Source organism: Pararge aegeria, chromosome 27 (genome assembly GCF_905163445.1).
Source record: "Pararge aegeria chromosome 27, ilParAegt1.1, whole genome shotgun sequence".
In the NCBI taxonomy this organism is placed as follows: Eukaryota; Metazoa; Arthropoda; class Insecta; order Lepidoptera; family Nymphalidae; genus Pararge; species Pararge aegeria.
In genome coordinates this window covers 5,967,539-6,028,486 of record NC_053206.1, presented here as the reverse complement: position 1 = coordinate 6,028,486, position 60,948 = coordinate 5,967,539, and the positions used below count along the sequence as shown (strand labels likewise).

General features: G+C 35.6%; 2 protein-coding genes across 2 annotated transcripts in view; both read right to left on the bottom strand.

Annotated features, from left to right (window-relative positions):
- Positions 1-8,680: 8,680 nt before the first annotated feature.
- Positions 8,681-42,475, bottom strand: LOC120635565 (protein piccolo-like). Its single transcript, XM_039906578.1, has 17 exons — positions 42,454-42,475; positions 41,167-41,262; positions 40,361-40,411; positions 39,564-39,659; positions 35,743-35,838; positions 35,548-35,595; positions 33,886-33,981; positions 33,402-33,545; positions 32,275-32,373; positions 30,422-30,469; positions 30,072-30,212; positions 28,131-28,175; positions 26,902-26,949; positions 26,498-26,545; positions 24,680-24,727; positions 12,452-17,734; positions 8,681-9,520 (listed from the first exon to the last, which is right to left on the bottom strand). The coding sequence occupies exons 1-17, from the start codon at positions 42,473-42,475 to the stop codon at positions 9,369-9,371; spliced, it is 6,561 nt and encodes a 2,186-aa protein (XP_039762512.1). The 3' UTR covers positions 8,681-9,368.
- A 15,387-nt stretch (positions 42,476-57,862) lies between these two features.
- Positions 57,863-60,948, bottom strand: part of LOC120635564 (NAD-dependent protein deacetylase HST1-like) — an 8,544-nt gene continuing 5,458 nt past the window's right edge. Inside the window, exons 5-7 of the mRNA XM_039906577.1 lie at positions 59,473-59,526; positions 58,384-58,431; positions 57,863-57,897 (exon numbers count right to left, since the gene is read on the bottom strand). Of these exons, the coding sequence (XP_039762511.1) occupies positions 57,863-57,897; positions 58,384-58,431; positions 59,473-59,526 (137 nt within the window). The remainder of the gene's footprint in view (positions 57,898-58,383; positions 58,432-59,472; positions 59,527-60,948) is intronic.

The window sequence follows — 60,948 nt, the reverse complement described above, 5'->3', positions numbered from 1 at the left end:
TATTATTTTTTATTTAACCCTGTAATGTTGCGCGTAACGTAAGGTGTACGTTACGCGTGACGTAAGGAGCACGTGTTACGCGTAATAGTTACAAATAACCATGCTTCGTATCGTACTGTTTCCTATACCAAATAAATACCTAAAATATTTGTTGAATATATTATTAGCATGGAAATCTTAATAACAAGTCACTAGTTTTTTTTTTTTTATGATTTAAACCTTCAAAAGCGAGTTTATAAATTCGCTTGTTTTTTTATTTATCGTCATCATTATACTAACCCGTTATCGGCCAACTAAAGGGCGCAGGTCTCCCACAGTGAGAACGGGTTACGGGCGTAGTCCACCACTGGCCCAGTGCGGATTGGTGTGAAAAATGTGAAAAATTATTACTTTTTAATCAGTGTTAAGTTTGTCATGGAAGTCTGTTTTTTTTTATAGTTTATGATGTTGCTGTTCGCTGTTATTATTATTTTTTTATTTTATTAGTATTTGCACATTTTTTCACGAATGAAAGCTTGTTGTAGCACATAGTATTAAAAGTTGATGTATCCCTCCCTGGCGCAACGGTGAGCGCTGTGAATTTAAGTAGGAGGTCCCGGGATCGTTTGCCGGCAGAGGCAATTTGGGGATTTATAATTTCTGAATTTCCTCTGGTCTGATCTCGTGGAAGGCATTGGCCGTGGCTAGTTACCACCCTACCGACAAAGACGTGCCACTAAGCGTTTTAGTGTTCCGGTGCGATGTCCCGTAGAAACCGATTAGGGGTATGACTACCATACAAGGGCTAGACACACGGGCTAAAGTCAAAGTCAAAGTCAAAAATATCTTTATTCAAGTAGGCCCACAGGTGGCACTTTTGATGCGTACATAAGAACCACACGGTAGTGAGATGATGGCGATAACCACATTTGTAAACTTAAAACTAAAGCTACGAGGGTTCCAAACGCGTCCTGGTCTAAGAAGAAGCCCACAACAAACTTAGCCGGGTGTTTTTTTTTTTTTTTTGTTATCACCATCTCACAATGTCATTTTAAATTATTAGAAGAGCAACCTGGTTAGAGCAATAATTTACACCCAAGCTTTTTTATTGTTTACGTAGTCCTTTATACTATAATAGGACTTTTCTATAAGCTTACGTTTAATACAAACTTTGAACTTTTTAAGAGACATTTCCAAGATGTCAATTGGTAGTTTATTGTAGAATTGTATGCAATTTCCTTTAAACGAATTATGAATTTTATGTAACCTAGTATATTGCACTGTAAGGGCTACATTCAAGGGCTAGAGGAATATATAAAATAATACATATAATACAAATGTATAGTAAAAATACAAGCATTTACTTACCGTACCACTAAAATTTTGGTCTGAATCATTACGCTAAGGAAATCATACATTTCTGTTATAACGGCATAATCTAGAAGCTTTCAGTCGTATAACAGGCAATGTAGTATTTATGTAGAAATTACATAAAAGTCGCTAACTGTCACTTAATGTTAAAATTCGAGTGCTCTGAGTCTCGTTCGCGGCGACAAGGTGACGCGCACACAACATTATAGTGTCGTGTTATAAAGATTTCTATGATTATTACGTATTGTTGACAGCTTTGAAACGAGATATCGGTATCGGTATCGAGAAGAGCTTAGGGTACAGTCCACCACGCTGGCCGTGTGCGGATTGGTGGAAATCGCACGCCTTTGAGAACGTTATGGAGAACTAAGGCGAGATATTATCCGTCAACGTTATAGCAAGTGACATTAATTAGCTTGACCCATAATTTTTTTTTTTTTTTTTTCTAATATCAATTGTCATGGCTTTTAGGTGTACCAATTCGGCACGTTGTATTTCGCCAATGTCACGTATACTTTGAAGATCCAAAGTTGATGATTGTGAAAAAGTAAACATTATATAAATATACTTTTTATAAATATTAGTATTCCAAAATAAGGCGTTCGTAATGGAGTGTGATCTTTGGTTAGTGTTATAATTCAAAGAGTTTTTTTTATTATAAATCATAAGTGTCATTTTTTATTACTTACTTATTTTATTTTTTACATTAACGTCAATTTTTCAGAGAAAATAAAATCCAGACCACCAAAACGGCGTAAGCTTTCCAATTTAATTTCTTTCTTCTTTCCCATAGGGAAAACGCAAAGGTATATCGACGTACAGCCATGTTAGCTTTCTAAATAATTTATCTCTATGAAAATTTTATTTACAGAATCTTTAAAAGCTATTATGTAAAAACGTCGACAATCGCGACATAACTTTCATCCCAATGAAAAATCTTAAAGTTCCACGGCCTAGATTCGCGTGATTGGAATTTGAATTTCGAAATGGCAGTGTTTTTGAATTATTTCTTCGTGTTATTTTCCGAATTACACCATTATTTGAATAATTAAAAAGTACGTAACTTCGTTTAATTTAGAAATAGCCGGGGATTGTACTCTGTCCTCCGAAAGACGAACTCTTAACTAGGCTAACACCGCTTGTATAAACGGTATTAAGGTATACATTCTATGTGGGCGATATTTTTAAAGAAATTTCAGGCCTTAAAGGACTTGAATCCATTGGCCGCAAAATAAAAAAATAAAAATTTCTTCGCCTTCTTTTTTTTTTTGCATAGTTTTTATGACCGGACGCCAAGCCCAATTAGTAAGGAGGAAAATCAGCCCTGTGATTGCACACTCTTGTGCACTATAGAAGGCAAATATCACGCAATTTTTTTTTTCAATTATACTTTTTTGGTCCGTTGGTCTTTCTTTTTACAATAACAATCCAAAGCGTAAACGTAAGAAACCCACATTTTGAAAAATCTCACGTGAGATTGGGGGATGGGGACAATGGCGTGCATTGAGGGTATGCACAGGGTATGCAGATGATATAAAATGAAACATTGCGACGTCCAGGTTGTACAAAAACTAACATCATAGTTAGTTTTTTTTTTATTTATTTATTTATTTAGTACCAAAACAAAGTAAAACTACGTATTAAAAAATCTGAATTTTAACATCAAAGATAACTCTAAAGAGTTTCTTATTTATATATTGATATATATATATTTTTTAAAGTTGTGTTTGTTTTTAATTCGTTCTTTAATTTCACAGAATTAAGAAAATTCAGAAACTGTTTACTCGACTAATATTAAAGCATCAATAACCACTCCACTTTAATAGTGTTCGAATAACTGGTTAATCACCTCATACCATTTAGCGGTTGACAGTAATTATTTTACCTCTAATGTTCTTAACGTTTATCATAAAATGGGAACATGAGAAAAAGTGAAACGTGCGCGGGGCGTTTTCACTGTGTTTAAAAACAATGACCTGCACACAATAATGGCCGAATGAGGATTCTGTATGTTCTTAACTCTGTGATTAAATTATTATTGTTATAATTTTTAGTCTCGCAGTACTTATATCGCAGTGAGTGTATGTGTCACTACCATTTTTTTTTAAGCAGTATTATTTTAATATTAGAGTTTTCTAGCAGTTGTGATTTATTCGTCCACGTTTATTCTTTTCCTTGCATAAAAGGTAAAGGTAAAGGTAAAGGCCTTTGTTACTCTCCGTCTAAATACTTTATGCCAAAAATTAAGCTGATTGTTTACTTAGTTAGGGCGTGAAGAAAAGACAACCAAACAAACAATTTCGCATTAATAATATTCTTTATGATTCGTCAGATATTGACGTCCAAAAATAAGGATTTTAACTCTGAAACAACAATTCGATAATATTAGAGTAATACTGGTTAAGGCGATGATAGAATCAGGCAGTTTATTTTTTTAAAAGGCAAAGGTATTTCACCGTACAGCCACGTAACAGTCCGTTTTCAAAGCTGTCAAAATAGAATTTGTACTCTATGATAAAATATATATTAAATATAGTAAAACATAGTAAGAATTGTTATTACTTTTCATACCAAACGGTGCTTTTTTGCTTTTTTTTAATATGACTATAATATGATTTATTATTGTTGTGTTGTAAGAAATAGTTTTTTTCTTTTCAGCATCGATTTAAATCGTAGATATTACGTTGTGTTGTCGAAAAACTATGTCCATGTTTATAAGAGACTTAGGATAGGTTAGGATTAAAAAAAAACGATTAATAACAATTCGGAAATGTTGAAATATGAAAACTTCTATTTTTAAGTGCAACGAACAAATGAACAAACGAATTAATGTTCAGAATCAAATTTAAAGTTTTTTTTTTTTTTTAATTAAAGAGGTATTTCTTATGTTTTTAATAATCAGAAATTAACATGGTGCTGTAAGAGGGGAGCACGCTAAAACTTTACCACTCGACCTTGCTAAGGGGGACAGAGGTTTAAAACTTGACCTAGAAATACCAAAAAAAAAACATCAAAATCGGTTTAGCCGTATATAAGAATAAATATAAGGATTAATTAATTTTATATCATAACGTATATTGGTCACCCCTTAAAGCTGCTATGGTGTTTTTTGTAGATTATTATGAGTACTTTAGTTATGTAGTAATATATCCTAATTTTTATACATTGTCAATAGTTTTTTTAGCGCACACCAAATAATGAATTTTATAGGTAACATTTTTCTACTTTACGTAACATCATAGCATTTTTTTTTTCAGGATCTCAATCTTTTTGAGAATATAGTTAATTCTATTGTTAAAGAAATCGTTGAAATCGGCCCAGACGTTTCAGAGCCTATTACTACAAAAATATAATAATATTATAACATTGTATAGTCTTGTTAAATTTAATTTTTTTTAGTTCCATTACTACTAGTATTTTTATGTTGCCCTAGTACTCTGTGACACTATGTGACCTTGAATGCAAACACAGCTAATGTTTTATTTGTCACCGCGTATAATTACTGATTTGTACAGTAATTTCTCTAAAAGTATTGATGTTACGAAAAAGTTGTGTTACATAAGCTCTTTTATTATTCTGTATACATTGACGACCAAGGCTGTGGGTTCGATTCCCACAACTGGAAAAGGTCTTATTTGTACGTTATTGATGTGAAACATCTGTATGCGACGGTATGATTTTTGGCGTGGCGACACACACCGTGGCGACGTATCTCCACGCTATATGTACTATACGTAGTCCATACGTGGTGGAGTGTATAGTGTATACAGTATTGCTATTTTTAACAATAAAATATCTGACAGCGATAATTCAGGTAGTGAAAGTGTGTAGCCTCCTACAAAGAAAGCAAAATCACACTATGATTGTAATACTTTATATTTTCATTACGCCAAATCAGATTCCTGCTGTTATCTGTTCAATACATATAACTTGTAACCGCCAAATTGTATACGTTGTTATGTTATACTTTTCTTTTTTATGTACCTTTTGTGGTGTGCAATAAAAGTATTTTCATTCATTCATTCATTCAGAACTTATTCAATACAATGTCACGCGGGCGTCACGCGACGGCTCACAGATTGTTTTTTTATTAATTGGGCCACAAATGCATTGTTGTTTTCTTGCATGAATGTGTTCATGCATTGCTATATCTGTGAAGCCAGAAGGCAAAAAAAAAAAATGTCTTCACGGGGTGTGTTTATGTTATATAAATAAAAATTATATCTACGATTTAAATCTATGGTTGGTGGAACCCGCAGTGCGGACTCACTGTGAAGCCTTATAGTAGTATTAGCGAATACGGTTGTAAATAAATTTGTGACTGAATTTAATATTATTCTATTCCTTTATAAAAAAAACCCCTCAGTTCCTGAAGACCAAAATCTTCGAGTGCGTGTTGCTAGTGATGACCTATGCTTCTGAAACATTGGGCCTCATAAGAAGGCTCAGAGTCACTCAGCGGGCGATAGAGAGAGCAATATACTCAGAGTATCTCTGCGTGATCAGAAATGAGGAGATCCGAGAAGAACCAGAGTTACCGACCAACAAAGCTCAACGAATCGCAAAGCTGAAGTGGCAATGGGCGGGGCACATAAATAAAATAATAATAATAAATGAGTATACTACGACAATACACACATCGCCATCTAGCCCCAAAGTAAGCGTAGCTTGTGTTATGGGCACTAAGATGACTTTTTAATATTTTTTATGAATAATATATTATTGTGTACTATCGTTAAGGTTACCTGGCAGAGATCACTTTTAGTGATAAGGTCGCCTTTTGCTTTTAATTTTTTTTTTAAAGTATATTTGTGATTTCTCCTTTACTAAGCAATAAAGATGTTTAAATAAATAAATAAAAAAATATACATAAATACTTATAATATACAAATAGTGAAGTAAAAAGTCCCAAGGTGCTGGAATGGCGACCCCGCACTGGTAAGCGCAGCGTTGGTCGACCCCCAACGAAGTGGACAGACGACATTAAGCGTGTCGCAAGTAGCCGCTGTATCCAAGCGGCACAGAACCGTGGAATTTGGAACTCCCTTCAAAAGACCTATGTCCAGCAGTGGACGTCTATCGGTTGATATCATGATGATACCTTTATTTCTTTACCACATTATAAGCGAGCGAAAATTACAACAAGCCCTTCAGTATATCGACTTGACTCAAAATCCACTCGCATAAGATCACTTTTTTATAGTTATAATTGATGGACCAAGCAAAGCATATGGTGGTATGCTGGTAAGTGGAAAATCATATCCTATTACAGAGCAACATAAACAAGCTTCGGCATAGGTGCTAACCCATTTCCGGCACATAAAGAGGACTGATCTCCTCCCACAATGAGAAGGAGTTAAAGCCGTAGTCCACCACGCTGGCCCAGTGCGGATTGGTGGACCCCACACACCTTTGAGAACATTTAGTAGAACTCAAACATCCAGGTTTCCTCACGATGTTTTCCTTCACGGTTGAAGCAAGAGACATTTTAATTACTTAAAACGCCCATATCTTAGAAACACCTTTGAGAACATTAAGTAGAACTCTCAAGCATGCAGGTTTCCTCACGATGTTTTCCTTCACGGTTGAATCAAGGGATATTTTAATTCATTAAAACGCATATACCTTACAAAAGTTAGAGGTACGTGCTCGGATTCGAACTTGGTCCTACGAAAGAGTAGTCGAACTACTCCCCACTGGGCTATCGCCGCTTTCACTACTTGCGGCCCGTTTTCTTTAAACTAAGTCATCGAAATGGAATGCAGACTGATAGAGCGATTTCTTCACTTTCAGAAAAAAAACAGCTCGCCAACTCTTAGGTGATAACTATTAGTGAAAGGTTGATATTAATATAATATGGACTAACATTTGGAATAAATATAAATAAATAAAACATCCAAACAAACAAATTGTAATAAACAGCACTAAGAATCAGTTAGGTTTCCCGATTCCTGAACGAAAACTGTAGGTCTTGGTAGGCGGAATATCAATGTCAGTGGGAAAAAAAGGGGGAATTAACCGGTGATGGTGGAAAAAAAAGCATGGTTAAAACTTTAAAGTACAGTTGGTAGATGGTTAAAAGGTCATTCTGTTCTCTTACACCTAATTATGAGAAGAAGTAATTGTTTATTAAGGAAAGTAAAACGAACAACCACTTTAATTGCGAGTCATTGAAACGTACTTTCTTACAAACCACAAGTTGCTGACGAGATTGGAGATGAGTATTAACACATTTACATTAAACCTAGTTGCTAGAAGCCGTTATATGCACCATTGTGACAAAATAATAATCGGTTAAAGTTTAGGCATGATAATTAAACTTTATAAAACTATTCAAACATATTAAGTCGGCAGGTACTATGATAAATTATAAGTACCTGCTTTAAATAAAGCGAAAGTAAAGTATTAGTATGAAAAATGTTTACCTAGTAGGTAACTAAAATAAATCTCGAAGTACAAAGTAAATAAATAACTCTTAAATATGTGCACTGTATTTTATTTATGAGAGCCTAACCCAATGTTTCTAACAATATATTGACGGCCGATTGGCGCAGTTTGCAGCGACCCTGCTTTAGGCCGTGGGTTCGATTCCCACTACTGGAAAATGTCTGTGTGACGAACATGAATGTTTTTCAGTGCCTGGGTGTTTATATGTATATTCTAAGTATTTATGTACATATATTATTCATAAAAATATTCATCAGTCATCTTAGTACCCATAACACAAGCTACGCTTACTTTGGGGCTAGATGGCGATGTGTGTATTGTCGCAGTATATTTATTTATTATTATTATTTATTATATGTCTAGGAATCTCCTTAAATAGGTGTCACTTAATGAAGCATTACCTTGTTTGGATATCATCGTTTTCTGTAATTCAAATATTAGTTCCTTGGACACTCGCATTACAGCGCCAAAATGGCGGTAATCAATTGTAGTCAACAAACTGACAGCAACCTTTCCAGCGATAATAATAGAGCCTAGAGGTCAGTATCCATATTCCAATCTAACTTTATATTGGAGTAAGTAGTAAGTACTAATATTCAGCGTATCTACAGGAAGAAATAGTTCCAAGATTAAAGCCTGACCAGAAAATAAAAAGCCTAGTCGGGGGACTTTTGCATGGCAATACATTTGACGGAGTAAGTGTATGAGAAAAAAAAAAACATTTTTATCCGTAGTATGGTGAGGATTTTCATTTTCCTGGTCCGGCTTTTAGTAACCAGGCAATAGATTTACTTTAAATACACTTTATTGAGCACAATTACAATAAATACATACAATATTTAAAAACAAACACCTGCAAAAAAAAATATTATATACACTTGAACACAATTAAATACATACAATATTTAAAAACTAACAAATAAATTTCTATTTTTTTTCTATAAAATCGAGACCTTAGCAGTTTAAGTTGATAGTGGGTTAACCTGTTCGAGGTATGCCAGTTATATTAAAACTAATACCCCTAATCGGTTTCTACGCGGTGTACCTAAATTTCTTCGCAGCACGTCTTTGTCGTAAGGGTGGTACTTTATGGCTAAATTCTGGCCCACCCACTTACACAATCACAGCACGTACCATCTACGCCAGGGTCGTCAAAATGAATAGGGGATACTAGTGACAGTGGATTATAATGTTTCGAGCTACAGTAAAACAAATGGTTGTCTATGCAAATAACAACCCAGATATCATTAAAAGCATGTTTTTTATCTGATGTGTCATAAATTGTAAAAATGCGAAGTGAAGAAAGGAACATTACATAATTATTATAAAACAAGTAATAAGAAAACACGATTGAATATGCTATGCCTTAGAACAACACTCAATCGTAAATTATATGAATGAATAGGCTGTATGGGCAATAATCTTTGCCTTTCCATAAAGAGATAAATAGAAAAAGCAACATAGTGTTTACTCTTATGTTTGCGCTGCATCGCATTCTCGCACGATTGTGCTAAATTACTATCATAATTATTTGAGTATATGATAGTATATTGGTTGGGTTTATTTTATTATTAATTTATTCCAACTGGCAACCCCTTCATAGGTATCAGTTTGGGCGGGTCACGACTGTCACAAGCGCAATAGCAGTTTTTCGTATTCTTCGGCCCGTTTGGCAGGATCAGCAACTTAAAGTTCACATCGACTTGTAGAGCGTTTTGCATAACTGTGAAAAAGAATGATTGCATAAATGGAGTAAACTTCACACGGCTTATTTTTATATTTTTCACCAGCTATTTCTGAGTTTTTTTTTTAAATATTATAATAACTCAATCTGTGCATTAAATTGCCGAAAATGGTTGAAAGGGTCAAATTACAAACTATTCTTAAAACCAAGAGGAAACTATTTCTAATTTAGTTAAAAAATCATATGTTTAGTCCCTTATTTGTGGGACGCGCAATTAGTATTATAACGCAACACTGAATGCTCCGGTACTACCAATAAGTTCATGCGCCAAGTTAATAACTGACATTGCTTTTAAATAAAACATAGCAAGGCTTTTGACGGCCGAGTGGCGCAGTGGGCAGCGACCCTGCTTTATGAGTCCAAGGCCGTGGGTTCGATTCCCACAACTGGAGAGTGGTGTGATGAACATGAATTTTTCATTGTCTGGGTGTTTATCTGTATATTATAAGTATTTATGTGTATTCATAAAAAAATATTCATCAGCTATCTCAGTACCCATAACACAAGCTACGCGTACTTTGGGGCTAGATGGCAATGTGTGTATAGTCGTAGTATATGTAAAAAAAAAAAATTCGAAGGCGGGTGGGAGATTTGGGCGTTAGAGCGATTTGGTCGGCTCTGAGAGCTCTCGCTAGGCCATAGTATGCAGTATAGGATGGCGTGAACTTTCTGTCCCAGAAGTAGCTCCTCAGAAAATCAAGGCGAGCCCTGAGTTTTATTGGAGTTTCCAGAGTTTCCTCCGGTTGTCGTCCGTCGGGTAACCGGCATGGGCTCTAGCTTGGGCATTTTTACGTGTCAGTAGCTGTCGGTCATCCGCCGGACGACGGATTCTCTACGACCGAAGTCGTTGGGAATTGTACGGGAACAGTCTTTCAGTGACTCTCTAATCTGCTTCACAAAATGAGATACCGCATATTTGGCATCTTCTACTGAGAAGATGAAGAAGAAGAAGAAACACTTTATTGCTCGTATAACATACAGGAAAAGAAACAGTAAGGAGAATACAGTACACAATGTAGACATGCAAAGGCGGCCTTATTGATGCAAGCAATCTCTTACAGGCAACCTTTGTAGATAGGACTGAGTCCTAAATGTGAGTCTATAAATTCAGGGATTTCGGACAGGTGCACAGATTCGAGCGTCTTGAGTCTGTCTGTAAGACTTTTCCAGTCTACGATGGTTTTGGTCGAAACGGGAGTATCGGCTGGGGGTCTTAGCTGGAGTAGGACGGGACGACGGTCGGAGCTAAGGTCGTGTAGCACTTCCAAAGAATGCACATGGAGTGCGACGTTCTTCAGAATAGCTATGTCCAGTACGTCTGGTCTATCGTTTGAGTTACATTTAATCGGGGCTACGATGTCAAAGCTTAGGTCGGGACAGAGGTTGTACAGTCTGTATAGTTGTCGTAGTGGGCTTCCCAGAGCGCTGAGTGTTCCAGCTACTTTAATCTATTGTTTGACACTCTGCCATAACTTTAACCGTCGCATTTTTTTTGGGCAATGCACATCGCCATCTGGGCGTAAAGTAAGCGTATTTCTATTTCGATTTTCGGATGGACACTTGCCGATAACCACCTGAGGCGTCACCGGGGGAGTGGGCCGAGCACGAAAGCTCGCCATGAGAAGAGCCCAGGGCTCGACGACATCGGGGGGGAAGTGGGAGACGTCGACCCAAGGATGCCTCCTGCGAGGACTCGGACCTCGGCTCGGTTTGACGTTAATCTGAGTGTTGGTGGACGTCTGGACTAAGTAAAGGACATGCTTCGGACGTCGCCGCCTAAGCTCGACGTCGGGGTCGGGGGTATAAGTGGATGCCTCGACCACTAGGGCGTTGGTTTCCTTTCTCAAAGTAGGACTTTGATAATTTTATAATGTACTGGGCTATAGTGGGAAGATTGAGGTCTCTGTGGAGATCTACGAACCATGGGCTGCGCTTGGCCATGCGCATAAACTTATTCCGTAGGACTTGAAAGCTCTTGTACGTGAGTGTAAGTGAGTGAGTGCGATGGGCGAGTACGATGCGAGGCGATGGCATACTAGCGTATGCCATCATGGGACGTATGCACGTTTTATCCAAGGTTACCTTGTGACGGAGGGATAGTTTGCCTTTACAGCAAATCATCGAATAGAGACGACACATCACACTCGCAGCTTTGTTGCGGTCCTTGCGGATGTGCGCGGTGAAAAGCGTAGCTTGTGTTATGGGTACTAAGATGACTGATGAATATTTTTATGAATAGGTGCTGCAGACTTGAAAATAAACACAACAACCACTGTGTTCATTTTCTAGTCGTCCGGCTGAAGTCGATCAACTGATGGAATATAGGTCATTCCTTCATTCCTGTACTTATTACTAAAATCGTAACAGATTTTAAATTTTTTACAAATAGCCATTCAATTTTACAACACAAAATGTATATTAGGTGTAGACACTATACTCCTCGCTCGTCATCATTTTCCTTCTCCTCGAGAAATGTCGGCCAAATTTCCTACGCAAACAAACATTTGGGGTCACGCTCTAAAACATACATTGCACCGCAGCCCCCGGCCGCGCCGGTTTATATGCACCGCGCCACGTTTACATTATTATATACATTGATACTTTTATTATGCAGATAAACAGGGTAGACTCTCGTAAAACATTTATGTTCATCACCCAAACATTTACCAGTTGTGGCGATCGAATCCACAGCCTTGGACTCAGAAAGCAGGGTCGTTGCCCACAACTGGAACATGTTCTATTAGTCGTAGCGTCATATTATAAAGGCCTTCCTCGATAAATGAAGTATCCTACACAAAAAGATTTTTTCAATTCATACCTGCAGTTCCCGAGATCAGCACGTTAAACCAAAGTTCAGCTTTACAATAAGCGTAGACCTACCAGAAAAAAATTAATAATTTTGAAACTCACCCTGAGGATCCGAAGCAGCTTTGATATCACCAGGAGAAGTCGGTTGTGGACCAGATCCAGAAAGCTCGGTAATATTCTGAGTTTTTATTTCGGTTATATTTTCTGTTTGAACTTCAGTAGCGTTCTGCGTCTGTATTTCAGAGCTCGTGTACGTTGCTGACAAATAACTTTCTTCTGTTGTAGTATCATTTTCGACGTAGGCTGGTGCTTTTTTACCGTCTGCTTGATTAGAATTAGGATCTTTTTCAGTTTTACCGGTAATTTTTTTGGGCGTTTCAGAAACATTACGACTATCTATGGTTTTGGATCCTTGTTTATTTCCATCCATTGGCTTTTCTTCAGTTGGTTTATTTGTGTCTATCTGTGAATGTCCACACGGTTTCTTTGCTTCCGTTGGCTTATTTTCAGCTGGCTTGTTGGAGTCCGTTCCTTTGTCCTTCTTTGGCTTATTTGTTTCCGGTTTATTGGCAGCACTTGGTTTACCTTTAGCTGGTTTCTTTGAGCCTGTCTGCTTCTCTCCAGTTGGATTCTTGAAGTCAATTTCTTTGTCTTTGTTAGGTTTATTTCCATCTGTTGGCCTAGGTTCTGTTGGTTTCTTAGTTTCTTTTGGGTCAACATCATTTTTTTCCCCCGTATCCATCGTTTTTTTTTCGCCTGGATTCTTTGAACTTGCTTTTTTGTCTTTATTTGCTTCAGTTACTGTTGGTTTTTTGGTACCTTTAACTGGTTTCTTTTCGCCCGTCTGCTTCTCTTCAGCTGGATTCTTGTAGTCAATTCCTTTGTCTATATTAGGCTTATTTCCATCTCTTGGCTTAGGTTCTATTGGTTTCGTGCTATCCACTGGGTTATCTATAGCTGGTTTCTTTCCACCCGTGGACTTCTCTCCAGTTGGATTCTTGGAGTCAATTTCTTTATCTTCATTAGGCTTATTTTCATCCGTTGTCTTAAGTTCTGTAGGTTTCTTGGTGTCCGTTGTTTTTTCTTCAGCTGGGCTCTTTGAACCTGCTTTTTTGTCCTTATTTGCATCCGTTAATATTGGTTTTTTGCTACCCGTTGAATTACCTTTAACTGGTTTATTTTCTCCCATCTGCTTCTCTTTAGCTGGATTCTTGGAGTCAATTCCTTTGTCTTCATTAGGCTTATTTCCATCTCTTGGCTTGGATTCTGTTGGGTTCTTGTTATCCGCTGGGTTATCTATAGCTGGTTTTATGGCACTCCTTGTGGTCTCTCCAACTGGATTCTTAGAGTCAATTTCTTTATCTTTATTAGACTTTTTACCATCCGTTGCCTTAGTTTCTTTTGGTTTCTTGGCATCCGTTGGGTTAACTGTATTGTCATTCTTGGTGTCTGTTGTTTTTTCTACAGCTGGTTTCTTGGAATCTACTTTTTTGTCCTTATTTGGTTTATTTCCTACTGTTGGCTGAGGTAATGTTTGTTTATTGGCATTCGTTGGTTCACCTTCAACTAGTTTCTTTCCACCTGTGGACTTCTCTCCAGTTGGATTCTTGGAGTCAATTTCTTTATCTTGATTAGGCTTATTTTCATCCGTTGTCTTAGGTTCTGTAGGTTTCTTGGTGTCCGTTGTTTTTTCTTCAGCTGGGCTTTTTGAACCTGCTTTTTTGTCCTTATTTGCATCCGTTAATATTGGTTTTTTGCTACCCGTTGAATTATCTTTAACTGGTTTCTTTTCGCCCATCTGCTTCTCTTTAGCTGGACTTTTGGAGTCAATTCCTTTGTCTTCATTAGGCTTATTTCCATCTCTTGGCTTGGATTCTGTTGGGTTCTTGTTATCCGCTGGGTTATCTATAGCTGGTTTCATGGCACCCGTTGGGGTCTCTCCAACTGGATTCTTTGAGTCAATTTCTTTATCTTTATTAGGCTTTTTTCCATCCGTTGCCTTAGTTTCTTTTGGTTTCTTGGCATCCGTTGGGTTAACTGTATTGTCTTTCTTGGTGTCTGTTGTTTTTTCTACAGCTGGTTTCTTGGAATCTACTTTTTTGTCCTTATTTGGTTTATTTTCTACTGTTGGCTGAGGTAATGTTTGTTTCTTGGCATTCGTTGGTTCATCTTCAACTGGTTTCTTTCCACCCGTGGGCTTCTCTCCAGTTGGATTCTTGGAATCAATTTCTTTATTAGGCTTATTTCTATACGTTGGCTTCGGTTCTGTTGGTTTCTTGGCATCTGATGGGTTTGCTTTATTTTTTTTCTTGGTTTCTGTTGTATTTTCTTTAACTGGATTCTTGGGATCTGCTTTTTTGTCATTATCTGTTTTATTTCCTACTGTTGGCTTAGGTAATGTTTGTTTTTTGGCATTCGTTTGTTTATCTTCACCTGGTTTCTTTCCACCCGTAGGCTTCTCTCCAGTTGGCTTGTTGGAGTCAATTTCTTTGTCTTTATTAGGCTTATTTCTATCCGTTGGCTTCGGTTCTGTTGGTTTCTTGGCATCTGATGAATTTACTTTATTTTTTTTCTTGGTTTCTGTTGTATTTTCTTTAACTGGATTCTTGGGATCTGCTTTTTTGTTGTTATCTGTTTTATTTCCTACTGTTGGCTTGGTTACTATTGTATTCTTGGTATCCACTGGGCTATTATTACCTGGTTTCTTTACACCCGTTGGCTTCTCTTCAGTTGGATTCTTGGAGTCAATTTTTTTGTCCTTATTAGGCTTATTTTCATCCGTCGGCTTAGGTTCTGTTGGTTTCTTGGCCTCCGGTGGGTTAACTTTTTGTTTCTCAGTGTCAGTGGTTTTTTCTTCAGCTGTATTGTTGGAGCCAGTTTTTTTGTCATTATTGGTTTTATTTCCTACTATTGGCTTAGGTAATGTTTGTTTTTTGGCATTCGTTTGTTTATCTTTACCTGGTTTCTTTCCACCCGTAGGCTTCTCTCCAGTTGGATTCTTGGAGTCAATTTCTTTGTCTTTATTAGGCTTATTTCTATCCGTTGGCTTCGGTTCTGTTGGTTTCTTGACATCTGATGGATTTACTTTATTTTTTTTCTTGGTTTCTGTTTGTTTATCTTCACCTGGTTTCTTTGCACCCGTAGGCTTCTCTCCAGTTGGATTCTTGGAGTCAATTTCTTTGTCTTTATTAGGCTTATTTCTATCCGTTGGCTTCGGTTCTGTTGGTTTCTTGGCATTTGATGGATTTACTTTATTTTTTTTCTTGGTTTCTGTTGTATTTTCTTTAACTGGATTCTTGGGATCTGCTTTTTTGTCATTATCTGTTTTATTTCCTACTGTTGGCTTAGGTAAGGTTTGTTTTTTGGCATTCGTTTGTTTATCTTCACCTGGTTTCTTTCCATCCGTAGGTTTCTCTCCAGTTGGATTCTTGGAGTCAATTTTTTTGTCTTTATTAGGCTTGTTTTCATCCGTTTGTTTCGGTTCTGTTGGTTTCTTGGCAACTGATGGATTTACTTTATTTTTTTTCTTGGTTTCTGTTGTATTTTCTTTAACTGGATTGTTGGGATCTGCTTTTTTGTTGTTATCTGTTTTATTTCCTACTGTTGGCTTGGTTACTATTGTATTCTTGGTATCCACTGGGCTATTATTACCTGGTTTCTTTACACCCGTTGGCTTCTCTTCAGTTGGATTCTTGGAGTCAATTTTTTTGTCTTTATTAGGCTTGTTTTCATCCGTTTGCTTAGGTTCTGTTGGTTTCTCGGCATCCGTTGGGTTAACTTTTTGTTTCTTAATGCCTGTTGTTTTTTCTACAGCTGGATTCTTAGAATGTGCTTTTTTGTCCTTATTTGGTTTATTTCCTTCTGTTGGCTTGGTTACTATTGTATTCTTGGTATCCACTGGGCTATCATTAGCTGGTTCCTTTACACCCGTTGGCTTCTCTCCAGTTGGATTCTTGGAGTCAATTTCTTTGTCTTTATTAGGCTTATTTTCATCTGTTGACTTAGGATCTGTTGGTTTCTTGGCAACTGTTGGGTTAACTTTTTGTTTGTTAGTGTCTGTGGTTTTTTCTTCAGCTGGATTGTTGGAGTCAGTTTTTTTGTCATTATTTGGCTTGTATGCTTCCGGTTTATTGGCATCCATTGGTTTGTCTTTAACCGGTTTCTCTGCACCCGTCAGCTTCCTTTCAACAGGCCCATTGCCTTCCATTGACTTGAGTGCTGTTGGTTTATTGGAATCCATTGTTTCATCGTCAGCTGGATTCCTGGAATGAACTTCTTCAATTTTTTTCTTTGCATCCGATTCTTTGTTTTGACTTGGTGGTTTTGCGTTTGCTTGTTTTCCTTTTATTGGTTTTAATATACCCGTTGGCTTGCCTTCAACAGGCTTCTTTTCATCAACTACTGTAGGTTTATTCTTACTTGGTAGACCTTGCTTAATATGTTCAAACTTTTTGGATATACCTTGCTTAATATCTTCAACCTTTTTGGATAGCGCTTGCTTTAGAGGTTCGACCTTTTCGGAGACAACTTTCTTTATAGATTCAACTTTATTAGATAGATCTTGCTTTACATGTTGAACCTTCTCGGATAAAGCTTGCTTTATAGGTGTAATCTTTTTGGACACAGCTTGTTTTAAATGTTCTACTTTTTGGGATATGGTTTGGGGCTTGTTATTTGACGAGGTTTGCTTATTGGGATCAGGTTTTTTATCAGGCATTTGCTTACTTAGAGAAGTTTGCTCAGCAGGTTTAACCTCTATTGAAGAAGCTTCTTCACTATCGGGCACGCTCTTATTAGTTTGTTTGCTAGAGGACCCTTGCTTATTATTTTCAGTTGGCTTAACCGGTTTAACTTCGTTTGATCCAGCTTTTTTACTAGAAACTTGGGTAGAAATCGGAGCTTGCTTTTTACGTGGAAGTGCTTTTTTCTTATTAGGTTTTGATTGTTTTTTGGGAGTACCTTGCTTATCAGATGGAGCATGATTTTTTGAAGGAGCCTTCTGAGCAGGCTTAACTTCTCTGGAAGAGTCTTGCTTATTAGCCTGAGTTTGTTTGTTTGGGGCAGCTTGCTTAGCAGATTTGCCTCCACTGGAAGGAGTTGGCTTATTAGCGGTTCGCGTATCAATTGAAGCTTTCTTATTAGGTTTAATTTGCTTATTTATAGGAGTTTGTTGATTGTATGGGCCTTTAGTAGATACTGTATTGCCATCATGGTTATTAGAGGTGGGTTTCTCGGCATTTGGCTCTTGATTTCTGACTTGCTGAGTTGGTTTTGTATTCGGTTTTGAATTTTGCTTCGATGGTGTCGTTTCTGGTTTTGTAGTGGAGGGACTAGAATCGCCCTTTGGTTGCGTTTTTTTCACATGTTCAATAGCTTTTAGGATATCTGAAAAGCAAAACGTTTAAATCTTAGAATTATTACATGGAATCCATTTGGAAAGCATGCCAACTAATTAAGTATCTCTTTATTTATTGATGTTATACTTATTTTGGCGCGATGGAGAAAAATGATAAAAGTGAATTTTTAAGATGCGCGCGCATACCGACACCTGAATTCTACATCGTAAAGTTAGTTCTAGGTGACATGAAAATCGATAACTATCTTTGAGTTGTATATTCTAGTTTTTAATATTTAGAACACGTGTTTTGTAAAAGTAAAAACAGTGTGAATAAATAGATATTATTACGTTAATAAAACCTTTTTTATTTAAATAAAATATTTTTGATTAAATTTAATATTTATCTTTAATCACTACTGCATTTTAGTTATTTTTTTTCCACACGCCAAAGAAGTATAACTTCTAACGCGTGTATATAAGTACACAGATCTTTTTTTCTTAAGAGCACTAACAACATGCATATTACACGTTTTTAAATATAGCACACACACAAAAACATGGACTGATATGCACACAATTACAAGTGCACGTAGCATTGACAAAGCGTCATGTTAACTTAATTTGACAAATAATCAACTCACCGATAAGTGTTCGGTGAGTTTTTTCCTAAGAGCTTTGAATTAGGGGATGGGGATCAGAAGCTAATATTTACCTTACAGTTTTACAAACGGCACAAAATAAATTGCTTATAGTAGTATTTAACTTTTTAACATCAACAGAAAAAATATATAAGGAAGCAAAGTTAATAAATTTATCAAATACCTATAAATATTATACTTGTATTTTAATCCGCAAATTATCAACAAAAGAATTAAACTCAAACATAACCATTACAGTGAAAAATAAATATCCACAACTACAACAATTGAGAAGTGCCATATAATCCTACGCCAATCGAGAACTAATTATGGGAAACGAAACATTACTTCTGAAAGTGCTCATTTATATAATAAACTACCTAAATATCTTAAAGAGTGCAAAAATCTTAATATACATAAATCTCCTGTCACGATGTTTGTCCGCGATGGACTCTTAAACTACTTAACCGATTTTAAATTAAATTGGCACTCCGTGAGCAGTCTGGTCCGACTTAAGAGATAGGGTAGCTTAGATCTTTAATTATAGTCGCAATTTTATTTTATTGCAAATTTTTTGTCTATAATTAATTGACAGTCACATGTTATATATATATACTACTATACTCATTTAAGGCTTAGCGATACTGAATACTTTAAAAACAAAATCAAACGCAGACGAAGTCGCGGGCAACAGCTAGTATTCATTAAATTAAAAAAAAAAAACTAAAATATAATTTTCAGAATAAAACTTAAACTTTACATTTTAAAAATAAAACTTATTTTCTGTCTAAGAAACCAAGAAATTTATTACCTAACTAAATAACTAAGTAGCAGTAAGGTGGGTGCCCTTTGGGGCATGACGGGAACCCAGGCAACGAAGCGGCGGACTCACTAGCTCGCCAAGCCACAACACTGAAGGTAGTAGGACCAGAACCGATCGTACCGATTCCGTTCAGTGAGTACAAAACATGGCTACATGAACAAACACATAGGGAGCATTCCCAACTTTGGGCCAATGCAAAAGATTGTAAACAAACCAAAATAGCTTTCCCTAACCTAAACCAACACCTAACTAACAAACTACTCCGCCTGGATAGAAGCAAACTTAGGAAGGTGGTGGGACTCATAACAGGACATAGCTCCTTAAACAGACATCTTTCCATTATAGGTGTCACCGACAGTCCTCTTTGCAGAGCATGCATGGAGAAGAATGAAACACCTACGCACGTGATGCTGGAGTGCACGGGCGTGACAGAGCAACGCGAGATCTACCTGGGATCACCAGCCACTATCCCAGAAATCCTCAGCAACCTGGGCGGCATGCTGGGATTCTGGAACGAGCTTGGATGGCTGGAGTAGCGAGCAACATTGGGAAATTTCACGTACAACAAGCGAAGCGCTTACGTGCGGAAACTGCCCAGAAGAAGAAGAAGAAGAAGAAGAAGAAGAAGAACTAAGTAGCAGTTTCAGTTGTCACATCTATGCAGTGACATAGCCGCGGCTCGCGTCAGCAGTTGACCGTCGATATGATTTTGATGCGATGTTACTTCAAAACTACCCCCTTACAATTTACAATTTTTTTACTGTGCGCTCGAAGATGCAATTTTATATAATTACCCTCTTTTTGTAAATTAGCCTGTAAGTATGGAGGGTAGAGGTAAGGAGGATCATCCGTGTATATGAAAAAGTGTCCGTCAAAATGTATTAAATTAGGATGGCGCCACATTTGCATCAAGGTAACTCTTAAAAGAAGCGCCGAATATTGTTAGAGTAGGCTTGAAAAATAAACAAGGAAGTAAGGTTATATTTACCACAATATTTTGTACAACGTAAGTTGTTGAAATTCTCAATAATTAACTACTTTAGTCGATAATGACATTAAATTTTTTAACTCGTGATACTTCAATTCATCTACGATTGCTACATTCATACCATACCCTGTGCATCCACCAGCGCCATTGTGGAGGATTTTTGAACTGTTATTTAGCGCATACAACTGGACACTTTTTCAACTTTTCTCCCATATAAGATGACTCTCTTTAACTCTACCCTCCATACCTGTAAGTTCCATTTAAGTGGAAATTCCATTATGGAACAATAAATATCTTAAACCAGAATTTGTCATGGAATAAATCGATGCCAGGTATCATTTTGGATAACTCGTTGTAAGAATCAAATATTATCATCGTAACCATATCAACCTAAGCATGCCCACAGCTGGACATGGACTTTTTCGCAGCGAGCTTCAAAGCGGTATTTTGCCGCTTGTTTCCAGCGGTTCCCTGCGACACATTAGATGATGTCTGTCTGTGGATATTGGTAGTGGGGTCTACCAATACTGCGCTTCCCAATCATTTTTTTTTTAATATTTTGTGCAAAAAATTGCTGTGCAATCAGTGGCGTGCATTGAGGGTATGCACAGAGTATGCAGATTATATAAAATGAAGAAAATCTCCAGTACGAGTTATAAAACTTTAGAACTTTAGAAAAACTGTAAAACTAATTTAATTATCATAATGGGAAATAGAGGGAATGTTAACAAACCTGAGCTGATTAAACTTATTGATTCTTTAAATACATTAAATGTAAATAGTATTGTATTATACACATTTCCTTATTTTCATAACTTGCCACACCAAGAAAATACTATTAGGTATAATTTAAATATGACTTTGTACAATTTATGTACATATAATAAGAAATTTCATGTTATAGACTTTAGCAAATGTGCTAATCCTACTTATAATTTGTACCGAGATAGATATTACCTATCACACTATTTTAAACAACAGATAGCTGTTTCGCTATCGTATTTTTTTACCATAACAGCCAAGAACTTGGCTAAACCAGCTGCTTTTATTGAGCAGTGTAATAGTTTTGACATGAAAACCTTGGAAATTATTCCAAGTCATTTTAGTTTAAACTAGTTAAGGAGACAACAGAGGCTTTCTCTTGCTTAGAAAAGCAGACAACTGAGTCTCCCTCAGGCATATATGAAAAAAATTATAGTAAGGGGTCGCACAATGTACTATTAAACCAAAAATATAATAAAAAATCTAATTCTAATTATATCAACTTGGTTCACCAAAATATTCAATGTATTAGAGGAAAAGACTTAGAGATTGAATTATTTTTAAATGATTTTAACATTAGCATTTTATGTATAACTGAGCACTGGTTGAAAACCCATGAATATTTGTTTAATTTTGGTAACCACCAGGTTGGTAGTTCGTTCACCAGGGTTACAGCGATTCATGGAGGCTCTTTAATTTTATTAAATAAAAATTTAAAATTTAAAAACAGAAACGATATTGTTAGCCTTTCTGTTGAACGGACAATAGAGCTAGCCTCGGTTGAACTAGAGCAATTTATAATTGTTACTGTTTATAGGCCACCCTTGTCAAACTTTGAACTTTTTGAAAAGGTAATGGATGAAGTGTTATTTAAAATATCAAAGTGTAATAAAAAGTTAATAATATGCGGAGATTTTAATGTAAACATTTTAGAAAATAACTCTTTAAGTATAAAGTTATTGAATTTATTTAAAACTTACAATCTATCAAATATGTTCATGGAGCCCACAAGAATAACTGCTACTAGCGCCACCTGTTTGGATAACATCTTTACAAATATAATTCCTATAAGCAAAAATATTATTAGTAAATTAGACTCTGATCATTGTGGTCAAATTATTCAATTTGAAAATGTGAAGAAAAATGTTTCTAAACGTAAAATAACATTTGTTCCTGTAACATCCAACCGCATAGAGAAAATGAGATATAGCCTAGTAAATGACCTCCCATTCCTACCCTCAGGGGCGACTCCAAATGCAATGTACAGCTCCTTTTTCAATACCTTTAATAGACTATTTCATTCTATATTTACTAGTAAGTCGGTTGTGATTACTGATACATTAAATTTTAGTGAGTGGGCGACAGTTGAACTTCATAAAAATAGGCAAAAGCTGTACGAATTGTATGCTGAACGTCAATTTAACACTGGTGATAAGTTTGGGGATTATGTTAAATTGTTTTCCAAGAATTTTAAACGCGCTTGCCACTTAGAAAAGACGCGATACATCAAAAATAAAATTAAAAATAGCAGCAATGCAATCAAAACTACTTGGAACATAATTAATGAGGAGACGGGAAGAGTAACACCACGAAATATTAACTTTAAACTTAATGTAGATAATAAAGCCTTAACAACAGATTTCGAGGTGGCTACTGCTTTTGAAACCTTCTTTACCAACATTCCCGTCTCCACAACAGAATCATTAAACTCTTCACCAGATATGGCTCTCTCTCTATTAAAGGAAAATGTGCCTGAGTGTAACCATTCTTTTAAATTCACGCATGTTAGTGGCTCTGACGTTATTAAAGCCTTTAAATTATTAATTAATAAAAAAACAAATGATCTGTGGGGCATTTCCGTAAACGTTGTCAAATCATTAATTGATATTGTTGCACCCGACTTAGCCTTAATATTTAATAATTGTATAGATTGTGGTGTGTTTCCTGACTTAATGAAACTTAGTAAAATAGTTCCATTGTCTAAATCGGGTAGTACTTCTGACCCCACTAACTTTAGACCAGTATCCGTACTACCCACTTTCAGTAAAATCTTTGAAAAACTCATTTTAAATCAATTACTTTACCATTTTCATAAGTATAATTTACTTCATATTAAGCAATTTGGTTTCACACGGGGTCGCTCAACAATCGACGCAGGTGTTGAGCTAATACAAAACATATTTGAAGCCTGGGAGGAGTCACGTGATGCACTTGGTGTGTTCTGTGACTTATCTAAGGCGTTTGATTGTGTTCAACACGAAACGTTAGTTAGGAAACTACACCACTATGGAATTCAGGGTGTAGCTCTAGACTTAATGAGTAACTATCTACGCGATAGAATTCAGAAAGTCGACGTGAATGGAAAACGGTCTAATGGATCAGTTATGAAAATAGGTGTCCCACAGGGGTCTATATTAGGACCATTTCTGTTCCTTATTTACATTAATGACCTTCCTTACCTTGCCAAGGATAAACACGGGATAGTTCTGTTTGCCGATGATACATCACTGACTTTTAAAATAAATCGACGTGAACTAGCTTTTGACGACGTAAACAACTCTCTCGCTAAAGTGGTACAGTGGTTTGAAGCTAATAATTTGGTTCTTAACGGAAAAAAAACCAAGTGTATAAAATTCACTTTACCTAATGTTAAACACGTGAAAACCACTGTACTACTTAATAATGAGGAACTGAAACTGGAGGATACGACAGTTTTTCTAGGAATAACGTTAGATTCTAAACTTCAATGGGGCCCTCATGTAAATAATTTATCGAACAGGCTTAGTTCTGCTGCCTATGCGGTAAAGAAGATACGCCATATGACCGACGTAGAAACTGCTAGACTGGTATATTTTAGTTACTTTCACAGCATTATGTCATATGGAATTTTACTTTGGGGTAATGCTGCTGCTGCAGAAGAGGGCTGTTCGTTCTATCTACAAAATGGGTCCGAGAGAGTCATTGAGAGATAAATTTAAAGATTTTAAAATAATGACAGTGTATAGTCAGTACATATTTGAAAATTTAATGTACGTCCATAAAAACATTTCTAAATTTAAGAAAAAATGTGACTGCAATAATTTAAACATTAGAAGTAAGAATAAACTTACAGTGCAATATACTAGGTTACATAAAATTCATAATTCGTTTAAAGGAAATTGCATACAATTTTACAATAAACTACCAATTGACATCTTGGAGATGTCTCTTAAAAAGTTCAAAGTTTGTATTAAACGTAAGCTTATAGAAAAGTCCTATTATAGTATAAAGGACTACGTCAACGATAAAAAAGCTTGGGTGTAAATTATTGCTCTAACCAGGTTGCTCTTCTAATAATTTAAAATGACATTGTGAGATGGCGATAACAAAAAAAAAAAAAAAAAAACACCCGGCTAAGTTTGTTGTGGGCTTCTTCTTAGACCGGGACGCGTTTGGAACCCTCGTAGCTTTAGTTTTAAGTTTACGAATGTGGTTATCGCCATCATCTCACTACCGTGTAATTCTTATGTACGCATCAAAAGTGCCACCTGTGGGCCTACTTGAATAAAGATATTTTTGACTTTGACTTTGACTTTAGGATAGGCATTGTAAGAGTTATAAAAAGCCTTCCCTTGAGTATTTATAACTAGTACTGGTGATTTTCTTCATTTTATATCATCTGCATACACTGTGCATACCTTCTTTGCATGCTGCCCAAGAACGCATATACCGGACGAAAAGTCGCATTTTAAAGAGCGCTCTACGATACGGTACTTGTAGCGGAATAAAAAAAAATACATACCTTGTTCTTTTGTATTTTTTCTCAATATACGTAAAGCTTGTATTGGCTCTGAAACAAATAAATGTACGTAAGAAAAAGCAAAGGCAGGAGATAAAATATATATTTCCCAAATAAGACCCTTGACATGGAATTCAATTAAAATTAATTCAATTAATTTATTTGTATAAAATATGAAATAATTTTTTTGCAAATCTAATTTTACACAACAATTTATATCGATAAAAAAAATCCTCTATTTCGAATGGAATGGCTAAGCAATGACTTAATTTTATTAAATAAATAAAAAAAAGCAATAATAAGTACCTATGTAATACTAACAAATGAGTCTTGGTTACTAGAAACGAAAGTTTATTTATTAACCTATTGACATACCAAAACATTTTATGACTTTATTCATAAGGTTCAAAATTGCAAAATTTGGCTAGTTCCTTCTTTATTTTGTTCTACCCTCCATAATTTTGTTGCGTCACTATTCAGGCAAATGCTTTATTTTTTTAATTTATTTTACGGCCATGGATTCTCAGGGAAATGCGTAACAAAAAATACCCAGACTACCTACCATGGTTCTGTAAGCGGCAATGGCTATTTAGGAAATAATGTATCTGTATAAAATGTGTAATTTGCAGAAGCAGAAAAAAAAAAAAAAAAAAAAAGAATGTGAGAACAATAGCGACCTTATGAAGAACCTTAAATCGCTACGAATAAAGCTTAGATTCGCGTAATTCTAATTTGAATTTCTATGACGTAATTTTGAACTGACATTATTTTTCTTCCGGCATTCGACATTTTAGTGTTGGTATGAATGGGATAGTTAAAATTTTGTTCTTTCCGAGGGGAGATTAACTTCTCCTGTCCATGGTATGCTAAAGGTACAAAATTAAGAATATACAGAAGCCATGTACACTGCTAATATTGAAGCATCAAAAACCACTCCACTTTAGAATGGTTTCTCGAACAAACTGTTAGCCACTTTATACCATTTAGCAGATGACAGTAATTATTTTACCTCCAATGTTCTAAGCGTTCACCATAAAATGTGAAAATGGGAAAAAAATCGTGAGCTAGCAACATTCGGCGGGTGTAAAGTGAGAGGTGCGCGGGGAATTTTCCCTGTTTTTGGACACGATGCACTGCATACACTAATGCCTGAATGAGGATTTGGTATGTCCTTATTTCAATGGCTGAAGGTATACAGAGCTTCAGGCCGAGTACAAGATCCAGGACGACGTAGTTCCGCACGTGTCATCAAACGACGTTTTTTGATACAGTTTCTCGAAAAATTGTACTTTTTGTAGCTGTGTACCGTGTGGAAAGTTTGATTTGTCGCACTAGTGCTTTTATCTTTTTTTTTTTCAATACAAATAATTAAATATACTACGACAGTACATCGCCATCTTGCCCCAAAGTAAGCGTTGCTTGTGTTATGACCAGTGGCGTGCACAGGGTTTTTGAGCAGGGTATGCATAAAGAAGGAAGGTGCCATAAAATGGAAAAATCCCTCGCATTTATGAGTCATGCAAAAATTTTAGGGTATGCAGTGCTTTTGCGCATGTATGGAGTGCACGCCACTGGTTATGACGATAAGATAACTGATGAATATTTTTATGAATATAATACACATAAACTTATAATATACCGATAAACATTCAGACACTGAAAAACATCCATACAACACACTGAAATTTATGTTCATCACACAAACTTTTTTCCAGTTGTGGGAATCGAACCAACGGCCTTGGACGCAGAAAGCAGGGTCGCTGCCCACTGCGTCAACTGGCTGTCAAAATGAACTATTTACTAAATTCTGGATATTATTACCTTCAACTTTTGCGTATTGTTGATTTATATTCACGGCATCTTCGATCACTGAAAGAGAAATTAAATTATATTTAAATATTCATATTTATTCTTAGGTCTAGTTTTTTTTTTAATGTCTGGTGGAAATAATTTGGTTTAGTAAAAAGGCTTTTAAACTGTTATCAAAATTAAGCTTAATTTGCTATACTCCGCGAAAAGCAGGAGAATCTGTGTGGTGTAATTTATAATTTCTTCAATCCTCTTCTTTCTTTCTTTTTTACTCATATAAAATATATCTTGTGGTAGGTATACCAAAAAAAGTGACCTTGCGACGATTTATGATTTATGGTTTGCGACCTGTCAAACCAAATATGAAGATGAAGTAGTATATGTCAGATTATGTAGAAGTGTATGATAATACTTACAGTAGCGAGGACTAAGGCTCGTGTAGGCTTCCAAGAATTTTACCATATCTGTACAAGAGAGAATTATTTTAAGAGAGAATTTTTTTAAGATTATAATTTTACTTATTTTTTAGGAACTGTGCCTCGCTGCGGTGGTTTCGAGGACGTTTTAGATTTTATTTAGTTTTAAATACTTTATTTTAGGTTATATTTATATTTTAAAGAAACAATATTACTATAATAAAGTTTTTTATATACTTTACTTGCTTTTTTTTTAAATAATATAACATTATATAACGAATAAAACATTTAACTGATATTTGTAATGGCAGTAGCTTTATAGTAAGTATTATTAATTCTTAGTCTCTTTAGTTTATTTATTTGGGAAAACCCACAGCTAATACACAATGTATTTCAATTCTTGTTCAAGTTTCTACGTTGTGAGCTAATTAAATGTTCAGTTATGTGCATGTTATTAAAGGTTTTCACAACGTTTGCAAATTAATAACATTTTAAATACAAATGCATAATAAAATAAATGCTTCGAAATATTTTACTTATAAAAAAGGTTACAATATTAAAAATAAAGTAGAATTAAAATAGTTGCAAAATCCAAAAGTGCACGCCTCATAATCTCGTTCATTACAATAAATTTTTTTTTTTTTTTTTTTATTACATCTAATTATACCGTGAAAAGTAATAGTCTTCTGTTCCTCAAAATACTTTAGCCTATAAAAAAAAAACCAACTCGATAAGTGAAGTATTTCGCTCGTTTCCGTGACCACAAATTACGGGATCCGCTCAAACAGACACACAGACGTCCAAGACAGAACTCTTCTAATCAATTTTTAAATTAGTTTAATTAATAAAAAGAGATTTAAAAATATCATGAATGTTCAAAATAGAGTTTTTCTCAAAATTTGTGTAGGTACTTATATTCACTTATAAAAGCAATAAAGAATAAAAAAGTGACATTTTAAGTTGGAGAATCACTCGGTGTGCGTAAACTGACAGTAATACCCACCTCAACGCTTCGCTTATGAGGCGTGCAATAAAATTGAAATGAAATTATAATAAAATAAGAATAAAATTTTAAACATCAAAGTCTAAGTTTGTGTTAAGCCTATTAATAGTCATAAATATTATATAGTAATAATATAATATGAATGATTATAAGAAATAATATAGTTGTTACGAATGTTGTTATAATATCTGAGCTAAAACGATAAAGTACATGTGTTCCAACTTACCAGTTTGCACAATTCGGTAAATAGTGTCCAGCCATTCAAAGAAACCTGAAAATATAATACATTTTTCATAAACACACGTAAGCAAATATATGAGAATAGAAGATCATAGAAGATCTCTTTGTAGCACTCCAATATTAACAATTTTATACTGCATTTAAAAATTATAAATAAATAAATATACTACAACAATACACACATCGCCACATAGCCCCAAAGTAAGCGTAGCTTGTGTTATGGGTACTAAGATGACTGATGAATATTTTTATGAATTATATATACATAAATACTTAGAAAATACATATAAACACCCAGACACTGAAAAACACTTAATGCTCATCACACAAACATTTTCCAGTTGTGGGAATCGAACCCACGGCCTTAGACTCAGAAAGCAGGGTCGCTGCCCACTGCGCCAGTCGGCGCATAAATACATGGCGTGTAATGTTAAAGATAGTAACTAAAGAATTTAAATTTTTTTTTTACTCCCTAGTGCATAAAAGTGTTTTTCAGTATAGTACAGTTTTCCAATTTGACGATTAAATTACATTCCAAACATACAAAATTGTTAGATAATGTAATCAGTAATGTTTATGATTGTTTTGTTATTGTTTAGTCGCGAGGATTCAGTGACGACGATGATAATGGTGCTGGCTGAAAACCAGTGCTGCGCTTTTTAGTATGCAGCTATACTGAGCCAGCTCCTTTGTACCACGTTTTTATGTTAAACAAATTTATGATACAAATTAGCGCACCCCAGCGCCATCTGTCGGGCTAATTTGTGAATCTAAACCATCCAGGGTGCCACCCAAACGTATACCAAAAAAATCATTCAAATCGGTCCAGCCGTCTAGGAGGAGTTCAGTGACATACACACGCACACAAGAAATATATATATAAAGAATGTAACATTTTACACAAATGTGCGATGATAAAGACGTTTTTTCTTTCTTTAATCAAACAATTTATTCACAATTAAGTTATTATTTGTAGTTATTATATCCTCGTTTTAGACATCTAACGGATAAATGATATACAATTTCATTTCGATCGGGAAAAGAAAAACTTTTTGGATATACCTGATGGCTTGTTTTTTGTACCAGCGATAATTTTTTCTTTTATTCATTTATTTATTGTAATTACACATACATTCGTTATACATTTAACCAGTGGCGTGCACTTCATACATGCACAAAAGCACTGCATACCCTAAAGTTTATGTATTACTGGTATCAGAGGAGCTTTTTACCGTTTTGTGCAATTGTCCTGCTGTATGCATACCCTGTCAAGGAACCCAGTGCACGCCACAGCATTTAACCCAAGGTTTTATCAATTAATTTATATACACGTAAAAAATATTACTTAAATAGAACAATTGGCCGTATGTATGGGTGAATATTTGGCTCCTAACTAGATGTCTGTGTCTAGGATATCTTAAAAAATCTACCACGAACTTTCGGCTTTCAAGTACTTATTATGTGTATTTTTTGTTGTAGCTAACCTGTACATTAACTTAAATTAAACAATGTATTTTTAAATTATATTTTATGGACTAGCAAAGTTTATTCGGTAATCGATTTTTTTCATCTTTTTACAAGTTATCGTTTAAAGACGACGTTAGTAGTTGAATTGCACTAAATAATATTTTTTTAACTTCTAATACGTTTACACAATAATCAGATTAGGCCTATCCAACCACATCATTGCCGGTAGTGTACTGTATTTCTGTGCCATGTGCATAATGCCTTGCTTTGTGCACGTGTTGAACAATTAAATTTTAATGGGAAAAGAAAAAACGTCGTTATTTAAATGTCTCGTGTTTTGCACAAGTGACTAAATATTATTTGTTTTGTTTTGGGTAACTTATTTTTCTGTAATTTTTTGCCTTTTAAAAAGTTTTCCCTCAATAATTCAAAGGTAGGTTAACATTAATTTGAATCTCACCCGGAACTTTGAACAGTTCTGTGACCTTCAGAGTAGCCAATCGAACAGTCGTAGTATTTGTGATGCGTTGGAGCATTTGGAAGAAGTACATTATGTCCATTGAGGTGTAAACCTTCATACTTTCCAGCAATACGAAGATATCTGTAAACAAATTATGCTCAAGTGCCGTAAATACTGAATTACGGCACAGTATAACGAAGAATAACAGAATTCGACCTTCGTTCAACTAAAATCGGTATTCTTGCTCGTCTTTTTATTCTATTCTATTTTAAATTAGTGCGTTGAAAAAAACAATAAAAAAAAAAGGCTTCAGGTTTATTATAAGAATATACTAGATCTATTATAGTTACCATTTTTCTTCGTCACAGTTACTATGACGTTCCAAGCGTGACGCAGGGCTGCAATATAGAAAAGATATATTTTAATTATCATCGTCAACCCTTTACGGGCCCACAATGGGTATCCCCTCAGAATGAGAAGGGTTTAGATCGTGGTCTACCACGATGGCCAAAAAATAAATATACTACGACAATACACACATCGCCATCTAGCCCCAAAGTAAGCTTACCTTGTGTTATGTACGAAAGATGACTGATGAATATTTTTATGAATAATATCCATAAATACTTATAATATACAAATAAACACTGAAAAACATTCATGCTCATCACACAAACATTTTCCAGTTGCGGGACTCGAACCCACAGCCTTTGACTCAGAAAGCAGGGTCGCTACCCACTGCTCCAATCGGCCGTCCAAATGCGGATTGGTGGACTTCACACGCCTTTGAGAACATTTTGAAGAACTCTCGGTATGTAGGTATCCTCACAGTTGAAGCATAATTGCTTAAAATAAGCACTCGCATTATAATCTTATATTTATTTATTGTAAATATTAATTTTAGTTTGTAATTATTATTTTCCTAGAAAAATATATTTTTCGTGGGTTCATTAATAAATAAAAAGTGAATAAAGTGTCAAATGAAAAAACACACACATATATGAATGATTTTTTTCTAATTTTTTTGAGATTTTTCAAAATTTGTCAAATTCTATCGGTCCGAATCGGTTCAAATTCTCAGGAAATCTAAGTTTGAGGGAACACTTTAGAACGCCGTTTGGTTGGTTCCGATCGGTTAAGTCGTTTAAAAGTTATAAGCGATTCACACACGCACACACACACACATACACGCACACACACAAACAGACACAGACATAGTGACAACCTCGCGGGGAGAGTCAGAGCAAGCTTCCTGTGACCTTCAAACGTCTGATGAAAACTCGATATTCGTAAAACAGGGTGAAAACAATAACTTCCCGATTTATGAAAATCTGAGATTTTTAGCGGGAAGTTAAAAATCATTTCGACAACTCTTAAGTGACAACTATCGGTAAACTGTTGATGTATGCCTAGAAATCTCCTTACATTAAGCGTTACTTATTAATTCATTGCCATATCGTCGCTCGTGAATACGGGCAAATATCACACCAATATTACGTAATTGCGCTAAAAAGTTTCTTAGAGTCGAGGATGGGTTGTATAATACTACGGGTAGGTAGTGATGCTTTAGTATACATTTGACTTTTCTTATAATGACGTCGTTTAAATGAGATTATTACAGTATTGTTTTTTACGAAGTTTTGCGACATCATCCTGCAAATAATTTAACTAGAAGAGAACAATGAAGTTATATTTAATAGCTGAAAATATTAATTATTTATATTTATATTTATTAGCAATCGTAAAAAGGATAACTTTAATTTAATTTTAACTAAATAAAAGGAGTATGCCGGATGTAGTATGGGATTTGGTTTCACATAGTACTTATAAGGTACCTTCTTGGAATTTATCTCATTTTGAAGGGTTTAATAATTACAATACATTACCAAAAACATTAAAACTCTAGTTCGCCGGATTTCAGAGTTACATGCAAATGAAGTTCGTGAATTAAGGTTATTTTTGACAAATGCGATTATTGTACCTACCTATTGATGGTACTGATCACAATATATCAGAACCACTTATCTATTTCATTAAAAGATTTTTAAACCGTCGAAATTAAGGCTTGGGATTTGAGAGGTTTTTTTAAAAAATAAAAACTTAATTTTTGATACCAATTTGAATGAGTCACCAAACGAAACCGTGTTCCGGCATTCTCCTTTGCTGAAGTTAATTTATCGAGGGAATACAGATTAAAACTTACATTTAGTTCGCGTGTAGGTTAACATGCTTCTAAAGAATTCCAAAATGTCGCTACATCCGGTCTGCTTCTGTATTCCTTCCATCACTTCTAGTACGGTCACTGGAAAAAAAAATTAGGTGTATTGGTGTCATTGTTTTGTTATTTTAAAATATTGTCCGTAGCTTGGCGCAGTCGGTAGGATCAATTAAGATAGATCGATTTCAATTGCAAATAATCTACCTTGATAGGCCACCACAAGACATTATGGGCAGTTCAGTAGAGAAGAAAATACTGTAAAGACTAAAGAAAGCAGTACTTGTAAAAACTAGAATAGAATAGAAAAACTTTTTTGCAATACAACACAATAGGAAAAAACAAGGAAAACGGTAATAGTACTTAGTGCTAGGGTGCAAAGGCGGACTTATCACTAAAATTGATCTTTTAAAGGCAACTTGAGCGTACGAAGCCGATAAAAAAGTGGAAAGTGGGTGGGGCATAAAGGATGTTACAAAAAAATAACATAAACTTACATGAAAATACATACTACATTTACATATCAACTACAAAATACCGATATAAATTTATATATACTATAGATATATATTTATGATATACATTTATGCTATTATAAACTTACATAATATTCATATACATAGATAAGTAATAATTTTTAAGCGATGTTTAAACAGGTGAATAGATTCGGAATGACGTATTTCCCAAGGGAGCGAGTTCCACAGTGTTATAGCTTTAACAGTGAATGACTATCTTATTATATATCTTCTTGTCAGTTTGAATATTTTAGTTTATTAAGTAATTATATATATATATATATATAAATTTATTTACTTAATAAATATATATTATATTGATATTTTTCTTAGCATGGCGCAGTCGGTAGGATCAATTCAGATAAATGGATTACAATTACGCGAAGTGCTGAATAGAGCTGTTTTTATTTACAAAAACTCAATCTATATACAATTAAGTAACTAATTTTGAGAAAATAAAAACTAATAATATATTTAGCATAACGTAATGAATGAATGTGTATGGATCAAAAATAAAATTATGTGACATGGCATGGATACCAGTTTGGTTTCATCACCTTGCTCACTCCTAACTCTTAATTCCTTACTCTACATACTTACTCTGCTTGAAAGTCAATCCAGTGATAGCGGCGCTACAGTCGCTCAGATTTGTCGTTTGTGTGATGTCAAGTAGAGAGGTGAAGATGATGAGCGGATCGCGCTTCTTAGTTATTTTGTTCGTCATCTGCATCACTTTCACTATGTCTGGAAATATATCAAGTCTTATTTATCGGTATACATTTAAGGGTTTTCTAAAAGAAATCGCAAGACCTTCTTTACACGTCGCATTAGTTGGTTTGAGTTTCTGCTATGTTCTTTTTGGGGTTCTAAGACTCTAGGGCTGCACTGGTTTTGGAGGCTATGCTATGCTATGCATAGAGGGTACATTGCCGAAGATCTGTTTGGTGGGGAGTATACGGATTGAAGAAATTATAATACAGATTCTCCTGCTTTTCGCGGAGTATAGCAAATTAGGGTTGATTTTCATAACACTAATAAAATTTATAAAAGATCGCAGTTTATCACTAACAAAAAAAATCCTTACTGTCAATGTGTACGAGTCGGAGTAACTCTCGCTGGACGTGTTCCAGGTCTGTCTTGCCAGTGATCTGGTACAAGGTTTCCACTATCACCTTTAGACCTGCAAAAATACAAACAATCGATTAACCAGGGCCCCATTTTAACTGATTTGTCTGTCATTTATTGATTTTAATTATTTTTTTTCAAATTCTTAACATTGCTTCCAAAAAAAATATAAAACACTATTAAAAATTTAAAAGAAAAAACATCCACCCTCCGCTTGCGGGGCTTTGGAATGCCCAAGCAACTGGCGGTCAGTAAGTGCTCCAGAGTGAGGAACCTCCTTGATCCAACAACCAAGCGAAAGCTTCTTAAGATGTTGGTCGAAGCTTTTCGCAAGAAGACCATTGACTGAAGCGACGATCGGAACAATAACGGTCGACTCAACATTCCACATGGCGGTAATCTCGTGAGCAAGGTCCAAGTATTTAGATACTTTTTCCTTTTCAGCTTCCACCAGATTATGGTCATTATCCTAGATCGGTACGAAGTGAGGTTAGTTTCCCCCTATGTCGCCCCATGATTATATTATATTACATGATTTATTATTATGGCAACTATGCCATTATTATTGTTCCAAAAATTCGTAGACTACTAAATTTACAACGGTCTTATAATTGGATTGCAATTGGATAGTAATGGATTGCAGTAGGAATCTGTGTTGCCATTTGCTCGAAATGTGTTTGCAGAATTGAAATTAAAAAAACTACCATCAAAATGTCTTTTTATGCGAATGTTTGATTGAAAATATTTTTAAATGTAATTGATTTCTGTTCTAAAAATGAACTTGGTTTCACATTTGGTAAAACAATCGTGGAAATCCAATAAAATAAATATGTCGTGTGACGTAAGAAACTGTAATGTCAATTATATTTAATCTGTAACAGTCGAATTGACATTTAATTATATCGATATTATTTCGTGCTAAAAAAAAATATTCGACATACTCTGAAAATAGTGATAGCTGCTTATGAGAATAATACAGAAATCCACATTTTCCATACGAAAATATAAGCCGTTGCATAAGTTGAAACAAAGTATAAGTTTCAAATAAAAAGATTGCTTAAAAGCAGTCATGGATTTCTAATCTTATAGATATTGGAAAGCCCAACACAAGTTATGCTTTCCAATATCTCAAACAAGACATGTTATCTAAGGGTAAAGTAAAACATTACATTCTAGCTTACAGTGGTTGTATGAATGAATGAATTAATGAATACACTTTTATTGTACACCACAGAGAAAATTTACAGAGATACAAATACAACAGCACAATAAGGTAGAACGTACAATTTGGCGGCCTTATCGCTAAATAGCGATCTCTTCCAGGCAACCAAAGGCATACAAGACAAGGCGTTGTAATGTAATTCGAATTAAGAAAAACCCGTTACGAAGTGTTGATAAGTATGTTTTTATGATAATAGCCTTGATTTTATTGTATGGTGAGGTTTGTCAAGTAGTCCACTCGAAAACGTGTTGTGTCCGTTTCTTCGTCTTGGGTGCCCCAAAAACTACACACAGGATTCTAGATGCAACATCCCCGCTACACTTAGAATTTATCACGGCGCCCCTAACGTAAGACATTGCATACACGTATGTCGAAGTTTTATATGGATTTTTAACTTACTGACTCTGGCAGTTTCTTCGAGGAGAGCTTCCAAAGCGTATTTGAGTTCTACAAAAACAAAAAAAACAATTTATAATTTTAAATATCGTACGATTTATTCATTCTTGGCGCAGTCGGTAGGATAAAGTGAGATGCATTGATTTCAATTACAACTTTAAGACAAGACTTTCTTACTTCACTTCCACCAATACTTACGTGGTATTCCGGTGACTTTTTTGATCAAAGCGACTGCATCCTCAAAGCTTCTCTTTCCGAGCAACTGTTTAAACTCTGCTATGGCATCTTCGATGTCTGAAATCGAATTTTTTATTTTTATTTTCTACAAATAAACCCTTGACTGCAATCTCACCTGGTGGTAAGTGATGATGCAGTCTAAGATGGCAGCGGGCTTATCTGTTTGGGAGTATGGTACTCCTATAATCGGTTTCTACGCGATATCGCACTGCAATAGTAAATCACTTAGCGGCACGTCTTTGTCGGTAGGGTGGTAACCAATGGCGTGCACTCCATACATGCACGAAAGGCATAGGAGGAGAATTTGTGCCGTTTTATGCAATTTTCCTGGTGTATGCATACCTTGGTAAGAAACCCAATGCACGCCACTGGTGGTAACTAGCCACGGGCAAAGCCTCCCACCAGACAAAGTTCAGAAACTATAAATTTCAAAATTGGCCCTGGAAGGAATCGAACCCGGAAATGATATAACATAATTCCCTTCCTTTTTTTTTGCGCAGCAACACGCTGCCGTGTTGCTTGCTGCTTCTTCTAGAAATCGAGTCTTAGACAGTCGAGAGCGATGATAGCGCATTGGGACTCGACTCGACTAAACTTTCGGGGGGCCGAGTTCGAATCCCAGCACGCACCTTTAACTTTTCCAAGTTACGTGCGTTTTAAATAATTTTTTATCACTTTTTTTATCTAAATAGCGGGCAAACGAGCAAGTGGGTCACCGGATGTTAAGTTATCACCGCTACCCATAAACATCTGCAACGCCAGAGGAGCCACCGATGCGTTTCCGGCTTTTAAGGAATCATTTTCTCCGCCACTTAAATAACCCTATTAAATTTTTGAGGAAACATCGGATGGGAGATTGTTCCACAATTTGCAAGTGCGCGGTAGAAATGATCTGGTATAACGAATACCAAGCATCCAGATGATGAGGGTGGAATTTATTTCTACGGCTTAAGGTGCGGTCAGATAACAGGGAAGGTATCAATGTAAACAACTCTTCAGAACACTCCATTACAGAGTCGATATAACACACAAAGGGAGCTAACATCTCTTCGGTGCCACTTTCCCTTTTTGTACACCACATTTGGACACTTTGTCCAAGAGACTCTCAGTTTCAGTCACACACTGCTTAAGCTCACTTGCTTCAACGGTGAAGGAAAATTCTACAATTCTACAATTCTACAATAAACTACCAATTGACATCTTGGAGATGTCTCTTAAAAAGTTCAAAGTTTGTATTAAACGTAAGCTTATAGAAAAGTCTTATTATAGTATAAAGGACTACGTAAACGATAAAAAAGCTTGGGTGTAAATTATTGCTCTAACCAGGTTGCTCTTCTAATAATTTAAAATGACATTGTGAGATGGTGATAACAAAAAAAAAAAAAACACCCAGCTAAGTTTGTTGTGGGCTCCTTCTTAGACCGGGACACGTTTGGAACCCTCGTAGCTTTAGTTTTAAGTTTACGAATGTGGTTATCGCCATCATCTCACTACCGTGTAATTCTTATGTACGCATCAAAAGTGCCACCTGTGGGCCTACTTGAATAAAGATATTTTTGACTTTGACTTTGAACTTTGAAAACATCGGGAGGAAACTTGCATGCCTGAGATTTTGCATTTCCTTGTACAGCTTCTTTCCCCTTCTCATTGTGGGAACCCGTGCTCTGTAGTGGGACGGCAATGGTTTGATCTGACGATGATAATGACAAGTGGACAGACTTGATCGTTATAATTGAATTACAAATGGCCTTATGGAGAACCATCGTCTATAAACAGAAGAACACTTCGCAGCGCATGCAAGCAGTGGCGTGCAATGGGTTTCTTACCGGGGCATGCAAACAGCAGGAAAATTGCATAAAATTTTCAGGGTATGCAGTGCTTTTGTGCGTGTATGAAGTGCACGCCACTGCATGCAAGGAACCCGTCCTGCAACATGCCGCCCTGTGCCCATCAACCTGAGCCGTAGCTGTTAAGCCACATGAGCCTGTAATAACACCAGCAACCACGCCCTTCACATCGGACGGAAGCAATACTGCTATGCGGCAGAAATAATCATGGCTTCCCAAGCTGTCACAAAAAGCTTCTAACGACGTTTCGACGTTCATGTTTCAGACGTGCTCGTTCCGTTTGCAGGTGCAGCGGTCTCCACATTACCGAACTAGATGGCGCCACAAACATAATGCATCGCGCTAGCGAAGTGTTCACTAAAATTGACCATATATATAACTTCCAAAGATGAATGTTTGGACCTCGGTCACCGAGCACGATCACCCGCTCAGAGAAAGATCTCCCTATTATTACGGTCGAGGGTATCACCACAGCTCCCGTACACAGGCAATCTTGAAATGATTTTTTTTTTAAATTCTTGTATAACTCACCACTGCATCTCATGGCTGACACGAGAACGTTAAAAGTGGCCGTCCAATCTGAAAAATTAAGTCATCGTGAGTCTACGATATTGAAGGAATGAATTAATGAATAATACACTTTTATTGTACACCACATAAACATATAGTAAAATTATAAATAATAATATTGCTATGTGGTGACGGTAGATTAGCTCAGAATGCATTAGTCAACACCCAAACTCTTGCCACAGGTTTCGTACGAGGCGACTGAATTTTACAGAGAACGGGCAGCGTCCTTTGCGCTTCTCCTGTTATCTACTGCGATCACCAATTTGCCTGCCGGCGTGGTGATTATGAGCAAACCATCCCCTTAAGTCCAGAACGCCTAGCATGGGCAATTATCTCCCCGGGGAAAGGATAAAAATATATCGTCTCCCACAGCTGTATCAACTCTCAGAAGGGCTAGTATAGGCAGGAGACAAAAATTCTATCCCCAGACAATAAATATAATTACGTGTCCATTTGCTAAAGCATGGGAAAATTGAATAGAAGGAGTTACTTTTTCATTTATTCTATTAATTCTTAACAATGCTCAAACATAAAATAAAAAACACTATTAAAAATTTATAAAAAAAAACATCCACCCTCCGCAAGCAACCAGCGGTCAGGGCTGAGTGAGGAACCTCCTCACAATGCCAGCCGTTTCATGACTACTGCCTTCTGTATCCGACCCTTGATCCAACAACCAAGCAAAAGCTTCTTAAGATGTTGGTCGAAGCTTTTCGCGAGAAGACCATTGACTGAAACGACCGTTTGCAAGTGCTCCGAAAGCTGTGGGAGAACATACATTTTTATCCGCTCCCCGGGGATATAATTGTCCCCTGCCCATGCTAGGCCGCGCAAAGCATCGGCGCACAAGTGGAAATAATATCCAAATAATATATGTGTAATAATTGGACTGTTATAGGATGAATCTACGAGTTAGGAGTTTCTATTAACAACACAAACAAAATGTTGTAATAGTATAAAATCATTTCCAAAGTAAATAATAACAAATTATTAGAGCGCCGGTTAAACTACTTTGTGTTGAATTTTTATTATTTAGTATTTTTTTTTTCTTTCACTCAAAGAAATAAACTAAATATGATATCAATAACAATACCTTTATGATGGAAACATTGCAATGTCAATGTAAAATAGACTTAATGTCACTCGTTTCAAAGTCTCAAATTCTGGCAAGCAAAGCATATCTTGGGTAACCGCCCAAGATATGCTTTGCTTGCGCGCCGTTACTCTCTATGAGTATACAAACAAGTGCACTTATTATATGCTCACAAGAGATGTGATAATACATTGATTTTAATTAATGTTGTAATTTTGCTAAAGTTCTTAATATACATATTTGGACGGTGTCCTTTTTAGAAATGTACATACCTAATTCATCCTCTAATGCTTTGCATACACTCGCAAACTCCGAGGGTCCAACTCCGCCTGTATATTTGTACACCTGCCGTCTTATGCCTTCCACGCCTAGGAAACGAAGCGGTTTAAAATCATAACTCAGTGATCAGATGATATCAGCGGCACTTTTACGTTTCTTTATGGATACGAAAATTAAAAAAAAAAGGATAGTATAGTCGTTAAGACTTCAGCTTCAATTTCGTGTGGCCGTTCGAATCCCAGCACGCACCTCAAACTTTTCTAAGTTATGTGCGTTTCAAGCGATTAAAATATCACTTGCTTCAACGGTGAAGGAAAACATCGCGAGGAAACCTGAATGCCTGAGAGCAATCTATAATGTGATTAAAGGCGGGTGTGAAATCCACCAATCCACAATGGGCCGGCGTGGTGGACTACGGCCAGTAACCCTTCTCATTCTGGAAGGTTCCGTGCCTTGTAGTGGGCCGGTAATTTTTTTTTTTTATTTTTTTTATTTAAATAAATATATATACTACGACAATACACACATCGCCATCTAGGCCCAAAGTAAGCGTAGCTCGTGTTATGGGTACTAAGATAGCTGATGAATATTTTTTTATGAATATAATACACATAAATACTTATAATATACAGATAAATACCCAGACACTGAAAAACATTCATGTTCATCACACAAAAATTTTCCAATTGTGGGAATCGAACCCACGGCCACGACTCAGAAAGCAGGTTCGCCGCCCACTGCGCCAGTCAGCCGTCAAGTAATGGGTTGATATGACGAAGAAAATTCAAACCTTTTGCATCTTGCAGTTCGTGATCGTAGTAATCGATGACATCGGATAAACCTGAAAGTATGAAAAACATATTAATTATTTTTATTCATAAAAAAAAAATATACTACGACAATACACACATCGCCATCTAGGCCCAAAGTAAGCGTAGCTTGTGTTATGGGTACTAAGATAACTGATAAATAATTTTTATGAATAATATACATAAATACTTTATAATATATAGATAAACACCCAGACACTGAAAAACATTCATGTTCATCACACAAATATTGTCCAGTTGAGGGAATCGAACCCACGGCCTTGGACTCAGAAAGCAGGGTCGCTGCCCACTGCGCCAATCGGCCTTCATAATAAAATAAATAATTACATCCTTACTTATTATTCTTACTGCCTTGGTGAAGTGCTTAGCATGCTCACCTACGGATCACAATGATCTAGGTTCGAATTCCGGGTCGGGCCAAAAATTATATAAGGGTTTGTGTATTTCCAGTACCAGACCGGAGTCAGGAAATTGGCGGTATAAACCGCCGTGCTTTCAAGAGCATGTTAAATTGTAGGTTCTGGTTATTATGACTTACTAAGTAAGTGGTTAAGCCCACCATCCCGCATTTTAGCAGCGTGGTGGGTCAAGGCTCTAAAACCGTCTCCAATGAGAGACGATGCCTTTGCCCAGCACTGCGACTTTAATAGGATGCGCACGGATACTATTCTTGAAGAGGTAAAAACATGTGGTTTTGTTTGTTTGTCTGTCTTTCGTTTGTGGCTTAAAGTTAATTGAATTATGAGAAAAATTATGAAATGCATACTCCTTCTCCCGGACATTTTCTGCAGCATCTCTATGACGCCGTCGATACTGTAATGTTCGGTGACTCTCTCGATTTCCTTGAGAGCAGCGAATACATCTGGAAGTATGATAACAGATCTATAGACAGGTCTGAGGTCATTAGTTACCACTTGACTGTAATCTCAGCTGATAAGAAAGTGAGTTTTACCACCTTCGACATTGTATTGTTTAAAGATGATACATCTCTAATTTTTATGACTGACAGGAGTAAAGATAACTCTGACGATGTAAACCCTGCTATGTCGCATGTGTCGCACTGGTTTACAGTCAACAATTTACTTGTTGTCGAAGTGTGACGAATTTATGTTACAAATGAATGAAAGGTGATAAAAATTTAATGATAAATGGAGAATCACTAAAAATGGAGACCGCCAAAGTTTTTCTGAGCATGACCTTCCTGGATTATAAGCTACAGTCGGGTGCCCATATAGATACACTAGCGGTTAAACTAAGCTCTGTTGCCTACTCAGTTAGGAAAATTACGTTGAAAAAGCTACGCTTGTTTATTTTGCGTATTTTCATAGTGTGATGTCCTAATGGATCTTGATATGGGGCAAAGCTGCAAAATTATATTTATATTGCAGAAAAGAACTGCGCGGTCAATATGTAAACTTAAATCACGCGAATCCCTCCGTGAGAAATTTGATGAAACACTACATCTATATCGATATACTTACTTACTGTAGCTTCACAATATATTTATAATAATATACTAAGTATTTGTAAGACAACATATTAATGTTTATCAACAAAAAGTGGATGTAAACAGTCGACTTACAGGAAATGGTCATAAATTAGTGTCATCTGTATATCGTCTGCGAAAGGTACAGAAGTTTTGTGGGATTGAGTATACGCTTTTATAATATGACTCCTAAGGTAACGGCAGTGGCGTGCATAGAGGGTATGCACAGGGTATGCAGATGATATAAAATGAAGAAAATCTCCAGTACGAGTTATAAAAAACTTAAGAATAGGCATTGTAAGAGTTATAAAAAGCCTACTCTTAAGTATTTATAACTCGTACTGGAAAATTTCTTCATTTTATATCATCTGCATACCCTGTGCGTACCCTCTATACACGCCACTCGGTAATGGACCTAAATGGGATTTTCTACAAACCTCTTTTTTTTCACTACAAGTTTAGCCTTAACTGTAATTTCACCTGATGGGATATGATGATGCAGTCTCAGTTGGTAGCGGGCTAAACTGTTGTAACCTAAGAGCATGGCAGTTTTATTAAACCATATACCTGACTGGTTTCCACGCGACATCGTACCGGACGCTAAATCGCTTAGTGGCACGTCTTTTTCGGTAGGTTTGTATCTAGCCGCGACAGAAGCCTCCCACCAGACATATCTTTTATAATGTAGAGAAATATAGTGGGTACTTACTTTGTTTGTTTGTGAGCACCGTCAGTAAACGGAACATCGCTTTGATATCTGAAAAGTATGTGTATTTTTATTAATATACCAAGATAGCTAAAGGTTTACCAAAATAAAAAACGACTTTTGAAATAAATGGAATACCAAATTAAAAGTGACGAAAGTCTTTAACGAGTGTTTGCCTGCTTGTAAAGACATATATCACGCGAATCCCTCCGTGAGAAATTTGAAGAAATAGGTATACTTACTGTAGCTTCACAATATTTTTATAATAAAATTCTTAGTATATTTAAGACAACGTATTAATCTTTATTAACAAAAAGGATATAAACAGTCGGAGTACAGGAAATAGTCATAAATTAGTGACATCTGCATATCGTCTGCGAAAGGTACTGAAGTCGTTTGTGGGATTGAGCATACGCTTTTATAATATGACTCCTAAGGAATCCTAAGGAATTAATGGACCTAAATGGGATTTCCAAGACACGTGGAGACGTAGACACTGACAGTCGACCTGACCCACGAATTCAAAGTAGCGCAACGCGCTTTCGAGCTACGTTGGTAGTCTCTCTGACAAAAATCGCAACGAGGAAATCGGAACCAAGGTCACCGATATAGTTCAAAGGATAAACAAATTGAAGGGGCAGTGGGCGGGTCATGTCTGTTTTAGGACCGATGGCCGTTGGAGCAGACGCGTTCTGGAGTGGAGACCGCGATTTTGAAAACGCAGTGTGGGACGACCTTTAGCCCGCTGGACTGATGATCTTAAAAAGGTGGCTGGATGTGAAAGACGAAGGACCGTATGTGGTGGCGCCATCTTGGAAAGGTGTGGACGCTTGTGGGCTTTTGATAAGGAATTAAAAGAAATAGATATACTCGTAGTAGCCTCGCAATGTATGTATAATAACATAATCTTTATAAAACAAAACATACGTAGTTATAAACAAAAAGTCGATATAAACAATCGACTTACTAGAAACGGACATAAATTAAGGATATCTGCATATCGTCTGAGAAAAGTACAGAAATCTTTTGTGGGGATGCTTTTATTACATGATACCGAAGGCAATATTAGATCTACCTTTACCTAAGTTTAAACAATATATTAAAACACATTCCTTAACGACAAGGCTGCTTGGAAGCAGGCCACTCCGCTCTCATCTCTCACAAAACAGCAAAATTCTAAAGATTGTTAAAGTATAAAATGATGTTGGAAAAGAGCAATCTGAGTTTTTTGTCATCCCTTCTCAGTGAAATCTGCCTTTCGAACCAGTTGTAGTTTCATTACAAACAGACTGACTTGACGTTTCAAAAACTGGGCCTACTTTAAATAAATAAATTATAATTTTAATTTGATTTTAAAAGTGAATAAATTTATGTATACCTCAATTAAGCTACTCAAAGTTATGTGCGTTTTAAACAATTAAAATATTACTAGCTTCAGCGGTGAGGGGAAACATCGTGGGGACACCTTCATGCATTAGAGTTATCCATAATGTTCTTAAAAGGTGTTCGGCGTCCACCAGCCCGCGCTGGTCTGTGGCCTTAACCCCTTCTCATTGTGGAAGGAGACTAGTTCCTTGTAGTGGCCCGGTAATGGGTCGATATGATGACGATGATGTTAAATTTTAAAATATTGATCTTGAAAACGAGAAACCGCTGAGTTTCTTGGTGTTTCTATCCGGTTAAACCTGCCTTCCGAACCGGTGGTAGAATCACTACCTCCGGTTAATATTCAGTATAAATGCATTCCTTATTCGCTCACCATTCGTTCGTTAAATAAATAAATATACTACGACAATACATACATCGCCATCTAGCCCTAATTTAAGCGTAGCTTGTGTTATGGGTACTAAGATGACTGATTATAAATAATATACATAACACCCAGACACTGAAAAACATACATGCTTATCACACAAACATTTTCCAGTAGTGGGAATCGAACCCACAGCCTTGGACTCAGAAAGCAGGGTCGCTGCAAACTGCGCCAATCGGCCGTCAAATTCATTGAATACGTTTTTAAAGAGAGATAGGTAATGTTGTAATTTTATTTGTTCAGGACAGGCAAAGATCATTGACCATACAGCCTATAAAATACTTGAGCATTATTCATTAAAGGAATTCCTGTATTTGTTTTTTTTTAACTATACCTTATTTTAATATTTATTTCTTTTCTTAGCATTTTAATCTTATATTATGTCACACGAAAGATTGATAATTGTTGTTTTATTTTAATTGTTCTTGTGGATACCAATTTTATACAAATAATTACCTATTTAAAAGAACGAATTCGGGCATTGTTCGCAAAATATACTAACCTGCATTCCCTTCTAGATCCTTGAAGAAACGTATAAAGAACGAGAAACCTCTTTTACCGCGCAGGCATCGCAAGAACTCGAATACTTCTTTGTTATCTGAAAAACATAATTGTTTAACAAACATGGCGTAGTGATATAAAAAAACATAATTGATTAACTTCACAGTAGTTCCTTACGAAATGCTTTAAATGGGGTGCTTCCATTTAATATTAATAAACATACAACCACAATACACACAACGTCATCTAGCCCCAAAGTAAGCGTAGCTTGTGTTATGGGTACTAAGATGACTGATGAATATTTTAATGAATAAACTACTGCAATTGTGATTGCGACTTGATATTAATTACGATTGCAATTGTGATTGCGACTTCGATATCGATATAGGTATCGTTGTTTTAATAAATATAACTATTCCGATTGCAATTTCGATTGCGACTTAACATTGGTTCCACTGCAATTGTGATTGCGACAATGATATCGATCTAGGTAACGTTATTTTAATAACGATAACGATTCCGATTGCGTTTGCGACTTAACATTGGTTCCGACTGCAATTGTGATTGCGACTTGATATTGAATCCGATTGCAATAGTGATTGCGACTAGATATCGATTCCGATTGCAATTGTGATTGCGACTTGATATTCATTTCGATCGCAATTGTGTTTGCGACTTGATATTGATTCCGATTGTAATTGTGATTGCGACTATGATATCAATTCAAGGTATCGATTTTAATATCGATTACGATTACGATTCCGATTGTAATTGCGATTGCGACTTGATATTTATTCCGATTGTAATTGTGATTGCGAGTACGATATCGATTCTAGGTATCGATTTTAATATCAATTACGATTACGATTCCGATTGCAATTGTGATTACGACTTGATATTGATTGCAATTGTGATAACGACTACAATATTGATTTTAGGTATCGATTTTAATATCGATTACGATTCCGATTGCAATTGTAATTGCGACTTGATATTGATTCAGATTGCAACTGTGATTGCGACTTGATATTTTTTCAGATTGCAATTGCGACTTGATATTTATTCCGATTGCAATTGCAATTGCGACTTGATATATATTCCGAATTCAATTGTGATTGCGACTAGATATCGATTCCGATTGCAATTGTGATTGCAACTTGATATTAATTTCAATTGCAATTGTGATTGCGACAACGATATGGATTCTAAGTATCGATTTAAATATCGATTACGATTGCAATTGCGTTTGCGACTTAACATTGGTTCCGACTGCAATTGTGATTGCGACTTGATATTGATTCCGATTGCAATAGTGATTGCGACTAGATATCGATTCCGATTGCAATTGTGATTGCGACTTTATATTCATTTCGACTGCAATTGTGATTGCGACAACGATATGGATTCTAAGTATTGATTTAAATATCGATTACGATTGCCATTGCGTTTGCGACTTAACATTGGTTCCGACTGCAATTGTGTTGCGACTTGATATTGATTCCGATTGCAATAGTGATTGCGACTAGATATCGATTCCGATTGCAATTGTGATTGCGACTTGATATTCATTTCGATCGCAATTGCGATTGCGACTTGATATTGATTCATATTGCAATTGTCATTGCGACTTGATATTGATTACGATTGCAATTGTGATTGCGACTACGATATCAATTCTAGGTATCGATTTAAATATCGATTACGATTAAGATTCCGATTGCAATTGCGATTGCGACTTGATATTGATTCAGATTGCAATTGTGATTGCGACTATGATATCAAGTCTACGTATCGATTTTAATATCAATAACGATTACGATTCCGATTGCAATTGTGATTGCAACTTGATATTGATTCAGATTGCAATTGTGATTACGACTACGATATCGATTTTAATATCGATTAAGATTCCAATTGCAATTTTGATTGCGACTTGATATTTATTCTGATTGTAATTGTGATTGCGACTAGTAATCGATTAAAATATCAATAACGTTTACGATTCCGATTGCAACTGTGATTGCGACTACAATATCGATTTCAATTGCAATTGTGATTGCGACTTGATATTAATTTCGATCGCAATTCTGATTGCGACTCAGCATTGATTCCGATTGCAATTGTGAATACGACTACGATATCGATTTTAATATCGATTACGATCCCAATTGCAATTTTGATTGCGACTTGATATTTATTCTGATTGTAATTGTGATTGCGTCTAGGGATCGATTTAAATATCGATTACGATTACGATTCCGATTGCAACTGTGATTGCGACTACGATATCGATTCTGGATATCGATATTAATATCGATTACGATTACTATTCCGATTGCAATTGCGATTGCGACTTGATATTGAAAAAGATTGCAATTGTGATTGCGACTACGATAACAATTCCAATTGCAATTGTGATTGCGACTTGATATTGATTCTAATTGCAATTGTTATTGCGACTACGAAATCGATTTTAATATCGATTACGATTCCAATTGCAATAGTGATTGCGACTTGATATTGATTCCGACTGCAATTGCGATTGCGACTACGATAAGGATTCTAGGTATCGATTTTAATATCGATTACGATTCGGATTGCTATTGTGATATTAATTTCGATCGCAATTGCGATTGCGACTTGATATTGATTCCGATTGCAATTGTGATTGCGACTACGTTATCGATTCCAATTGCAATTGTGATTGCGACTACGATATCAAGTCTACGTATCGATTTTAATATCAATAACGATTACGATTCCGATTGCAATTGTGATTGCGACTTGATATTGATTCAGATTGCAATTGTGATTACGACTACGATATCGATTTCAATATCGATTAAGATTCCAATTGCAATTTTGATTGCGACTTGATATTTATTCTGATTGTAATTGTGATTGCGACTAGTAATCGATTAAAATATCAATAACGTTTACGATTCCGATTGCAACTGTGATTGCGACTACAATATCGATTTCAATTGCAATTGTGATTGCGACTTGATATTAATTTCGATCGCAATTCTGATTGCGACTCAGCATTGATTCCGATTGCAATTGTGAATACGACTACGATATCGATTTTAATATCGATTACGATCCCAATTGCAATTTTGATTGCGACTTGATATTTATTCTGATTGTAATTGTGATTGCGTCTAGGGATCGATTTAAATATCGATTACGATTACGATTCCGATTGCAACTGTGATTGCGACTACGATATCGATTCTGGATATCGATATTAATATCGATTACGATTACTATTCCGATTGCAATTGCGATTGCGACTTGATATTGAAAAAGATTGCAATTGTGATTGCGACTACGATAACGATTCCAATTGCAATTGTGATTGCGACTTGATATTGATTCTAATTGCAATTGTTATTGCGACTACGAAATCGATTTTAATATCGATTACGATTCCAATTGCAATAGTGATTGCGACTTGATATTGATTCCGACTGCAATTGCGATTGCGACTACGATAAGGATTCTAGGTATCGATTACGATTCGGATTGCTATTGTGATTGCGACTTGATATTAATTTTGATCGCAATTGCGATTGCGACTTGATATTGATTCCGATTGCAATTGTGATTGCGACTACGTTATCGATTCCAATTGCAATAGTGATTGCGACTTGATATTAATTTCGATCGCAATTGTGATTTCGACTAGGATATCGATTTAGATATCGATTACGATTCCAATTGCAATTGTGATTGCGACTTGATATTAATTTCAATTGCAATTGTGATTGCGACTACGATATGGATTCTAAGTATCGATTTAAATATCGATTACGATTGCCATTGCGTTTGCGACTTAACATTGGTTCCGACTGCAATTGTGTTGCGACTTGATATTGATTCCGATTGCAATAGTGATTGCGACTAGATATCGATTCCGATTGCAATTGTGATTGCGACTTGATATTCATTTCGATCGCAATTGCGATTGCGACTTGATATTGATTCCGATTGCAATTGTGATTGCGACTACGTTATCGATTCCAATTGCAATTGTGATTGCGACTTGGTATTAATTTCGATCGCAATTGTGATTGCGACTAGGATATCGATTTAGATAACGATAACGATTCCAATTGCAATTGTGATTGCGACTTGATATTGATTCAGATTGATTGCAATCTGATATAGATTTCGATTGCAATTGCGATTGCGACTTGATATTGATTCAGATGGCAATTGTGATTGCGACTACGATATCAAGTCTACGTATCGATTTTAATATAAATAACGATTACGATTCCGATTGCAATTGTGATTGCGACTTGATATTAATTTCGATCGCAATTGTGATTTCGACTAGGATATCGATTACGATTCCAATTGCAATTGTGATTGCGACTTGATATTAATTTCAATTGCAATTGTGATTGCGACTACGATATGGATTCTAAGTATCGATTTAAATATCGATTACGATTGCCATTGCGTTTGCGACTTAACATTGGTTGCGACTGCAATTGTGTTGCGACTTGATATTGCTTCCGATTGCAATAGTGATTGCGACTAGATATCGATTCCGATTGCAATTGTGATTGCGACTTGATATTCATTTCGATCGCAATTGCGATTGCGACTTGATATTGATTCCGATTGCAATTGTGATTGCGACTACGTTATCGATTCCAATTGCAATTGTGATTGCGACTTGATATTAATTTCAATTGCAATTGTGATTGCGACTACGATATGGATTCTAAGTATCGATTTAAATATCGATTACGATTGCCATTGCGTTTGCGACTTAACATTGGTTCCGACTGCAATTGTGTTGCGACTTGATATTGATTCCGATTGCAATAGTGATTGCGACTAGATATCGATTCCGATTGCAATTGTGATTGCGACTTGATATTCATTTCGATCGCAATTGCGATTGCGACTTGATATTGATTCCGATTGCAATTGTGATTGCGACTACGTTATCGATTCCAATTGCAATTGTGATTGCGACTTGATATTAATTTCAATCGCCAAAGTGATTGCGACTAGATAAAGATTCCAATTGCAATTTTTATTGCGACTTGATATTTATTCTGATTGTAATTGTGATTGCGACTAGTAATCGATTTAAATATCAATAACGATTACGATTCCGATTGCAACTGTGATTGCGACTACAATATCGATTCAGGATATTGATATTAATATCGATTACGATTACTATTCCGATTGCAATTGCGATTGCGACTTGATATTGATTCAGATTGCAATTGTGATTGCGACTACGATATCAAGTCTAGGTATCGATTTTAATATCAATAACGATTACGATTCCGATTGCAATTGTGATTGCGACTTGATATTGATTCAGATTGCAATTGTGATTACGACTACGATATCGATTTTAATATCGATTAAGATTCCAATTGCAATTTTGATTGCGACTTGATATTTATTCTGATTGTAATTGTGATTGCGACTAGTAATCGATTTAAATATCAATAACGATTACGATTCCGATTGCAACTGTGATTGCGACTTGATATTGATAAAGATTGCAATTGTGATTGCGACTACGATAACGATTTCAATTACAATTGTGATTGCGACTTGATATTAATTTCGATCGCAATTCTGATTGCGACTTGGCATTGATTCCGATTGCAATTGTGATTGCGACTACGATATCGATTCCAATTGCAATTGTGATTGCGACTTGATATTAATTTCAATCGCAATTGCGATTGCGACTTGATATTGATTCAGATTGCAATTGTGATTGCTACTACGATATCAAGTCTAGGTATCGATTTTAAAATCAGTAACGATTACGATTCCGATTGCAATTGTGATTGCGACTTGATATTGATTCAGATTGCAATTGTGATTACGACTACGATATCGATTTCAATATCGATTAAGATTCCAATTGCAATTTTGATTGCGACTTGATATTTATTCTGATTGTAATTGTGATTGCGACTAGTAATCGATTTAAATATCAATAACGATTACGATTCCGATTGCAACTGTGATTGCGACTACAATATCGATTCAGGATATTGATATTAATATCGATTACGATTACTATTCCGATTGCAATTGCGATTGCGACTTGATATTGATTCAGATTGCAATTGTGATTGCGACTACGATATCAAGTCTAGGTATCGATTTTAATATCAATAACGATTACGATTCCGATTGCAATTGTGATTGCGACTTGATATTGATTCAGATTGCAATTGTGATTACGACTACGATATCGATTTTAATATCGATTAAGATTCCAATTGCAATTTTGATTGCGACTTGATATTTATTCTGATTGTAATTGTGATTGCGACTAGTAATCGATTTAAATATCAATAACGATTACGATTCCGATTGCAACTGTGATTGCGACTTGATATTGATAAAGATTGCAATTGTGATTGCGACTACGATAACGATTTCAATTACAATTGTGATTGCGACTTGATATTAATTTCGATCGCAATTCTGATTGCGACTTGGCATTGATTCCGATTGCAATTGTGATTGCGACTACGATATCGATTCCAATTGCAATTGTGATTGCGACTTGATATTAATTTCAATCGCAATTGCGATTGCGACTTGATATTGATTCAGATTGCAATTGTGATTGCTACTACGATATCAAGTCTAGGTATCGATTTTAATATCAGTAACGATTACGATTCCGATTGCAATTGTGATTGCGACTTGATATTGATTCAGATTGCAATTGTGATAACGACTGCGATATCGATTTTAATATCGATTACGATTTCAATTGCAATTTTGATTGCGACTTGATATTTATTCTGATTGTTATTGTGATTGCGACTAGGGATCGATTTAAATATCGATTTAAATTAATATTCCGATTGCAATTGCGATTGCGATTTGATATTGATTCTGACTGCAACTGTGATTGCGACTACAATATCGATTCAGGATATTGATATTAATATCGATTACGATTACTATTCCGATTGCAATTGCGATTGCGACTTGATATTGATTCAGATTGCAATTGTGATTGCGACTACGATATCAAGTCTAGGTATCGATTTTAATATCAATAACGATTACGATTCCGATTGCAATTGTGATTGCGACTTGATATTGATTCAGATTGCAATTGTGATTACGACTACGATATCGATTTTAATATCGATTAAGATTCCAATTGCAATTTTGATTGCGACTTGATATTTATTCTGATTGTAATTGTGATTGCGACTAGTAATCGATTTAAATATCAATAACGATTACGATTCCGATTGCAACTGTGATTGCGACTACAATATCGATTCAGGATATTGATATTAATATCGATTACGATTACTATTCCGATTGCAATTGCGATTGCGACTTGATATTGATAAAGATTGCAATTGTGATTGCGACTACGATAACGATTTCAATTACAATTGTGATTGCGACTTGATATTAATTTCGATCGCAATTCTGATTGCGACTTGGCATTGATTCCGATTGCAATTGTGATTGCGACTACGATATCGATTCCAATTGCAATTGTGATTGCGACTTCATATTAATTTCGGTCGCAATTGTGATTGCGACTTGATATAGATTCCGATTGCAATTGTGATTGCGACAACTATATCGATTTAAATATAGATTACAATTCCAATTGCAATTGTGATTGCGACTTGATATTAATTTCAATCGCAATTGTGATTGCGACTTGATATAGATTCCGATTGCAATTGTGATTGCGACAACTATATCGATTTAAATATAGATTACAATTCCAATTGCAATTGTGATTGCGACTTGATATTAATTTCAATCGCAATTGTGATTGCGACTTGATATTGATTCCGATTGCAATTGTGATTACTTTCGGAATTCGAACACCAAAATATTGTTATTTAACGCTCTTTCAAGGAGTCTCCTTGAGTATGGTTCAGTTGCTTGGAATCCTCATTATAATGTTCACTCTATGAGAATTGAACGAATCCAAAAGCGCTTCCTGCATTATGTAAGTTTTGGTGATAAGTTATGTAATATTAATTCTAGCTACTTTTCCAGACTGCGGCACTATAAGTTATTAACTCTATCTGATCGTAGAAAACTATTGGACCTTTGTTTTTTATATAGACTTTTTAATAATGCCCTAGATGCGTCTGATGTACTTTACAAAGTTTCTGTCAGAATCCCAAGGCCGTTTAGTCGTGTAAAAAATTATATGCCTTTTAAAGCTGCCGTCTCCAAAACAAATCTGGGGGTCTCAGCGCCTATTAATAGGTTGTTAACTTTGTATAACAGCATTAATAAAGTGCTTGACATAGACATAATAGGGGATAGTCTTCCTATATTTAAAAAAAAACTAAAGGACCACTTCCTATCGCAATACGGTGGTACTGTTTAAACTTAGTTATTATTATTATTATTTTTTTTCCTTTACTCTTTTTTGTGTTAGTTTAGCTAGCTTATGTCTCTCTTAATCGTTTTTTCTCCTTCTAACTAACAATATAGTTTTTATTTGCAAGTTGTGACAGTCTTTAAGTGGGTCTACAATATTACATTTATATGTTATTTCATTTTTTGTTTAGTTTTTAAGAGTTGTTGTTGTAACCTGTTGATTGTCCCTTAAATAAATAAATAAATAAATAAATAAATACGACTACGATATCGATTCTAGATATCGATATTAATATCGATTACGATTACTATTCCGATTGCAATTGCGATTGCGACTTGATATTGAAAAAGATTGCAATTGTGATTGCGACTTGATATTAATTTCGATCACAATTGTGATTGCGACTTGATATTGATTCCGTATGCAATTGAGATTGCGACTACGATATCGATTCCAATTGCAATTGTGATTGCGACTTGATATTAATTACGATCGCAATTGCGATTGCGACTTGATATTGATTCCTATTGCAATTGTGATTGCGACGATATTAATTTCGATCGCAATTCTGATTGCGACTTGATATTGATTCCGATTGCAATTGTGATTGCGACTACGATATCGATTCCAATTGCAATTGTGATTGCGACTTGATATTTATTCTGATTGTAATTGTGATTTCGACTAGGTATCTTTTAATTTCTTTTGATATTGATTCCGATTGCAATTGCGATTGCGACTTGATATTGATTCCGACTGTGATTGTGATTTCGACTACGATATCGATTCTGGGTATCGATTTTAATATCGATTACGATTACTATTCCGATTGCAATTGCGATTGCGACTTGATATTGATTCCGATTGCAATTTCGATTGCGACTTGACGTTTGATTCCGACTGTGATTGTGATTTCGACTACGATATCGATTCTGGGTATCGATTTTAATATGGATCACGATTACGATTCCGATTGCAATTGACTTGATATTGATTGCAATTGTGATTGCAAATTAATATTGATTCCGATTGCAATTGCGATTGCGACTTGATATTGATTCTGATTGCAATTGTGATTGCGACTACTATATCGATTTGAATTTCGATTACGATTACTATTCCGATTGCAATTGCGATTGCGACTTGATATTGATAACGATTGCAATTGCGATTGCGACTTGATATTTATTCCGATTGAAATTGTGATTGCGACTACGATATCGATTTTAATATAGATTACATTTACTATTCCGATTGCAATTGCGATTGCGACTTGATATTGATTCCTATTGCAATTGTGATTGCGACGATATTAATTTCGATCGCAATTCTGATTGCGACTTGATATTGATTCCGATTGCAATTGTGATTGCGACTACGATATCGATTCCAATTGCAATTGTGATTGCGACTTGATATTAATTTCGATCGCAATTGTGATTGCGACTTGATATAGATTCCGATTGCAATTGTGATTGCGACTACGATATCGATTTTAATATCGATTACGATTCCAATTGCAATTGTGATTGCGACTTGACATTAATTTCAATCGCAATTGTGATTGTGACTTGATATTGATTTCGATTGCAATTGTGATTACGACTGTGATATCGATTTTAATATCGATTACGATTCCAATTGCAATTTTGATTGCGACATGATATTTATTCTGATTGTAATTGTGATTGCGACTAGGGATCGATTTAAATATCGATTACGATTACGATTCCGATTACAACTGTGATTGCGACTACGATACCGATTCTGGATATCGATATTTATATCGATAACGATTACTATTCCGATTGCAATTGCGATTACGACTTGATATTGATAAAGATTGCAATTGTGATTGCGACTTGATATTTATTCCGATTGTAATTGTGATTGCGACTATGTATCGATTTAAATATCGATTACGATTACTATTCCGATTGCAATTGCGATTGCGACTTGATATTGATTCAGATTGCAATTGTGATTGAGACTTGATATTTATTCAGATTGCAATTGCAATTGCGACTTGATATTGATTCAGATTGCAATTGTCATTGCGACTTGATATTGATTACGATTGCAATTGCGATTGCGATTTGATATTTATTCCGATTGTAATTGTGATTGGGACCTGATATTGATTCCGATTGCAATTGTGATTGCGACTACGATATCGATTCTAGGTATCGATTTTAATATCGATTACGATTACGATTGCGATTGCAATTGTGATTACTACTTGATATTGATTGCAATTGTGATAACGACTATGATATCGATTCTAGGTATCGATTTTAAAATCGATTACGATTACGATTCCGATTGCAATTGTGATTGCGACTTGATATTGATTCAGATTGCAATCGCAATTGCGACTTGATATTTATTCCGATTGGAATTGCAATTGCGACTTGATATTTATTCCGATTGCAAGATATCGATTGCGATTGCAATTGTGATTGCGACTTGATATTGATTCCGACTGCAATTGTGATTGCGATTTAATATTGATTCCGATTGCAATTTTGATTGCGATTTGATATTGATTCAGATTGCAATTGTGATTGCGACTACGATATAGCTTCTAGCAGTGGTGTGCACTTCATACATGCGCAATTGTGATTACGACCTGATATTGTCACGTGTTATATGATTCGTTATATGCCCTCTAGTGAAAAAAAAAACTTACTTTGTAAACCAGTCACTGTCTTGCAATACGCCAGAGCCTTAGTTTCATCTGAGAAAAAAAACAAATCACAAATTACAAATCTTTTTATTTATAGAATCGCCCTGCATACGGTAAGTGTATTTTGAATTATTGTTTTTTCTTCCATTTTTATATTTAGGTTAGCTTCTTAGGTAAAGTTGTATGGGAGGGATCGATTTAGAGATAAGAACGCCTTTTCACGCCATAATATCCAAGTTTCGTCTGGTATATTTTATCTTGTCTTATTTAGAAGCCGGCAAGAAACTCTTTTGAAAACATCAACTATGAATTTACATTTTATTTTTGAAATTTTTCTATTCTGTGAGAGATGAAATCGGAAATCCTAAGGTTGCCTGGCAGAGATCGCTACTTAGCGATAAGGCCGCCTTTTGTATCCTGCTTCATTCTTCATGTGTTTGTTCTTTTTTTGTCTTGTTTCTTTGTTTGAGTGGTGTACAAATAAAGAGTATAAATAAATAAAAAATGAAAGCGGAGCCGGATGCTCCCAAGCAACCTTTTCATTAAGAAATTCATCAATTGTATAGTAACCTCGCTATAAAAATGTGTTTTTACATATTTTTTAAAGTTATGTATTGGTAGGCGCAAAATTACCTTCGGAATCATACGAAATAAGCGTATAAGCGTATAGTCAATCCCAAATGACTTCTGTTCCTTTCGTAGACGATATGCAGAACGTAAACATAACCTACTTATTGGACATCACCTGTAAAGTACCTAATAGTTCCAATGACCTTCAACAAATAAGGTCGGTATATCCATTTTTAAATAATATAGAGTATATCATGGTCATTATACGTTATAGGTATTTTCTTCTTAATAATAAGAAAATAACACGTAAAACTTAATTAGCGTGACCGTATACAATCTAAATGGCGTCACTAAAATTTAAACAATTAGAAAAATTGTTTAACATTCGTTCTGTTTGCACAAGTGTTTATGATTAACTACGTAGGTAGGTACATGATATGCTTTCTTACAATACCCACGCGAGGATAATACTAAACAGTAGGTATATATATTAGAACTGGAAGTTTTATACCATTACAAGTTAGCAAGTTTGACGGTATTTAAATGGGCGTAAAAGATGCCGCATTCTTACATTGACATCGTAATGGAGGCGTTTGGCGATATTTCTTTGCACTAAAGAAGTACCTATTCACGTTTATAAAAAAGTTGAGTTAAATTCTATTGAACAAACGTGACATTGGCGAAGTTCAACGTGCCGATTTGGCACACCTAAAAGCTAAAAAACCAAAAAAAGAGGAAGAAAAACAGTATCAAGTCAAGCAGTATCTTAAAAAAAAACAAAATTAATTTATCTCAAGAAAGCCTTTTGGAACGTCAAGTCTGTGTGTCTTTGTGACTCTACCACCGGTTCGGAAGGCAGATTCTACCGAGAAGAAGCCTCGATATATTAAATGTGTTTTTATACATTCTTTAAATTTATGTAATGGTAAATCTAATATTACTTTCGGTATCATGTTATAAGCCCCACAAAGGTTTTCTGTACTTTCCTAAGACAATATGCTGATATCACTAATTTGTGAGAGTTTCTAGTAAGTTGTTTATATCCAATTTTATTTTATATAGATGAATGTTTTGTTTTACAGAGATAACATTTTTATGTATTTATTGCGAAGCTGTAAGTATACCTATTTATTTAAATCTTTAGTTACCTAACCTATAGTTTTAAAGAATACTTTATTACGACAATACATTAATACATTACAAGCACGGAACAGCAAGACGCCGTGAGCGGTGGCATCCATATTTGGTAAACATTCCATCAACACGCACGAATCGTTTATATCCACGTTTCTGTTACGTACCGCTACGATGTGGAACGCCCTACAACTGTGTTTCCTGCCACGTATCTTGAGTACCTTCGAGGCAAGAGTGAATAGGCTTTTTCTAGACAAGCTTGCTCCAATCTAGACTTAATTATTGCTTTCTAAAGGGCCTGATTGTAGTCAAGTCCTGGCCTATTGTGAGTAAATAATTCTAAAATATAAAGCTAACGAGTTTGTTTGTTTGCTTGAACGCGTTGCTCTTTGGAACTACTGAGTCCGTTTTGAATAATTATTCCAATGTAGGACAGCCCATTTTTCGAGAATGGCTATGCACCAATGAAGAATGTTCCAAAATCGGGGATATATCCCTTTTGAGAGCTTCCGCTGCGTACGCTGCGTAAACGGTTATAGTTTCGATAAAATCATGTACGACAAAGTTTTTCCCCATTTAGAAGTTTTAAGGTCGAATTATACGCGGACAAAGTCGCGAGGGACCGCTTATAGTTTCTAATAAATATGTAATATTACTTACTATAAATTAATAATTTTTACGTTATGTTTGAAAATAAATAAACATACCTTTTTGTTGAGTGAGCTCGTACAGAACCTCCCTTATTTCACTTTCATCTAAAAATAATAAATTAATTAGTTTTGTACAATTAAAATGATTTAGGTACTTATTGCCCAAGTAATAATTAAAACATTTGTTTTATAAATATAACCTAAAATAAACTATGTCAAACTAAATAAAATCTAAAACGTCTTCGAAACCACCGCAGCGAGGCACAGTTCTTGAGATGCTGGCAGCGTTGCCCCTTTGGATGGCCGAACTCATTCGTTGGCCAAGGTAACTACCCGCTCTAAGATCACCGATAGACTCGATAGCCCTTTTCGATTTTTTTTTGAAAAGAGTGCGTGCCTCCGGACCCCACGGTCCCGAAGTCTCTACTCCAAAAGGCACAAAAATGAAGCTGCTATCCAGGTTTTCATATTTACGCCTCTTGGCCTGCTCGGCACTGGAAGCAGCCGCACCCACCATTGACGAGGTGGCCTGGATGCAGCTAGGGTATCGACACAAATTATTTTGAACTCCTGAAGTAAAATAATACTGGTCCGTCAAACCTCAAAGAATAGTGAGGTGGGTTCCGTTACCCTATTAGAAAGTCCCATGCCCAGAAGTGGGCCTCTTGTAAATTTTGACGATAGACTTATAATAAATACTAGCTTTTGCCCGTGACTTCGGCTGCGTGGACTTCAGAATTGGGTCTAAAGTTTTAATCTTACCACGCATAATAAAGTATATGTCTTTTTCATAACATAGGTGACATAACTACCAAATTTCAAAGCTGTTTTCCCGCGGCTTAGCTCGTAAACAATTTTCAATTTTCCCCCGGGAACTACTTAAGGAATCGGAATGAAAGATAGCGTATGTTCTATTCCATGTCAAAGGCCACATGCATGCCAAATTTCATGCAAATCCGTTTAGCCGTTTTTGCGTGATTGAGTAACAAACATCCAAAAATCCACACTTCCACATTTATCATATTAGTAAGATAATATAATATAGATACTCATTAAAAAAAAATTACACTATTATTTTCCTAATACCACAACTATTTTGTTATGGCCAATTTTTTTTAATTTTTTTTTTTTTATGACGCAACTTACCAGTCATATTGAGAACTTCTCGCATAGTTTTTGATATAGATTGGAATCCTTCGGCTGTAAAAAAAAACAACATTATCAATACAGCATGGTGGGTTTAGGCTATTAAGTTCTCTCTGCTAATAAATCATACACTTATGCAGTTTAATTAAGAGTTCTAACATTGGATGGCATCAACAAATTGGATGAAAGCGCGCGTTATTTTGCGGACTTCCATGATGTTTTTTTCAAAAAAATTTACCGACTTTGTTAAATAACTTTGAAGCAAGAAAAAAATATTAAAAAATATTTCTATAACATTTTTAAGTCGGTGCACCATAACATGGTGCTTTTTAAAAGAGGACGCACAAGTTCCCTCCAACTTTTATCAGTTACGTGCGTTTTTAAGCAATTAAAATATCACTCGCTTCAACGGTGAAGGAAAACATCGTGAGGAAACCTGCATGGAGGATAGTTCTACATAATGTTCTCAAAGGTGTGTGCAGTCGAATCCGCACTGGGCCAGCGTGTTGGACGACGGCCGTAACCCCTTCTCATTGTGAGAAAAGACCAAAGAACTGTATTGGGCCGATAACGGGTTGATATGACGACGATGATATATCAAATAACACCTGCGGGGGATCGAATCCGAGACCTGCAACTGATACCATAGCGCCAACTGCTGCGTTACCGCTGTTATAATGTCTCACAGTCTACTATTCTTAAGTATTTGTATGTATTTAAATACTTTATTGTACACCACAAGAGGTTATAATGATGAAATAAAAATATTTAACTTAAATCTACGCATATTTTTTTTTTTTTTTTTTATATAATTTTTATTAGTGTTTTTACCTACACTTGAAGGAATTATCAATTTTATAAATTTAAAATGCATATAAAAAAATTTCGGAACCGACAGGATTTGAACCTGCGGCTCTCGGGCAATCGCGGCCTGAGCGCTTTCACCAATTAAGCTACGGCTCTCCTGCCGTCGATGCCGAAATTAGTATATGCCTTTCACATCAGTCTTATAGCGACTGTAATCCTGTTGGTTCCGATTTTTTTTTATATGCATTTTAAATTTATAAAATATACGCATGTTAAAAAAAGCGGTTTATCGCTAAAGTGCGATCTCTTCCAGACAACCTTTAGGCTACGGAGATATTGAAGTATGGACAGACAGGTAGGTTTCTGAGGTAGCATTGAACTGGAAGAGATCACTTTCAGTGATAAGGACGCCTTTTGCACATAATTATGTTTAAGTGTTCTTGTGTGTGTTTCCTATACTATGCAATCATCAACATCATTACCTCAACCGATTGAAGTCAACTGCTGGACATGGGAAGAAAAAAAAAAAGTAGAAAAATTAGTAAAGTCATGAAAAATTACTTAAAATAAGTTGTTGGAATGGTATATCTTTAAATAAAGTAAACTATGTAATTAAACAAAGACAGAAAATGGAGGGGATAAAAAAAATTTAATAATAAAAGAAAAAAA

Coding starts and splice junctions, on each gene's coding strand:
- LOC120635565 (XM_039906578.1), bottom strand. CDS start 42,475: ATGTCGCGTGGAAACCAGTCAG. Junction 35,596..35,742: donor AAAAGTCACCGGAATACCAC/GTAAGTATTGGT, acceptor TTGTTTTTGTAG/AACTCAAATACGCTTTGGAA. Junction 26,950..28,130: donor TTACCGAATTGTGCAAACTG/GTAAGTTGGAAC, acceptor TCTCTTGTACAG/ATATGGTAAAATTCTTGGAA.